Raw genomic sequence first — 71,293 nt, 5'->3', positions numbered from 1 at the left:
ATGAAATCATCGCTCTTGCCTCTATTGTCGTACCTCCTACGGATCCTTTAGAGCAATATCTGCTTGAGCATGAAAATGATATGCATATGGAGGAGAGAGATGAGATAGATACAATTGTCTTAGAACAATGTCCTATTCTCAAGAATAATCTGCCTATTGAACTTCTTGGGTATCCTCCCCCACCAAAGGGTGATCTTGTGTTCGAGCTTAATCAGTTGCCTAATACTCTCAAGTATGCCTATCTTGATGAGAAGGAGATATATCCTGTCATTATTAGTGTTCTCCTCTCAGAGCGCGAAGAGAAGAAGTTACTAAAAACTCTGAGGAAGCACCGCGCTGCTATTGGATATACTCTTGATGATCTTAAGGGTATTAGTCCTACTCTATGTCAGCACAAGATTAAAACCGATCCTGACTTTAAACCAGTTGCTGATCATCAAAGGAGATTAAATCCTAAGATGAAAGAGGTCGTTAGAAAAGAAATATTAAAGCTTCTGGAAGCAGGAATCATTTATCCTGTTGCTCATAGTGATTGGGTAAGTCTTGTACATTGCGTACCTAAGAAGGGAGGTATCACCGTCGTTCCTAATGATAAGGATGAACTAATCCCACAAAGGATTATTACCGGCTATAGAATGGTGATAGACTTACGGAAACTGAACAAGGCAACCAGGAAAGATCATTATCCTTTGTCGTTTATCGACCAAATGTTCGAAAGGCTATCAAAGCACACACACTTTTGCTTTCTACACGGTTATTCAGGTTTCTCGCAATACCTGTTGCACAATCTGATCAAGAGAAAACCACTTTCACCTGCCCTTTCGGTACATTTGCCTATAGACGTATGCCTTTTGGCTTATGTAATGCACCTGCCACCTTCCAAAGATGTATGATGGCTATATTCTCTGACTTTTGTGAAAAGATTGTCGAGGTTTTCATGGATGACTTCTCCGTTTACGGGTCTTCCTTTGATGATTGCCTCAGCAACCTTGATCGAGTCTTACAGAGATGCGAAGAAACCAACCTCGTCTTGAATTGGGAGAAGTGCTACTTTATGGTTAATGAAGGTATGGTCTTAGGACACAAAATCTCTGAAAGAGGCATTGAAGTTGATAAGGCTAAGGTTGATGCAATTGAGAAAATGCCTTGTCCCACAGATATCAGAGGTATACGAAGTTTCCTAGGTCATGTTGGTTTCTATAGAAGGTTCATTAAAGACTTCTCTAAGATTTCTAGGCCTCTTACCAACCTCTTGCAGAAGGATGTTCCTTTTGTTTTTGATGAGGATTGTGAGGAAGCCTTTGAAATACTTAAGAAGGCTTTGATAACCGCACCTATTGTTCAACCACCTGACTGGAACTTGCCCTTTGAAATCATGTGTGACGCTAGTGATTATGTTGTTGGTGATGTTCTAGGACAAAGAGTTGACAAGAAGTTGAATGTCATTCACTACGCTAGTAAAACTCTAGACAGTGCCGAAAGAAACTATGCCACTACGGAAAAGGAATTTTTAGCAGTCCTGTTTGCATGTGAAAAATTCAGATCTTACATAGTTGACTCCAAAGTCACTATTCACTCTAATCATGCTGCTATTAGGTACCTTATGCAGAAGAAGGACACTAAAACTAGGCTGATGAGATGGGTTCTCCTGCTATAGGAATTTGATTTGCACGTCATTGACCGAAAGGGTGCTGACAATCCTGTAGCAGATAACTTGTCTAGGCTAGAGAATGTCCTTGATGACCCACTACCTATTGATGACAGCTTTCCTGATGAGCAACTAAATGTCATCCGCACTTCACTTAGTGCACCGTGGTATGCCGATTATGCAAACTATATCGTAGCCAAATACATACCACCCAGTTTCACCTATCAACAAAAGAATAAATTCTTCTTTGATTTGAGACACTACTTTTGGGATGATCCTCACCTTTATAAGGAAGGAGTAGATGGTGTTATTATACGTTGTGTGCCTGAACATGAACAGGGACAGATCCTGCAGAAGTGTCATTCCGAAGCCTACGGAGGACACCATGCTGGAGATAGAACTGCCCATAAGGTATTGCAATCAGGTTTCTATTGGCCCACTCTCTTCAAGGATGCCCGTAAGTTTGTCTTGGCTTGTGACAAATGCCAAAGGAAAGGGAACATTAGTAAGCGTCAAGAGATGCCTATGAACTATTCACTTGTCATTGAACCATTTGATGTCTGGGGCTTTGATTATATGGGACCCTTCCCGAGTTCCAATGGGTACACTCACATCTTAGTTGCTGTGGATTACGTTACTAAGTGGGTAGAAGCTATCCCCACTAAAAATGCTGATCACCACACCTCTATTAAGATGCTTAAAGAAGCCATATTCCCAAGATTTGGAGTCCCTAGATACTTGATGACTGATGGCGGTTCACACTTCATTCATGGTGTTTTCCGCAAGATGCTAGCTAAGTATGATGTCAACCATAGAGTTGCATCTCCTTATCATCCTCAGTCTAGTGGTCAAGTTGAGTTGAGTAATAGGGAGATCAAGTTGATCCTACAAAAGACCGTCAATAGATCTCGAATGAACTGGTCTAGCAAACTTGACGATGCACTATGGGCTTATAGGACTGCTTATAAGAATCCCATGGGCATGTCACCGTATAAAATGGTTTACGGTAAGGCCTGTCATTTACCTCTTGAGCTGGAACACAAAGCTTATTGGGCAATCAAAGAGCTCAACTTTGATTTCAAACTTGCCGGTGAGAAGCGGTTGTTTGATATCATCTCGTTAGAAGAATGGACAACCCAGGCATACGAGAATGCCAGGTTGTTCAAGGAAAAGGTTAAGAGATGGCACGACAAGCGAATACAGAAACGAGAGTTCAATGTAGGTGATTATGTCTTGCTATACAATTCTCGTTTGAGTTTCTTTGCAGGCAAGCTTCTCTCTAAATGGGAAGGTCCCTATGTTGTCGAGGAAGTATATCGTTCCGGTGCCATCAAAATCAATAACACGGAAGGAAATTTTCCTAGAGTGGTAAATGGGCAAAGAATCAAGCATTACATCTCTGGTACTCCCATAAATGTTGATACCAATATCATCAATGTCATAACTCCAGAGGAGTACATAAGGGATGTTTATCAGCCTGTTTCAGACCTTGAAAACGAAGATGTATCTGTTTCGGCAAGAAATTGGACTCCGATACTTTTCCAATAGGAAATTTCCTTAGTTTTGGAATTTTTGGAAAATTAGAAAAATAAAAAGAAGTCCGGAGAGCAAACGAGGAAGCCACAAGGGCCCACACCGCCACCACCCCCCTGGTGGCGGTGGGCAAGCTTGTGGGCACCTCGTGTGCCTCCCGGACTCTGTTTTCTTGCGGAGGACTCCTTCTGGCCCAGAAAAAATCAATATATAGTCGTCCGAAGGTTTTGATTTCCGTATCGCGCAGTTTTCCTCTGTTTTCGTTTCGAGCTTGTTATGCCGCAGATCTAGGTCAAGATGTCTTCTCAAGATTCAAAGGGAGAGAGCTATGTGGTTGACTACCTTGCTAACCCCAAGGTCTATGGGGACTTGGAACCATATGGTTGGACCACTGATGAGGAAGAGGACTATGAGCCCAAAGGGAAGGAGCAAATGAGTTCCGATGAAGAGGAGGCTCCTCTACCTCAACCTGCAAACACCCATGTGGAGTTCAAGAAGTCAAGCCTCCCTGACCATAGGAAGAAGCCTAAGACCTTGTTTATCCCTTCTCGTTTCTTGCAGGAGAGTAAGTAGGAACTTTGCCATAGAGTGTTGAAACTTGAGGAAGAAAATGGCGATCTAAGGGAGCAACAGAACTTTTTGCTCAAGTGGAAATTAGACAAGCTCAAGACTGCTCCAACAACACCACCATCACAACCAAAGGAAGACAACTAAGCATTGGTATGGTCAATCCCCTTGGCTTCTGCCAAGCTTGGGGGAGTTGCCCTGGTATCGTATCACCTTTATATCTTTTGCTTTTACCTTTGTTTTAGTTCTTTCCTTTTCAGTTTTTATTTCTTCTTTTAGAGGAATAAATTTTAGTTTTTAGTTTGAGTCTTTTTTTTGTCTCTCCTCCGTTGTATTCGAGCTTACGAGCTATATAATAAAGAGTTTTTTAGTCAAGGGCTTTGCTTTGGGCCATGATCAAAAGTATGAAAAGAACGATAGCATGAAAGAACATGAGACGATCTTATGGAAAGCGATGACTTCACTTATGACACGTATGATGATTGAAACTTGTTGAGAATAAATCAACATAGACCTCAGTCATTGTTGCAATTAATAAGAAGTAATAAGGAAAGAGAGGTTCACATATAAATATATCATCTTAGACACTTTTTACAATTGTGAGCACTCACCAAACTATTACATGCCTAGGAGTAGATGTTGGACAAGGAAGACAACATAATGAATTGTGTTTGCTTTGTTCCAAACAATGTTATATGATTAGAGATCCCTTAGCATGTGACGATTGCTTCCACCTCATATTAGCCAAGACTCCCGCACCATGTAGAGATACTACTTGTGCATCCATAAACCCTCAAACCAGTTTTGCCATGAGAGTCCACCATACCTACCTATGGATTGAATAAGATCCTTCAAGTAAGTTGTCATCGGTGCAAGCAATAAAAATTGCTCTCTAATATGTATGATCTATTAGTGTGTGGAAAATAAGCTTTGTACGAACCTGTGATGAGGAAGACATAAAAGTGACAGACTGCATAATAAAGTTCTTTATCACAGGAGGCAATATAAAGTGACGTTCCTCCCACTAAGAGGACACGCATTCAAACCTCAAAAGCGCATGACAACCTCTGCTCCCCTCTGCGAAGGGCCTATCTTGTACCTTTACTTTTTACCCTTGTAGGAGTCATGGTGATCTTCACCAATTCCCTTTTTGCCTTTGTCTTGGCTACTGTCACATGTTTGGGAAAGATCTATATTCATATATCAACTTGGAGTTGAGTACTTATGCTTTATTGTTGTTGACTTTACCCGTGAGGTAAATGGTCGGGAGGCAAAACTATAAGGCCCTATCTTCCTCTGTGTCCAGCTGAAACTTTGACACCATGAGTACCACGTGAGTTATAACAATTGTGGAAAACAAAAGAGATGATTGAGTATGTGGGTTTGCCTTACAAGCTCTTATTTGACTCTTTGTGATGTTGTGATAAATTGCAATTGCTTCAATGACTATGGACTGTTGTTGGTTACTTCTCGGTAAGGTTTTTGCTTCATGCTTTGCTTTGTGAAGGAATTGTTACTTTCCCATAAGAATATTTATGATATATTGATGTTCTATGTGTGATCATGATGCCCTCATGTCTGTATTATGTTTTATTGACACCTTCGTCCCCAAACATGTGGACATGTTTATGGAACTTGGTTTTCACTTGAGGACAAGCGAGGTCTAAGCTTGGGGGAGTTGATACGTCCATTTTGCATCATGCTTTCATGTTGATATTTATTGCGTTTTGGGCTGTTATATTACTTGTGGTACCATATTTATGCCTTTTCTCTCTTATTTTGCAAGGATTATTTGAAGAGGGAGAATTCAGGCAGCTGGAATTCTGGACTGGAAAAGGAGCAAATCCTAGTCCACTATTCTGCACATCTCCAAATGCCCTGAAAATTTACGTGGATTTTTTCTGGAATATATTAAAAATACTGGGCGAAAGAACTACCGGAGGGGGGCCACCAGGGCCCCACAAGCCCCCACTCCGCCACCCCCCTGGTGGCGGTGGGCAAGCTTGTGGGCAGCCCACTGGCCCACTAGCCCCCCTCTTTTGCTATATGATGCGTCCTGACCTGGTAAAAATCATCCAAGAGCTTTTTCGTGGTTTCGCCGCCGCCATGGGGCTGAACTTGAGCAGATCCAATCTAGAGCTCCGGCAGGACGATCCTGCCGGGGAAATTTCCCTCCTGGAGGGGGGAATCTTCACCATCGTCATCACCAACACTCCTCTCGTCGGAGGGGAGGCATCTTCATCAACATCTTCATCAGCACCATCTCCTCTCTAATCCCTAGTTCATCTCTTGTAACCAATCTTCGTCTCGCAACTCAGATTGGTACTTGTAAGGTTGCTAGTAGTGTTGATTACTCTTTGTAGTTGATGCTTGTTGGATTACTTGGTGGAAGAGTTTATGTTCAGATCCTTGATGCTATTCATTACACCTCTGGTCATGATTATGATTATGTCTTGTGAGTAGTTACTTTTGTTCCTGAGGACATGGGATAAGTCATGCTGATAATAGTCATGTGAATTTGATATTCGTTCGGTATTTTGATATGTTGTATGTTGTTTTTCCTCTAGTGGTGTTATGTAAACGTCGACTACAAAACACTTCACCATATTTGGGCCTAGAGGAAGGCATTGGGAAGTAGTAAGTAGATGATGGGTTGCTGGAGTGACAGAAGCTTAAACCCCAGTCTATGCGTTGCTTCGTGAGGGGCTGATTTGGATCCACTAGTTTAATGCTATGGTTAGAATTTTTCTTAATTCTTCTTTTGTAGTTGTGGATGCTTGCAAGAGAGGTTAATCATAAGTGGGGTGCTTGTCCAAGTAAGGGCAGTACCCAAGCGCCGGTCCACCCACATATCAAACTATCAAAGTAACGAACATGAATCATATGAACATGATGAAACTAGCATGACAAAAATTCCCGTGTGTCCTCAGGAGCATTTTTCCTCCTATAAGACTGTGTTCAGGCTTGTCCCTTGCTACAAAAGGGATTGGGCCACTTGCTGCACCGTTGCTACTACTTGTTACTTGTTACTTTTTGCTCGCTACGTTTCACCTCGCTACACAATCACTTGTTACCGCTACTTTCAGTGCTTGCAGTTATTACCTTGCTGAAATCCGTTTATCAGAGCCTTCTGCTCCTCGTTGGGTTTGACACTCTTACTTATCGAAAGGACTACGATTGATCTGCTATACTTGTGGGTAATCATGCACATCGCCATCATTCATATTTATGAGTATCTCAGAACGAAGGATGTTCGTAATTGCTTCAATACTAGTAGTGGCGAGATAACCCCGATGTCCCCAGTACTGGTGCAGATTGTTCGGGAGTACTGCCATACTTTGTATCGTTGTGATCACGAGGGTCTGTAGTAGATGAAGGTCCGAGATTCTGGTTATGTGTTGACGGATGTGATACATTGGACGGGTTAGTATAGGAGTTGTGTGAATATTACTCCTTGTATCCGTGTACCAGATTGCATGACCAGATATTTCGGGAATTCATAGGTGGGATATCAAGTAGTGACTTATAGGACAATCTTCCTACAGATGCATGATGTGAGGTTGGGATTCGACATTTAGTGGGTACGTTTTTTCACGGTCGTTTAACAACGGTTCTCGTTGTGTCTTAAAGAGTCCTTGTAGCTTGCTACGACTCGGGGATACTTCGTAAGTCGTGTGCACTACCTTGCACATGATGGCTACTGTAAATTCGAGTCCGTGCGATCTTATCCACGAAGATATCGGATGAAATCTCGATCATATGTTTGTTCCGAGCAGTTCTAGCTCATACTTGTTTGCAAGTGGTCTTAATCAGAATTTTGTTGATAGTCACTTTGAGGAAGCATTCTTACTATTTTGTTCAAGTGCAATTGCTATATTCTTGTTCAGATATTCCTGCCTTTTTTATTCAGCTATACCTTCAATTTATTCTGTGGGCTAATGTGTTGTCCGTCTTCAGGATGGCTCCACCAACTCGTTAGAATCCAGGTCGTGAGGGTGCTGACATGCCGCCACCACCTCCTCCTCCAGAGAATCCTCCTCCGCCGCCGCCTCCTCCTCCTGCACAGGCTTGGCAAGCGGTGATGGCTGCTACAAATTCAAACACTCAGATGCTGATACAGTTGTTGCAAGAGAGGACTAATCAGCAGCAAGGCAACTTCAATCATCGGGGCAATCAGTTTGCTAATCTGAGTCAGTTCCTGTCAAATCAGCCGAAGACCTTCACGTCGTGTGACCAGCCGTTTGACGCTGAGGATTGGATTCGCGACATGAACAAGCACTTTGAATGCAGCAATGTTCGTCCAGAGGATTTCATCAAGTTTGCAACATTCCAGCTAAAGGGGCAAGCATCGATCTAGTGGCAGCAGTTGAAGGATTCCAGGGGTGCCAGAGTGATCACTTGGTATGAGTTCTGCAGAGACTTCAGGTCCCACTACATTCTGTCTAGCTTTGTGGAGGAGATGCGTGAGAAGTTCAGGCGCTTGAAGCAAGGTGGTAACTCCGTGTACAAGTACAACGTCGAGTTCCACGAGCTAGCCCGATATGCCTTGTAGGATATTCCGGATCAGAAGAGCAAGATTTATCAGTTCAGAGGTGGTTTGAAAGAAGATTTGCAGCTAGCTCTCGCTTTGCACGATCCTGAGGAGTTCGATAAGTTCTACAACTTGGCGCTCAGGGCTGAGGCAGCTTTGCTCAGGGTGGAGAATTCAAAGAAGCGCTTCAGAGATTCGAGCTCGTCTTCCTCAACTCAGGTGGTTCAGAAGCAACATAAGTATTGGGTGTCTCCTCCTCCTCCTCGGCACACGCAGCAGTTCAAGCAATCAGGTGGTCGTGGTTCTTCCCACCCACCCAGCCCAGCTTTCCAGTAGAGGTTTTAGCAACAGAAGCAAGGGCCTCCTCAGACACAGTACTGTCAGCCGGCAGATGTTACTTATCACAAGTGTAGGCAGAAGGGTCACTATGCCAACAAGTGCACTTCTCAGCTCCGTCTTCCGCCTCCTCCTCCAGGCAAACCTCCAAGCAATGCTATCGTGAAGTTCAACCCCAGGTCTGCTAGAGTCAATATGGTGAATGCAGTTGAAGCAAAGAACTCGTCAGATGTGATTATGGGTAACCTCCTCGTTAATGATATTCTTGCTAAAGTGTTGTTTGATTCTGGTGCTTCTCATTCGTTCATGTCTAGACCATTTGCATGGAATCATGATTTCGTTTCTAAGACATTGGAAAAACCTCTTTGTGTGGTTTCCCCGGGCATGTTGATGAGCTCTAATGTGGTAATTCCGGATGTTTCTGTCAAGTTGGGTAATTATGCTTTTTCTGGCATCTCCTATTGTCTTGGGCAATTCCGACATTGATTTGATCCTTGGTATGGACTGGTTGGCCATGAACAAGGCATCGATTGATTGTGAAGCTAAAGAAGTGAAGCTTACTCACTCTTCGGAGGACGTGATTATCTTTGCGGCGCGCGATGACACAATCCGTCTATTTTCCTTAAATGAGAAGGGTGAGATTAATCCAATTTCGCAAGTCCCAGTTGTCTGCGAATATGAAGATGTGTTTCCAGAAGAACTGCCAGGAATGCCTCCGCACCGAGAAGTTGAATTCGTTATTGAGCTTGAACCGGGTACTGAGCCTGTGTGCAAACGGCCGTACAAATTGGGTCCAGAAGAGCTGAAGGAACTTAAGAGGCAACTCGATGAGCAGGAGCGTTTGGGTCTGATCAGACCAAGCTCGTCTCCTTGGGGTTGTGGAGTGTTGTTTGTCAAGAAGAAGGATGGCACAGACCGGTTGTGTGTCGATTACCGTCCAGTGAACAAAAAGACAATCAGAAACAAGTATCCACTGCCTAACATTAATGAGTTGTTCGAGTAGTTGAAAGGGGCTAAGGTCTTCTCCAAGCTTGATCTCAGGATGGGCTATCATCAAATTCGCATTCGCAAAGAGGATATTCCAAAGACTGCTTTCAGGACAGGTTTTGGCTCGTATGAGTATATTGTCATGTCTTTTGGTCTGGCAAATGCTCCACCGACATTTTGTCGTATGATGAACTACATATTCTCTCCGTTCAAGAATGAATTCGTCTTGCTGTATCTCGATGATATTCTGGTCTTTTAGGAAAGTGAGGAAGAGCATGAAGAACATCTCAGGCTGGTGCTTGATAAGCTGAGAGAGCATAAGTTCTATGCCAAGTTTTCTAAGTGTGAGTTCTGGTTGAAAGAAGTTGTCTATCTTGGGCACATCATCTCTGCCGAGGGCATCGAAGTTGATCTGTCGAAGGTGCAGGCCATTGTTGAGTGGGAGCCTCCGCAAAATGTGAAGCAGCTTCGAAGGTTTCTCGGGCTTGCAAGCTATTGTAGAAGGTTCGTTGAGAACTTCTCCAAGATTGCTAAGCCTCTCTCAAGTCTTCTTCAGAAAGGTGTGAAGTATGTCTGGTCTCCAGAGTGTCAGTTGGCCTTCGACACACTCAAAGAGAAGCTCAACTCTACTCCAGTCTTGGTTCCTCTTGATGACTCCAAACCTTACCAAGTGTTCTGCGACGCCTCTCTTCAAGGTCTTGGTGCAGTTCTGATGCAAGAGAAGAAAGTGGTAGCTTATACCTCGAGGCAGTTGAAGCCAAGTGAGAAGAATTATCATGTGCATGATCTTGAGTTGGCAGCAGTGGTACATGCTCTGATGACTTGGAGACACCTCTTGTTGGAACGAAAGGTTGAAGTGTTCACCAATCACAAGAGTCTCAAGTACATCTTCACCCAGCCTAACCTGAATCTCCGACAAACTCGTTGGGTGGAAATTCTCCAAGATTTTAATCCGAGCGTTGAGTATACTCCACGCAAAGCTAATGTCGTGGCAGATGCTTTGAGCGGGAAGGCTTACTGCAACGGTCTCATTCTGAAGCCTCTCCAGCCCGACCTTTGTGAATCTTTCAGAAAGCTCAACCTTCAGTTAATACCTCAGGGATTTCTTGCAAATCTTCAAATCTCTCCTACCTTGGAAGATCAGGTCCGAGCAGCACAGCTTCTTGATGCAATGGTGAAGAAAGTTAAGATTGGCTTGGCAAAGGGAGTTCCCAAATATAAGTGCTTCACTGCTGATGCCAGAGACACGTTATTCTTTTAGGATCATCTTGTCGTTCTGAAAGGTGATCTCAAAAAGGTAATCATGGAAGAAGCTCATAACTCTCTGCTCTCAATACATCCAGGAAGCTCCAAGATGTATCAGGACTTGAAACAGACCTTCTGGTGGACTCGCATGAAGCGTGAGATTGCTCAGTTCGTAAATGAATGTGATGTATGTCGAAGGGTGAAAGCAGAGCATCAACGTCCAGCACGTCTTTTGCATCCATTGCCCATTCTCGAGTGGAAGTTCGACCATATTGAGATGGATTTCGTCACCGGGTTTCCGAAGTCCAAGAAGGGTAACGATGCCATCTTCGTCGTCATCGACAAGTTGAGTAAAGTGGCTCATTTTCTTCCAGTCAAGGAATCCATCTCGGCAGCTCAGCTTGCAGAGCTGTACACTTCCAGGATAGTATCTTTGCACGGTGTGCCTATGTTGATTTCTTTGGATCGCAAAAGAATCTTCACTTCCAAGTTCTGGGACTCTTTTCAGTCTGCGATGGGTACGAAGATACGCTTCAGCACAACTTTTCATCCTCAGACTAGTGGGCAAGTGGAGAGAGTCAATCAGGTCCTTGAGGATATGCTGAGAGCATGTGTTATCTCTTTTGGCATGAAGTGGGAAGACTGCCCGCCTTTCGCTGAGTTCTCGTATAACAACAGTTATCAAGCTAGTTCAGGCAAAGCTCCGTTTGAGATTCTCTATGGCCAAAAGCACCGTACCCCGCTCAACCGGTCCGAGACCGGCGAGTGTCAGATTCTTGGGAATGACTTGATAGAAGAAGCTGAGGAGATGTGTTGGGTCATTCGGGATAATCACAGAGCAGCGCAGTCCCGTCAGAAGAGTTATTATGATAGCAAGCATCGTGACATGTCTTATGAGCTCGATGACTTCGTCTATCTCAAGGTGTCTCCTATGAAGGGCACACATCGTTTTGGCATCAAAGGTAAGCTTGCGCCTCATTTCGTTGGTTCTTTCAGAGTTGTTGGCAAGAGAGGCGACCTTGCGTATCAGCTTGAGCTCCCTTCAAACTTTGCAAATGTGCATGACGTGTTCCATGTCTCTCAGCTCCGGAGATGCTTCAAGACTCCCGAGCGCACAGTTCATCTTCAAGACATCGACCTTCAACCCGACCTATCCTATTGTGAGCATCCAGTTGCTGTTCTCGAGGCGACTGAGCGCAAGACCCGCAACAAGTCCATCAAATTTCTCAAGGTGCAGTGGTCACATCATTCCGATAAAGAGGCCACTTGGGAACGCGAGGATCACCTTCGTTCCGAATTCCCATAGTTCTTTTAGTCCTAGATCTTGGGGCGAGATCTTTTTGTAGTGTGGGAGAGTTTGTAATGCCCCATAGTGTAACTTGCCATATTTGGAACCTTCATGTATGTGGGTCCATCTTGTCAGTGCCTTGTGAGATATGCATGTGTTATTTCATGTGATGTTACTTTGTCTTCCCTTTGCATTCATGCATTCATTCCATTCTTGCCTTCTTGTGTTTGTTGTTGTTGTGGTTCCATGGATGTGATATATGATGATGATATGTGATGTGATGAAGTGATGCATTTGAAAGTGGGGTGCATCTATGGTAATTTTTCAACTAGGTTTCCAAACCCTCCCTCTCTATATTTCTCAAGCTCAAGTTTGACTTGCTCTAACCTTGGTTCAAATATGTAGATATTTTAGAGTGTTTTGTGGTGGATGTGGTGCTAGGTTTATTGTGATTTTAGACTTTGTTTAGGTGGGGAAAATATTCACAAAACAAGTTATTCAAATTCTGTTTTGTAAATATTTAAATGCTCCAAAAATTCCCTTTTCATTTTATTTAAATAGGTCATAATTCCCTTATGACCAGGGGCATTTTTGTTTTATTTAGGGTCAACAGTGTTGCCTGTGTATTTATTTTTATCTCTGTTTTGTTTTTAAATAGAAAAACCCCAGTGGGTTTTTCTTTTCTTACCTGGCACCTCCGAGCGGGCCTCCTCCTCCTCGCTGGCCCAGTAGCCCCTCGTACAGCAGCCCGCTCCTGTTGACGGCATCTTCTTCTTCCCCCCTCCTTTCCGTCAGTTTCGTCAGAGGGCGCGAGATAGAGAGCGACGCCGTTGCTCACGGACGTCGAGGCGGCCTCCCTCGCCCTCTATTTAATCCTTGGCGTCCGGGCTGTGCGCATGTCTCCTCCAAGCCGCCGCCACCTCCTTTCCCTTCTTCCTCCTCCCTCTCTCTCGTCGACAGCAGGTAAGCGTGCTCCTCCTTCGCCATGGCCGAACCTTGAACAGCTCGTAGCCGTCGTTGCCGCACCCCTCGTTCCTCTCCAAGCGTTCCAGGAGCACGCGGGACCTCAAGGGAACCCGTTCCCGCAGCCAGTCGACGCCGATCTACCCTAGTTCCTCTACTTCGACGACAACCTCCTCCGCATCGGCTACTTCCATGACTTCCCCTTCTTCCTCTCCAGCAGACGTGATCTCCTCGACCAATGGGTGAGCAGAATCACTCCTCCCCCCTTCCCTTGTGTTCATATCGTGTGTAGGGCCGTAGAAACGCCGACGTGCATCTCTCTGTCGCCGGCGCCGCCGCGTGCCGTGGAGCAGTAGTTGTAGGCCTTATCGCGTAGAGATTAGGAGTGGAATGGAACCGGGAAGAATCCCTCTTCCTCCCAGCAACGAGCCGTTGCTCAATTTGTCGCGTATCGTTGGCGGTGACCTCCCCTATTCCAGCCACCGTCGGGTTGTGATTGATCCAGAGGGGGTTGCTCAAAAGGGCAGAGCCCTCCTCTCTGTTAACACTTGATAGCATAGCGCAACGGTAGCAGTGGGTTTTGCAGATCGCCAGGGCGTGGTTTCGAAACCCAGTGGCGCCCCTTTTGTTTTGTGGATTTTGTGGCACAGTAGCATCAGAGGGAGACTGAACCTGCTACCTCTCCCCTCTCTGTCGAGCCAAGTGTTGTAGTGTAGTGGTTGTGCTAGTTGGTGGTGTGCAGCAGGTTTGCGGTTCGATCCCCCAAGCCACCCTTTTATTTTTTTTGTTATTTTATTTTGCTGTTTTATATTTGCTTGTTAGTTGTGTTGCTTGGGCATCTCTATTTTGTTGCCTAGGATTTAAACCAATAGGTTTCACTTTGTTTTAGTTAGTATGTGTGTGTAGGGAGTCATTGTGCTTGTGTGTGTGTAGGTGATCATGTGGTGCAACTTACATGTGGTGTGCATGTGTATGTGTGACTCCCACATGCCAAGGCATGGTTTTGCCTTAGTGAGCACTTGGGTGCAAGCATATATATGTGTGTGCTAGTGGTAGTTGATGTGAGTGTAAGTAAGTGTGTGTGTTTTAGAATAGCATGTGCAGGTGCTAGTTTATGTATGCTTGATGTATGTGTGTGTGTGGTGGTGTGCTAAGGCACATGAACATGAGGTATACCCCTCATGTGCACCATTGGAGTGGTGTGTGTGTGTGCAAGTGCATGTGTACGTGATGAACTAGTGTGCAACACATATGATATGGCACTATTTGCATCTTTGTGATTCCATGTAGTTTTCCCTTTCAACTTTGTGCCTATTTGTTCTATGCAAGTACCTAGGTATTATATATGTTTTTGGGGTAGAATCATCCGAGTAATCCATTGGTGGAATCAGATTTTCCTTTGGAACACTTTCTGGAAAGTCATTTTTCTGTTTGATGCTTTGTTTAGAGCTTGGTTCCATGTGATGTGATGGGCCCAAGAGGATGATTCCTTGTTGTGGCAGTAGTGGGTGAACCCCTCTACAGCATGGTGGTTTTGTTTCATGCTTAGGAGTTTGTATGTGCAAGTTGTGCTTTGTCAAAGTAGGCATCTGGCTGAATTTGTCAGTTTAGTGAAAATATGTGATTTTCACTAAGTCTGAGAAACTGCTGTTATTTTCTTCCCTTGTAGTTGTGGTTGCAAAAGTTCATGTGTTGGGAATCAGCCCTTGCAATCAACTAGAGAGTTGGAGATTTTGTGTTTGTCTAGCTCTCTATAAATTTTCATGCACTTTCACTTCCTGTAGATATTGTTTTGGGGGCTGTCAAAATGCTTCAGAGCATAAACAGCTGGTGAGAATCTGAGATTTTCACCGAGTCCCTGAAATCTGTTATTTTTGGCCAAGTTAGCACATGTAGATCTTTCTGTGTGTAACTCCTTTGTACTATCTTCTTGCTCATGCTTGTAGAGCTTTTGAATAGCTTTTGTCACATATCTTATTTGGCACTTTTGGGTGGCTGTAGGTGCTTTGCATGTTGCTCTCAAACTGCTATGATGTTGTTTAGGACATAATGCATAGTTTTGTTGTTTTGGAGCTTGTGAGTGCATAGTTGGTGGTGTGGTGAGATTCTTTGCACCACCCCACCTATACTTGTTTGTTTGGTGATGTGGCAACCTGGGAATACGAGAAGTATGCCATTGGAGAGTGCTTGTGGTAGATTTGAACCGTAGGACTCCATTTCTTGTTTTGTAGTTTCTGGTTGACCCGTAGCTCCGTTCTCAACGTTCTTTATATGTTTTTGCATCGTTTTCATGTGATGCACCTGTTCATGTCATCCTCATGCATGTCAATATAGCTTAGAGTGAAGTTCTGTCCAGAAGTTTGTCTTTTCTTCTCATGCATAAGCAAGTGACTAGAATAGAGATGCATGCTACATTCTCATCTCATGCATCATGTGTTTGTTGCATCATGTTGTGTTGTTGTTCATTGGTTGTTGTTTTATATTGGGTAGCACCGGGATCGGAGAGCGAGTACGTGGATTCCGAAGAGTACGTGCAAGACGAACAAGAGCAGTTCCAATCTGAAGACATCACAAGCAAGATGACCATGACCTTGATACTGTCTCTAGCTTTGTTATGCCTAGATTCACGTTTCCTTCGTCACATGCTCGCTGCCTACCACTGAAATATTGCCTCCTGATATTGCCTTGAAACCCAAACACTTTCCCCTCCTAGCTAATGTTGAATGGCTAAGTAGGCTTGCTCAACTTCTAATGTTAGCGTTGCTAGTTGCAGGTGCAATTGTCTCATGTGATAACATGAGTTTTGATATCATTATGTTTAATCTGTTATTTAATTAATGCACCTATATACTTGGTAAATGATGGAAGGCCTAGCTTTTGCCGGGTGATTTGTTCCGTTATTGCTGCCTTAGTTTCCGGCTACCGGTGTTTGATTCCATAACTGATCGCTCCTAACACGTTCGGGGTTGTTATGGGGACCCCCTTGATAAATCGTGTAGTGTTAAGACTTGTCCGGTAGGACCCAACATTGGTTTTAATTTGCTAATCACCTAATAAAAATTCGCATAGGGAATAGCTACCCCGAGGAATTAATCAACAACCCGGACCAGTGCTCCTCATGAGTGTTGGTCCAAACCAGAGCACTGTGCAGGGCCAACTCAGGGAAACTTGAGAGATTTCTATCAGGCCATCGTACACATAGCTCATCCGTCGTGTCCTGAGACTGAGATACGCGGCTCTTATCGGGGTCGTCGACACGACGGGAGGTCCTGCTAGTCTTGTCTTACCTTAGCGATATATCTTGCGTATAGGAATCCCGGTGAAGCTTTGGTTCTCCCCAGAGTTGAGCTTTTCCTCTAAGGAATCCGACGAGATCACGAGATTCGTGATAGAGATTTACTTTGCGGCATGTGAACGTTTGTGATGGACTAGTTGGAGCACCCCTGCAGGGTTTAATCTTTCGGAAAGCCATGCCCGCGGTTATGTGGCAACTTGGAATATTTGTTAACATCCGGTTCTAGATAACTTGAACTAATTCTAATAAAACTGCCAACCGTGTGCTTAACCTTGACTGTCCCCTTCGAGGACCTCTCTTCGATCGGGAACATGGTGGTGTTATATTTGACGTAGGTAGGTGATCAGGATCACTTAGTGATCATCTAGTCTTCGACCGCTAGCGTAGACCACCACATCTATAACTTGTTCTTCGTAAGCTAGCCACCATAAATGCTTAGGCTGCTGCAACCTAAACACTGAACCTTCCTCACCTAATAACTTGACTAGTTTCGGTACCGAGGTCATAGATTGCTGAGTCCCTGTGGCTCACAGATTACTTCAACACCCCAACAGGTACAGGTATGCTCGACACAGGTGATCCCGATGGCACGCATCTGGCGTGACAGTACGATGAGGAGAACGACCGCCTTTACGTGAACTATCCAGAAGACTGAGGCATGGTCATGATCGTGGGCAAGCATGCGAGATAGCATAGCCTTTTTCTCATGTTATGTAGTCCGTAGCGGAACTACCTTGTCTGAATAAATGTGTGGATGTAACTCTGATATTATCTATGGAGATGGCAAACGATTCCCTATTTGTCATTCTTTAATTATGTATGTGCTATGTTTATCTTGCTTGTGAAACGCTTAGATGCGCTTCTTTCCATTTTGGGGCCTCGTTCCCTAAATCGAAAAGAACCGCATCTTAGTCGTTACACAACTGCTGCCGCAAGGATGCCCTCACGGCCGCCCTTTCCTAGAGCGCAGGTCAAGGCCGCCCGCCGCTCGGCTGCTGGCCTCTCGTGGAGCGCGGGTCGTCGATGCCGCTCGCCGCCGCCATACGTGGCGCACTAGCCATCGAGAGGCATCCTTCATCGTGATCAACGGTTTTCTGAATGTTCAGCACACATCCTTCATCGTGATCTACGGTTTTCTGAATGTTCGATACACAGTTCTCATATCTGTTCTCTGTATACAGTAAGTAAGACAAGTTGCAGAGGGAGTTCATCATGTACCGAGACTGGTTGAAGCACGATTCACTAACATGGATGAGGACTGGCCGCCTGGGACGTCCTACAAATGGGAAGTAAAGCCAGAGAGTTGTTGAATGTACAAATGCCAACGAGGACAACAGCCGGTCACGCTGGTCAGTACCTTATTGCACTTGCACTAAGTTGCAGAATGTAAAATCGTGTCCATATAAATTTCCCATATAATATACGTTGGTTAAAATCTTGCAACTAAGAGCCAGCAGATACCCTTGCGGTTTGTAACTTGCAAACATTGGTTATAAGTTGCGCTGCTGATTATCCATATGACCTCGCTAACTTATTTATTTCTCAAACTGACAGGAACTCAAAGTTAACACACTTGCTACAAGACTCACTATATATGCAAAAAAAATATCCTTGTACCGGTGTGATTTGAAGCTATTCTTTAGTCTTGGTGATAATGTGTGTAAAGAACTGCAGGTGGAGACTCCAAAACTTTGGTATTTGTTCAAATTAGTCCGAACAAGAATGACGTGGGCGAAACTCTCTGCTCGCTGAACTTTGCAAGCAGAATGAGGAAATAGAGCTTCGACAGGCAAGGAAACAAGTCGACGTTGGAGATAAGCTGATGGTACTTTGCTCTATTGCCCTCCCTATTAGTTCATGCTTCAGTCTGAGTTTAGCCTCAGATCTTTCAACGTTGATTAAAGTTCCACTTTTGAATACCTAACTGCAAATATTGCATTGGAGATACCTAACTGCAAATATTGCATTGGAGATAAAGAAAATGCATTGCTGCATTGCTTACACGAAATTAGAATATTCTTGTTCCTTTTTTTCCAGCAAATGCTACTGAACATGTTAAGAAAAGTCATGTACTGATTCAGATTATTGGGTTAGTGCAAAAATATGTTAAGGAGAGTGAAGTTTAAAGATGAGTGCAAGCAAAGCTGGTGGTTGTATCTTTGTTTTGTTTTGGTCGCCCTTGAATCGACATTTTCCCCTTTTAAACGAAATGCATTTTTTAGATGCAACTCATTCAAATTGTTTAACTATGAACATTTTTTATATCGATTACACTTTTTATATCCCAACTGGTCATTTTTTTTCAATATAGATTACATGCTCAGGTCATTTCTTAGATGTTGATCTGCAAGCTTTATATTTTAAAAGATTTCAATTATGATACGTTGTAGCTTACTCATCTGAACTGTTAGACTATGCGTGCCATTTGATGTGTCTTGCAGTTAAGGAAGGATCCAACCTTGTATCCAAGTTTGATCTCCATTTTTTATTTCCTTTTTCTTTTCCTTTTTAACTCTGTTCTCTGGTGTCTCTCCTATCAGGACGTGGCTAAGAAGCCAAACCCAACAATATTATTGAAGGCCTATCAGTTGGTGTGAAGCCTAAAAAGGTTGTCAATTTTGTATCCCAGTATAAAGGCGTGTATCTTTAACTCATTATTTTGTATGTTCCTTTAAACATTTCTAAGTATAGTTGGATTGAATAACTTTTTTGTGCTTTTTCCCACTTGACTGAGGGTTTGGTGTGGTCATTGGGTTCATACGTGCATGGTTGTAAAGCTTCAGGTATTTACATAGGTTGATATGAGGATTTGCTGTGAGATGCACCAAGTAAACACATTCAGATTAAGGTATTGCTATGGGCTCAAATAAGGATTTGCTTTCAAATGCACCAACTAAAGCAAATATGATGGAGCCAGAGATTTGATAAATGGCAGAGAGTATTGTAAGGCCAAAGACCCATATATTGTGCCATTAGTTGTCGTGCTTCAAGTTTGGAACGTCGAGTCGACATGGTTTGGAATGTCAGTTTTTTACATCTATCAATGTTGTCTCAGCTCTCTCATCTTTTTTCTCGCTGCAACATATTGTAACATATAACTGACAAGTTGGTAGATGGTTTGAATACCCTTTCAATTGTTTCTAAATCTTCAAGGAATGTTAGTCTTCGTTTGGTTTCCTTGTGCAATGTTTATCATTTTTGTTTCCCTGTATAAATCCTTTATTTTTTGGTATGGTTGGGCTTGTCCATTTTCAGAATCAACATGCACATCATGGTTGTGAATTTGTTTGACTGGAAGGATAATATGATGTTGAAATATAGATTTAACAAGAGGTCATCGAGTGTGAGAGGATGTATAGCTCGGACTTAATATGGTTTCTTGTTTAAGGAAGTCTTGATTTGTTAGTTTTATGTTGCCGCTACAAAATAACCTGTCTTCCTACTAGCTACAGTGAGAGGGGTCAACAAGGCTTCACAAAATTTTGAGTTACCCAGAACAGTGAGAAGGGCAACAAGGTTGCACTTTATTCATATGCTAGAAATCAAGTACATATAGAGGATGCGTGATTCATGAAGATTGGTAATTTCAATTATTAGAACGAGTAAGGAATTAGATATTATCCATTTCATGTGAAATTTGAAACTTCCAGTAAATTTATTATAGAATTTAATATGTTTGATAATACTGTGTTTTACTTTAGACGTGTGTTGCACATGCACACTTTTTTATGAAGGATTATGAGCAAATATTTCAATTTGTCATTTTTTTCTGTGAGTAGTGTTGAACATGCACGAACACTATATTTGCACGTGCACGAACTCATTTCCAAGTTATATTTGAGAGAGGTATATTAATTTGTCCATTCCATCATGCAAGCTTTTTCAATTTGTCATTTTTTCTGTGAGTAGTGTTGATTGCTGAAAGCATTGTTGTTCGGCACTACTGCAGTTGTATATTTGGCATGGGTTGTCACTATTTTCATTTGAAGTATATTGGATGATGAGAAGTTATGCATAGTATACTATATATATACTATGGTTACCATTAGAACTCTAAACACCTATGGTTATCATGTATACTATATTATTTAGCCATCATGTGCATTTTGAGATCATTGCTTTCCTAGCGCGCCTTGTGAAATCTCGGTTGCTAATTTGAATATGCATAGTGATATGGTCGCAACTATGGACTAGCTTCATGCGCAATATTCAAAATTGTATAGTTTATGTTCTCATGATTGTTTTCTCAGCTTAACTGTAACTCCAAAGACTCGTGGGAATGTACTAAAGTTTGGCCTCAAACACATGAGTATTACAAAATATTTGGGAGTTTAGTTCACAGGCCTACGAGTTTAGCTTCCGTAGTTGTATGTAATCTTTGTGAAGATGAGAGAGTGGTTCTCAGAAAATTGAAATGTTGCTAACGGAATATGTCGATAGGCCTACCAGAATGGATTTTTTCAACAAGACTATGAGGATTGGATTGAGCTGATAGTGGAACCAGGTAAGAAGGTAACGAACTTCTGCGATATTTTTATGCCAAGTAAACAAAGCCAACATTGTGTTTCTATATTATTATTTCTCAAGTTTTACACCATCCATTAATCGGAGGCTTATTGTCAGTTTATATAATGAGAAGGATCAAATACCTAATAAACCTGGGTGGGAATCCATCTAGCATTACTTCCCAACATGACAAACTGTTTAATAGGTTGACTTCATTTTTTTACCCTGAAGCAACAAGGTTTGTCCCTACTTTCAATTTTTACTGTGTCAACAAAACGAAAGAATTATCAATTGTGGGGAAAGAGAAAAAAAGAAAAGGAAAGGAAAATAAAAGAAGACCAACAAGGGAAGGACAATAAAAATAGAATCTACATTGGGTGGTTGATTTAATGTTAGTTGTAAAATTACTCTTCATTTTTATGACATCATTAGTTTAGAAAGTGTGTGACTTGTCCTGCTATCTATCCAGCGCATGTAAGCCATGTAAGCTGATATGTGCATTCTTGTGGGCTACCATGCTCCTATCCCATAGCACCAAGTTTTTAGGTGTGTTTTTCCCATCAATTGGGTGAATTGGATTCTGTAGTTGTTGCGTGATGTCCATTATGTAGTTGAAGCTGATTTGGCACTCCAAAATAGTGATTTGCCTGCTTATAACATGTTTCTTAAAATTTACAGAGTACACACGACTCATTTGAGAAAGTCAAGGTTTACATCATCCAGCAATCTGCGTCATGCTATTCTGCTATCACGACTAACCATATCTGTTTTCCTATTCTATGACCCTACCATGGGTGTCATGTTTTTATCCATCCTGATCTCATTTCTAGAGAGGCTTAACATATTCTTTAGTGTGGACATACTACGTTCAGTTGTTCATGAGGTTTCATATACATGTTGCTAATAGTGTAGATGTAAGGTTTGTGAGTTATGCTGCTTCTGGGTCACGCAATGACAATAATGTAAAAGTATCAATGTGTTATGTGTTTGAATAATAGTTGTGTATTTGCTCCATCAAAAGTCAAATGATTAAAAAAGAAGATTACTTTGATCAAGAATGAGCACATGCATATGGCATGCAATGTTGGTTCTAGGTATACGTTATTTTCATCTCTTATTAACTGTTTGACAATCTGATGAATAAAAAAATTCATTTCAACGGTTACACGTGCGTTTGGGCGTGCACTATTACTAGTACTCAACAAAAGCAAAGCATTGTGGTCATCGAGATAAGATGGCGCCTTGTGAGATCCGTTGCAAGGCCAGTTGAGAACCCGGACTGTTGATGGTGTAGCTGGAGAGAAGGTGGACGATGGTGAAAGGCCGGTCAGCGACGAGGACAAACCGCTCATCCCGCTTCACGAAATCGACGGCCTCGGACACCCTCTCTACTCTCCCGTTGTTGCACCTGCAGATGTGAGCGGACGAGCCCAGATGCTCAGTGTAGTACACGCAGTTCGCTTCGACGCCTGGGAAGTTGTCCGCATCCACAGCCAGGCACCTCCGATGGCCGACGAAGACGGCGAACCTGCCGATGCTCTGCATGAGCCAGAGCCCACGCGTCTCCATGTCGAACTAGGAGACGCATGGCGAGGTGGCTCTCCGTGGCTTGAAGACGAGCAACACGTGCTCGGCCATCCCAACGAGGAATCCCCGGTCGTCGTTCGCGTAGCCGGAGAAGAACTTGTCGGGGTCGAAACCGTAGGTCTTCACGAGCTTGAATAGAACAGCACCCACGGCGGGTCGGCCGACGTGCGTGTAGACGCCGCAGCCTACGGCCGCCTTGAGTAGGAGATCGTAGTCTGCCGTGCGCCCGTGCCCTCGTTGACGGTGAAACACCGGCTGTCGGGGCCGGCCGTGTAATGCGTGCGAGAGGAGCCGCAGACTAGGACGAGCTTGAGCAGGGTGCTGCCGTCGAAGACGACGTCGGCGCCCCCCACCTCGGCGGGCACGGGCGCCGCGAAGCGGACCACGGCGCCGGTGAGAAGGTTGAGGACGCTGGCCGCGTGAGGAGCGCGTTTGTCAGCCAGGACGACGTAGTGGTCGCTCGGCAGCGGGAGCTTCCTGTGGCGGAAGCGGCCGGTGTCGGCGTCCAGCAGGAGCATTGGTTTCCCTTCGCTCTGGAAGGGGTCGTCGAGGACGACCCACCGGCGCAGGTTGAAGCGGTGGTCAGAGGCGTTGTCCTTGGGGTCGTCCGTGGCGGCGCGCCAGCTCGGGCAGACGGCACGCATGTCCATGTAGCAGCCGACGTCGTAGGTGTGGAGGAAGGAGTCGGCGATGCGGCGGACGAGGTCGGGCGGCAGCGTGGACCATCTGGACCAGTCCTCGGTCACCATGGCCGGAACTGCCGGCGAGGTTTCGAGGCAGCCCGGGCCTTTCTTCTCCCTTTTTGCCGGCGAAAGAAGAGCAGCCAGCGCCGGGCAGACAAGGGCGTCGGCGCCCGTCATTGCCGCGCACTCCAGCTCTCGCAACAAGGTTACCAGATGATGATCTACAGAAGAACGCAAGCAGAGCAGATGCCAGATGGGATGCAAGTGAGAGTGACCAAATGGAGGAGGGGGGAATGACGAAGCGGGGAGAGCAGTAGCAAAAGTGCACAGCGGCTGGTGGTCTCGGAGAACTGACGCACTCGACCGACCACGAGCTGCTGCTGCTCCGTCCAGTCAAGTTGAGCGCCGCGCGCCGGAGCAATGCACCGGGTCTGAAAAGGCAGAGTAAGCTAAGCATTTCGGGATGAAGGCCACGTTCCACGGACAGCACTCCTCCCGGTGACGTACTCGCATGACGATGGGAGCGATGGGAGCACACGGGTGAGGCTGCCCACATGCGAAACAAAAATGATAAACATACAATACAAAGACTTACAAAAGGTTACCCACTCACTAGTATTTTTTCTTTCTAACTAACCCTCTCTTCTTCTGATTTTCAAGGGATGAGGCTTCATCTATACTACTTATTAAACAATCAAACAAGAATTACACTACAGACGCCCCATAAAACGCCCCACAAAAAAAACAACCAATCAGCACCTCACGATTAATCCCACAGATCTTAATCTAACAGCCCTCGTTAATCCACCGTCTGCTGGGTGGACTTAGCAATTACAATTGGCTGAACATACTCCACCAACCAACTACAAGCCGTGGTGGGTGCCCGAGATCTGCCCCAATTCCCGGCCAGCCAGCCGCCATCGCCACCGCCGCCGCTCGCCCCAGCTCCCCCCGCTCGCCCCGCTCGCCGCGCCACGCCGCTCGGCCCCGCTCCCCCCGCTCGCCGCGCTTCCCCCGCACACCGCGCCGCGCCGCTGGCCTGCTCGCGCCGCTCGGCCCCGCTCCCCCCGCTCGCGCCGCTCCGCGCCGCCCACGCGCCTCCTCCCCCGCTCGCCGCGCATCCTCCCGGCGCCCACCACAAAGGAAGGGACAGCGGCGACGGCGGCTCCATGCCCTTCATGTCGACTCCGGCCCTGGCCCTCCGCGCGCGCACTCGGTCACACAGGCGCCTGCGTCCTCGAACGAACCCTGTGCGCGGCAGCAGAATTAGTATCAGTCCCGCTGCCGCGTCAGCACCACAGCAAGCAGGCAGGCAGGCAGGCGACGGAGCCCGCGAATCGGATCGAGCGGGGGCACTCACCGAGGATTGACAGAGCGTGCCGCCGCCGGTCGGGGCAGGGGAGGGAGGAGGAGCCGTGTCGTGCCGTCCGTCGGGCAGGCGCAGGCACAGGCCCCTCCGGCTCTCCGAGGAGGTCGGCAGCGTGGCAGGGAACGGCGAGATCTGCGAGGGGGGGGAGGAAGCCGTAGGAAGGGGAGAAAGGGGGAGAGGCGCCGACGGCGAGTTTGACGTGCAGGCGTAGCACGGGCGAGATATGTTCAGGCAACTTTTTGTTCAGATTGTTCAGGCAACTTTTTGTTTTGTGAGAAGTTCTAGATTTCTCATCAACTCATGTTGACCCAAATGATGCAGCCTTTTGAGCGCCTTGCCTTGCCTCACGTGACCACAAGAAATTGCTGCTGCAGAAGAGGAGACGACGTTGGCTGCGGCGGCTCAGCACTAGGTTGGGATCGCATCTGGAGTGGAGGAGGTTGCCAATGCAAGAGAGGAGCATGTCGAGATCCCTTCACTGAAAATTCTGCACGCCCCAGCAGCAATTGTCCTCTGAACCTACACCAATCTACAGCAGCAAGGAAAGCCCACTTTCGCCTCTTTTTTTCATATCATTTGACTTATGTTCTTCCTGTTGATGGATGGTACCATAGATTTATAGGATTCAAGAATGGTTGCGGATTTTAAAGGATGGCTCATTGTCCTTGTAATCACTGGAATGTTTACAGATGTTTACAAATGTCTATCATGCAACGAAAATAGATGGCCAGGAGCTAGCAATCAAATTCTATAAAACCTCTGTCCTTGTCTTTAAGTAAGATTTGATACTTTACACTTGTTTGTTGCTCCCTATAGATTCTTGTTGAAACATATTGCAGTACTGTGTCATGTGATATGCTCTATCCTTTTCGCACTTGTTAAAATAATTGTTCTAAAATGGTTTGAATGACATTTGTTTATTGCAGGGATAGAGACAGATATGTTCAAGGAGATTATCGTTTTAGATATGGTTACTGCAAGCATAATCCCCGAAAAATGGTTAAAACCTGGGCTGAAAAGGAAATGAGAAATCTTAAACGGTGGGATATATTTTTCATACCTTATTCATAATTTCATATTGCTGTTACTAAAATATCTATGATTAATTTCAGGCATTTGTAGAATCATTAGGAATGAATTTTCTTGCGAATTATGGTAAGGAATCCATCAATGTGGAGAGAACTTTCTTAAATATGTCATCAGAAATCAAGAAAAAAGTAACCAGGAACTTCACACTTTTAGAGGCCCTTTTTCTTCCCAGTTTCTCTGAAGTGACGACGGGGAAGCGGCCCTCGATCGGGGCCATGGTCCTCTCTCGGCGGGCAAGGAACAACGACGGCGAGGGACTTGCCCAACTCCCGCACCGGAATACATATGTCAGTATCAATAATCACTGACAAATATATTACTCTTGGATCATCTCAAATTTTAGTGGCCCTATGTCTTTTCACCCTCATGCTAAAAATTTTGGTATATTTGCATATTTATCTAGCTGCTTTCTTAGTGCCTTACATCTATTAGTGTTGTCTCAGCTGTCTTGTCCTTTTTCTTGCTGTAAAATATAACTGGCAAATTGATAAGATGGCTCGAACATCCTTTCAATAAAATATAACTGACAAATTGGTAAGATGGCTCGAACATCCTTTCAATTGTTTCTAAATCTTCAATGACTATTAGTCTTCGTTGGGTTTCCTTATGCAATATTTGTCATTTTTTATTCCTTGTATGAATCCTTTATTTATTTTTCGTACGGTTGGGTCAATCCATTTTTAAAATGAACGTGCATATCATGGTTGTGAATTTGTTTGACTGGAAGAATAATATGATATTAAAATGTATATTTAACAAGAGGTTATGGAGTGTGAGAGGATGTATAGCTCAGACTTAGCATGGCTTCTTGTTTAACGAAGTCTTGATTTGTTTGCTTTATTTTGCTACTACAAAAACTTGTCTTCCTACCGGCCACAGCGAGAAGGTTCAACAAAGCCTCACTACAATTCTGTGCTTGGAAAATGATTTTAAACTTCCAATTTTTCAGAATAGTGAGAAGGGCAATAAGGCTGCACTTTATTCATATGTTGTAAATGAAACATATATAGAGGATGTTTGATATGGATTCAAGAGGCATGTTGATTCATGAAGATTGGTAATTATAATTACTTGTAAGAGTAAGGAATTAGCTGTTATCCATTACATGTAAAATTTGAAACTTTCAATAAATTTATCATATACTTTGTTAGGATTTCTGATGTTTGACATATCGTTTCTTATTTTAGACGTGCGTTGCACGTGCATGCTAACTAGTTTCCTTAATCTTCAATTAGAATCCATCTGACTGTAAAATTCTTGTAAACCTATGTATGTATAGCACTACTGAGCTAGCTGAACCGCTAACTTGGGGACTTTTTAGTCCATCTTTTTCAAGAGTCTCCGCTAGTTGAACCGCGTCCGGTAGATGACCTCTTTCGCTCATCCCCTTCATCAGCTCTTTGATAGGGATACTATAACCTAGGTCCCTAAACTTGGAATGGATGGCGGAGCGTAGGTGGCAGGCAGTTATATGGATACGACGCTTTACCCGTAGACGCTTCTCCACCTCTCGCAAGAATTGTATGGAAGTCGTCCTCGAGGACACTTCCCGGATGACCGTACCGGGGAATTGCATGCGAAAAATGACTGCAGGGCATAGTCGTGTCTCGTGAGCCTGCAAAGGCAGAGCTATGGTAGGTTTCTGTGTTTTTGTGTGGGGTTCACTTCTTACAACGATCACAATGGTGCAAGTCGTGGAGAAAAGCATACTACTCCTTTCGTTTTTAAATATAAGTTTTTCTATAGATTCCACTAGCAAACTACGTACGGATGTATATAAACATATTTTAAAGTGTAGATTCATTTATTTTGTTTTGTATGTAGACCCTTGGTGAAATCTTTTAAAAAGTTATATTTAGAGACAGAGGGAGTATTTATCGACATATCATGCATGCATCGGCCGTTGATCATGCATGATGAAGATTCGTGTTCATGCATGTGAATTAGGTCACATCAACCGGTCACTTTTTTTTCACAGTGTTAACCTTCCATTTCATGTGACCTCTCTCCTGTCACCAACACATGCTTTTTTCCAATGATTTTAAATGTTAGAATACATTTTAGCTTTTGAACCCAAAATTTGATTTACAATTCGTTTGCATATTTATGTTTCTTAAGATTAGTACTTTAAAAGAAGACCATTCTTAAATATATTTGTAAAAATAATATTATCTAATAATATATTTAATATTGGTCTTGTTTTGAATATCTCGTCGGAATAAACACATTTGTCCAAATAGAAGGTAAATCAAACTTTGATTTCACAAGATATCAAGCACCTAAATTATTTAGGTAGAAAGAAATAAGAAAGGAGTTATTTGTAGGATGGAGTTATAGGACCAGACAATATTTACAAATGGTTCTGACACACAACCTGACCACAATGCCAGAAAATGCACGCTCTTTGCAAGTCGTGTAAGTAAAAACTGAAAAGTTATTGTACAATGGTACTTACTTGCATTTTTGCACGTGCTAGTTTGATTGCAAAGGAAGCCTTCGACTTTAAAAATCCGCGAACTTCCCTTGTGGAAGGGGCTCGAATGTTTAAAATCCGTTGAGTGAGGTTGGTGTAACGGCGAAAATCCTAAACCTACCAACACCTATATATATTACAAAAACTTCCATCTAATCTAAACACACCCCCTCCGATTTTCAGGTGGGGTGGGCCTCACCCTCTCCTTTAATCCAATGAAAAACTCCCACGTCAGACCACTAGGGTTAGGGTTTAGGGTTTAGGGTTTAGGGTTGTGGCTACCTACTACTTATTGCGGAATTAAAGTAAGAAGCAACATGTAGATTTGTGATTGGAGATAAGGGGGGAGGAGAGGGAGGGAGGGGTGCACCTTGGTGAAATTCAGGGGGGGTGTTAGAGAAGGTCCCCAACTGTGACACCTCTAAAAAAGTAAGGTATATATAACATCAAATCTCATCATGTTCTGCAATAACATTATTGTATAATTATAATCCAAGATTACCTACTATATGCTATCACAATTCTATGGCTCTCGAGTTAATGAAGCTCAGCAAGAACTCAAACATAAGCAAACAAAGCAACTATAACAACAATTTGTGAGAAACAGGACAGTCTATAAAGATGCAGATGAAATGTATACCTGTATAACTCATAAAATTCTGAAACTTAGGATGTGGTAATAAATTGCATAACAGTACTATGTACAAATTTCAGGATCTTTTACGTTCTAGAAAAATAGGAAAAATCAAACACTACAGCTAAAGTTTCTTTTTTGCAGAGCACATATCAAACAAGCAATTCAAACATTCTTTCTTGACACAATATTTTTATAATACAATGAATTTGTACAAGGCGGTAATTATTATTTTTTTGAAATTTTTCTATAATCAAGATTCACAAAGTTTCCATGGGCATGGACATAGTTCAAGGCTAGCCCTCACTTCAACGGTGCTCGTCCTTCTCACTTTCACTTTTCTTTTTAAAAAAGTTTAGGTTCCTCATTTTATTTATTTTTTGTTTTTAATTATTTTAAAATCACATAAAAGAATAAAATGACTCTCTAAAACTTTCGGGGTGTCTCCCTGATAGCGCATTTTTTAAAGTCATTAAGTTAGGCATATAATGGTCAAGTAATTGATCCACCCGGATCCCAAGGTATATCAAATCCAATTTTAATTAACAATGACTGGTAATTTAGTAGTGAGCAAAAAACAATATATATCATGTAAAAACAAAGTATATCTCTCTTCCTATGCATTGTCATGTCATAAAAGAACAATTCTTTCACAAAAAGTAAAGGTCAATACATAGCATAGGTAGTTTCTTGCAATTTTATCATATTGGAAACATAGAGAGGTAAAGATTTGGTTCCTCTCTCATAATAACTGCAAGCAGGAGCATAATTCATATTGGCATCATGGCCACAAGCATAGCAAGCATCAAGTTCATCAAAAAGGATTATTTCAAATGAATCCAAGGGATCATAGCAAAAGCATTCATCCTACGGTAAGCACGAAGGAAAATTAAACAATGTATGAGTTAAAGAGTTACTCTCATTAGAAGGTGGGTACGAGTGATCAATCCGCTCTTCCTCCTTTTGTTCTTCGCTCTCCTCATTTTTTTCGTCTAATGAGCTCACGATTTTAGCAATTCCTTCTTCCATAGATTCCTGCAAAATATTAATATCTTCCAAGCAAGCAAACATTCTTTCAATAAATTCTATAACATAAGCATTAGAAGTATAGTTTTCATAGCAATATTTAAGTATGACAAATTTTCAGATTTGTAAAGAATAGCATCGTACTTTTCAATCAAAGAAGCAATTTCATATGCATCCTTAAAAGCAACAAATTCTTCATTTTTTTCAATATCATAATAACTGTAGACATCCTTGGCATAAGAACATAGTATTTCATTGTCATTAAACAGACATTGATAGGAAAGATGTTTTTAGTGTCTTGAGAACAATAAGTAAAATCATGTATTTCATATAAATTCCAAGCATAGCGATTCAAACAATTAATTTTATACCCTAAGAGTTTCCCTTCTTCGAGATAAGTGGTGTCGCACAAAATAAGCATACTCATCTAATGTTTTTTTTTCCTCAACTAAGCTAGTTGGCTTTTCAGCACGAACACGAAGAGATCGAAGATGATTCAAGTAGAATTGCTTCGGCAATACGGAATACTAGTGGTTCCTCAACTTTCGGTAGCAAGTACAACTATATTTTTTTTGTATTTTGCGTTTTCTAGACATAACTAAAGATAGAAAACAAGAACTTCAAATAAAATTGCTTAAAGATAAAGCAAACAAGCACACAAGAGAATATCAACCCCACGTTGTTGCTCCCCGACAACGGCGCGAGAAAAGGTCTTGATAACCCACAAGTGTAGTGGATCGTTTGTGGCCTTTTTCGATAAGTAAGAGTGTTGAACCCAACGAGGAGCTAAAGGTAGAATTAATATTCTCTCAAGTTCTATCAACCACCAATACAACTCTACGTTAACACTTACTTTACCTAGAACGAGTATGAAACTATTTTGCAGGAATAAAACTAGAAGTAATTTGCGAGAATAAAACAATGGATAACTTGTAAGATAATAAAAGCTAGTTGTTTAGTAGAAATCTTTTTGTAACACAAGATAAAGATTTATCTCTAGCCAATCCATAACTAGACCGGTAATTATTATTGTAGTTTTAGATGAGGGGAAGGCATAAGCTAACATACTTTCCGTACTTGGATCATGTGCACTTATGATTAAAACTCTATCCAAAGTCCGCAACACCTAAAGATCATTAAGATAAAACTCAACCATATCATAAGAATAGTGTCCCCTTTACTCCCATGAAATCGTCCCTGGATGATCACACGCTCTGTAGAAAAGACTCCAATGAAAGTGAAGGTAGAATCGCTCCCTCAACCTACTCACATGCTCTGTAGGAAAGACTCCAATGAAAGTGAAGGTAGGATCGCTCGCTCAACCCACTCACACGCGACAGTGTATACCTCGCTTCCAATGGTAGTTGATCAAACCAACCCACATTCTGGTCCAGCACATATTTAACTTGGCTGCTGGCAGTAGGTTAATCCCCTAGAACTTCCTAATAGCCAGGGTGAGAGTTTACTACTACTCCGTATGCAGCATCTGGTTAAAGTTTTGGATGCTAAATTCTTGCTGCTAAAGCCTCTTGATTTGGACAGATTTCAGAACTTAGCTAGGTTTAAGGTTTGGTGTGTAGCATCTGTCATATGCCAAGCTAGTTCATGTGGTTCATTTTGCCACAGCCTAGAGTTCACAGGACAAGAACCAAAATGTACGGCTTTATGCCTGTCAGATTATGCAAATAACTGATTCAGTCAGTTTTTCATTTGATATGTCTAGACTTATTTTAAATGTGGATTCACTCATTTTGCTCAATGTGTTGTCCATGTTGAAATCTCTAAAAAAAACTCACATTTAAAAACAGAGGCAGTACAAGTGAGATATCTGGCTGGTATATAAAAGAACAAGACGAACATCTGAAAAATCCAGCATAACTGGAACAAGTTGCTCTTTGTCAAGGATTCCAACTATCAGAGCACTAGTAATCTATCTGATACACTCACACAAATACCTTGTTTTCTTTTAGTTTCTGATGCCTGATAAACCTTGTTACAGACGACTGTCAAAAAAAATAACTTGCTAAATATATTAGAATCAGTAAGCAAGCAACTGGATTGTGATAAATTTAAGATAATAAGGAAGAACTAGACTGATGATAAATTTAGTATTCAAAGTATGTCACTACAAAACATGGGATTTATGGATGCTACATATTTACAACAGTAGTACAATATACACTTTGAAAATCTAGGGATGGCACAAAGGAGGGTCTCTGAAACAACTGGTTAGAACATTTGTATTTAAATGCAACATGATGTGGGCAACTGGCCAAGGTCAATCATTTGGCTTCCAGTTCCTTTCACCTACAACAGCAGATCAAGTTTCAACAACGCAGTGTACCGCGGTCCATGGGGAGCTTCTTGCTCAGGTCAACAATGCTTGAGATTACAGCAAACAGTGGCTTATCAGATTGACACTGCTAGATCTGTCAATTGAACCCATCCAAAAGCACATCTGTCACGGATTTTCTGAATCTCCAGAAATGCCAAGCTTATGGTTTGGTTTAATACTGCAAACTCTTTCTCAAAGGGAAGCCGAATCTTCTGGTCCAACTGCATGTAAAGATCTTTACATCAACTACAGCATTTACAAAGGGAAACGGAAAAAACAGCAATTGGGTTATGTCTAACCTTCTCAAGACAGCGGGCTGCATCAAGTACATAACAAAAGTAGGACAATTGCCTGTATAGATCTGCCTCTGTGTACTGTCAACACACAGAATAAGTATTAGTCGCCATCAAAGAACAAATAAGCACACTGTAAACTTAAGCATGTATCAACAAACCTGTCTGACTAGACGGCCGTTGCATTGTGGATAGTTCGGGCAGATGGTTCCTCTCTCAGAATCCCCCATCACTCTAAGGTTCACTATGTGAGTTGAATATTTGCAACCCTCGTCATCACACTGGAAAGAAATAGGCCAAAAGCAAAGGTCCGTTACATGTAGACAGGCACCCAAAGGTCAGAGAATGTGAAATACCAATCAGAAGTGGAAACTATACTTACCATCAGCAAACCTTTATAATACCGATTGATGAAAGTATCAGCCTGTCTTTTTATCTGGCATGAAAAAAAAATCAATTTCAGCTCAGCAATCAGAATGCTAAATCATACTACATGAAGTGGTATTAACCTGGTTGGAGAGCACAGCAGGAGAAACTCTGCACTCATCAGTGTCATCTGGACATCTTGGACACCGCATCCGATGCCAGAAATTCACAGTAGCGTCTTTTCCTTCATTTGGATCTGATAAACTAGCAATCAGACTTGATACAGGGGGGCACTCGAAGGTAGAGGTACAGCTTGGGCATGATAAGCACATTGGCTCGCAGCCACGATATCTGCAAGTATTACTCATGTTATTTATAGTTGGAAGTTACGGACCACACGAATCAAAGCGAAATAAGCATATTATATGTTTACCTCTCGCCTTCATCATCAATTACAGATAAGAGCATGCTAGACGTATCTTCGTTGCTAGACCCGGTCAATCTTGATTGGAACTGATTCCAAGGATTTATAAGGATCAAAAACACATGATAGCAGAACTTTCTTATTTAGTTACATAGTTAACCATGAAGCAAGAGCTAATGCACACCTTGGATGAATCAAGTCCAAGACATTCAGCCAGTCGGGCTGGGCTAGTACCTTCAATTGAAGCGCATAGACGAGAAACGACAGGATGAATCTGTAAAAGCAATTCAGAATTAGAACAATACAGTACAGATAAATGTAGCATAGAAGAACTATATATTTTCTTATATGCAAAGGAGGACCTGTTGTGACAAATAATACTCGATGTCAATCATCCACTTGTTAGGGTCTCGTTTTAACTCATCTGGATGCCTAGCTCTTTGAGCAATTCCCCCAGAATGTGTATTATCAGAATCCTGTTTGGAATAGCCAAATAAAGTTAGAATTGACCCTTAATAGTCAAGTAAATTTAAGGTCTGATTGAATATTTCAAAGAAAGCTTTTCCAAAACATTCTAGCGGCAGGATTACATTTTTTAAGTTAAGATAATTTCAGACAAACGAAAAATTATGTTCCATTAATGAGTTCTCGTTAGGTCAAAGCAGAGGTTAACAATAATAGCACAGTAAGAGAAACCCAAGAACAAATACTACGTACTTAGGTATACATGAAAGACAAGAAAAGTGAATTGTTGCAATACCTGTTGTGTGCAAATAATGTAAGGAACTGTATCACCTGCAGAGCATCCAGAGAAACCATTTTGCTTCAGTCTTAAAGCAACCTGAAAAACACAATCAAATGAAGACAACGCTCAGCTGAGCTCATCAGTTTCCCATTAATCTCAAAAACAAATGACCAAAAGAAAAAGAACAGGTAAATCTTACCTGGACATGAGGCTGGTTTTTAGCATCTGGGTAATCTTCTGGCGCTTTCGTCAGACTCTTTGTGATGATATATTTTTCAAGCTCTATTTGACCACTTTTCATCTGTGCTTGGACCTGCAACAATACTCATATTCAGTCAATCATACATTTTATTACACTAACAAATATAGCACCAATGCACGTACAGTCAAAACTCTAGTGAGGAGTGGTAGCAACCAAATTAATGCCTTTCAGAAAATATGGAGAAGGAAAACTTAAGAGATGAAGAATATATTATAGGCTGCTCACCTGGACGAGAGAATTATGTATTGACTCAATAACATCATCACATGTCCTGTAGAAACAGTTTTAACATGGATGAGATAAAAGGGAACATTTCAAGCAAAATTAATGGCGACTAAAATACTTACCCTCCAGACAGAATTTGATTCAGGCAAAAATCACCAATTTCTTTAGACAGCAAACTCCAATCACGCCTGACCATATCAAGTCCCTTGCGCTCAATGTTCTGTATCAAGCATGTTAGAGTAGCTCCCCTAGTTTTACTAATTAAATATTAAGTTGGAATAGGCACACACCTCTCTTAAACTACCATCTAGTGTCACTTTAATGGCAGCATACTTCTTCTTTTTGAGAAGCAACATTCTTTTGTATACACCATCAAGATCAATCTCCAGACAACGGTACTTCTTGTTCACCTGCATAAAGCAGTCATGGTAAGTTGATGTTTTTGTGCTGCTCATAGATCATAGTTTAGTACCCAAGGCTGTGATTTAAATATCAGAGTCCTACCTCCTGAATGACCTTTCCAGCAATTGCTTTTGCCTTGGAGATGTCATCCAGTCCAGTATATATCATTATGGAGTCAGTGTCGCCATAAATAACCTGTCCAATAAAATGAAAAGAAATATCAATATGACCAATTTATTTGTAAAGGAAGTTAGTGTTGAATCTTGTTATAAGCAAGATTCTTTTGATATCTTAGAGAGGTTATTACCACTGAGATATTTATAAACATAAGTTTGTAATATACATACCTCCAGGTTTAAATTATTCTGAACCAGATCAACAGTGTTTTGCAAGATCTCTCTACCCTGCAGGGGCATCATAGCGTATATCAGTCACGACAAATATGTAGCACATGTTTGTAAATTAATTTTGAAGGAGAGAAAGTATGTTCTCACTTGTAGGGTAATAAGCTCAGCAAGCGGCTTTGCAAAAAACCTAGAATTAGAAAAGCCCAAGCAACCATACATACTGGAGCATAAAGTTAAAAGGATAAGTTAGAGCCCATTGATCGCACTGGATGAATGCAAGAGGAATTACTAATGTTTGTGACATGTATTTTTTTACCTATTTGCAGTAAGCTTCAAAGCTTGCTGTTGAATATCAAACTGCTGCCTTTTGAGACCAGAGGCAGTTTTGAGCCATGATTTAACCATTCTTCTCCTCTCCACCAAACTCTTCAGCAACTGTGTTGTTAGCCATGATTGCAAACATGTTAGAACAAAATTATGCCCTGGCGAAAAGCTACATTTCATCAATAACTGAAGTACAGAGAAAAGTAAAGACAGGACAAACAATCACGTGCTAAAGTACAGTCCAAGTAAGCCCTTTGTGTTCCTTAGAGCATCTCCAACAGGCGCCCAAAAAAGCGGCGCGCTAAAATAATTTCACAGCGCCATTTTAGTAATTTTAGCGCGCCGTGGCCGATTCATTCCAGCAGACGCACAAAAATATAGCAAGCAGCGCGTAGCAGTCCAGCAGACGCACTAAAAAATAGAGCGCCACAAATATGTCTACAACAAACAGGTCCCTATAACATTTACAAATAAGCCCATCTGACAAAAACAAAAACGCAATTAGGTCCCCAATCATTGGAGCAAGCTAGCTTGCAAACCATCTTCCGCCGGCCAACGCACGCGCTCCTGGCCGGCGAGCTCGAGGCGCTGCAGGGAGGCGGCGAGCAGAAGGGCAGCGGCAGCTCCGCCCCGTGCCAGGACGAGCACACGGAGGAGTGGCGGCGGCCGGCGGCGGCGAGCTGCAAGGAGTGGCTGCAGCGGCGAGCTTGAGGCGGGACGAGCAAAGGGAGCGGAGCAGTTGGTCTTTGCGCGTCGTCTCCAGATTGTATAGCGCTTTGTACGCCACGCACCAAATATCCCGCGTGCGATGCAGAAATTCCCAGCGCGCTGGATGGATTTTGCAGCGTGCTGGCTTTTGCGGCGTCTGTTGGAGATGCTCTGCGCGCTAAATTAGCGGGTTTTCCAGCACGGGCTACTTCTAGTGCCTCTTTTGGAGATGCTCTTAAGTGTATACTTCTTTTGGCATCCACAAAGAAGCCAATGAGTTTGATGGCAAATCAGGTGAGTTCTATTACTTGCACACCAAAATGACCAGAAGAATATGTCTCAGTAGTCTATTCCAAAACCAAGGATTGTGAATTCTCATAGGATTTAAAATTGGCAAGGGAGCACAACTCTGTGATTATTAATTACAAGTCACTCAGAAAAATGAGCTGAAAGCAAACTTTTTATTTGTTATATTCTTGGTGGCAAAGTTTCAAAGCAATATAGATGTTACCCATAGGGTATCCCACCTGTGGCATGTTAGTATGTCGTTACCAGCTAGCAGCTCAAAAAATTGCAAAACAATGTTTGCCCTGGTCCCCCAAGTAAGGAAAAACACCATATCTGAATAAAAACACATATGTATGTAAGTACCTCAGGCAAAACACCAGTAGCCTTTGAAGTTGGCAGGTTAGGAAGATTGCCATCAGAAGAACGCTCAACAGTGGTGAAGCAGATATTGAATTCCTGAGGGGAGAAGAGAATAAAACAAACAGTGAATATATATCAAGGGCATCACTTAACAGATAAGGCAGAACTTACAGAATCTGTGAAAAATAACGACTCACCTGAATTATTGAAGGATAAAGACTGTTGAAGTCCAGAAGTAGAATATACTTGTCGTATAGACCTTTTTTAGGCTCCAAAACCAACCCACCAGCATATGAAGGGCCTTTTTTTACTTTACCTTGATCACCATTATGCACCTCATCATCAATGGAAGGATCAGCAGCACCATCAGCAGCGTTTCCACCTTCGGTATCAGTATTAAGTTTTCGTTTTGCAGAGTTCAGCTCCTTGTTGCGTGCAGCAAACTTATCTGGCAAAATGAATTTTTTTGCATGGAATGAATGCAACAGCAGATATTCCACCCTCTGAGCTCTAGCACCCTGCGTCCATTTCATGTGAGAGATCATGTCAACACAACGTTGTCTTTTGTCCTTTTTTCAAAGAAGACTGCGTTGTTGCAGATGTAACTTTGCATAAAAATAATGATGGTATACCTGGAGAGTTTTTCCCCACAGATTACCACTAATATTTGTCAGTTGGCGTGTAAGCGGGAGAACACTCAAGTGGAACATGAGCTCCAAAGAAAGCCATGCATCAGTCTCACCACACTCAACCTACATGAGGATGATAAATTGGTACAGATTGCTTCAGTTCATAATTCTTAAGACATGGCATTCTCTTGAAAGAAGTAAGCATGATTTTTGAATTCAAAGAAACCACACCAGCTTTAGAAGTGTTCCCGATGATTGGAACATTGGAGGAATATCATGTGGTGAAACCTCTCTTCTGTCTTTTTTCAATTGCGTCTCTGCAAGTTGTGTCAGAGAATAACTCACCTGCGTAAAACGTATAGGTTAGAGTTGTTAAGTTTGGCTTTAAGATTGCACCAAACAGTTAAAATGCTGGTTACCTCCCGCAGAAGATCGCGAGAGCATAAGTAGGTGTCACAGAGGAGACGGCCAGCAATGCAGGACATAATTCCTGGACTTGCCCCAGAACCATATAGTGTGTTTCCTTTGGTAAGCCTGGGCATTACTGATCTTCTAAGGCGACCAATTTTGGACCACATGCTGCTTGCTACTTTGCAGGTCTAGAAGAAAAAGGCATAAGTTACCAAGGAGAACAGGGAGCTACTGGTACAGGTTCTATAAAGGTATAAAGATAAACCAGAAATATAATTATAAAAACCTGAGCACGGTGCAGAAGGACATCCAGGTCAAATCCCGAAATGTTGTGCCCCACAAGTACATCACAATCAAGTTTACTAAGTTCAATCATCAAGCGATTTAACAAAGCACGTTCGCTGAAAATGGAACAGGAAAGATTAATAAATGCAAAGATGAGAACTCAGATTTGTTCAAAGGAACATGTAAAATGCAAAAGCAACAACAGTACCCACCTGCTCTCTAGTGCCAGCACGTTGCTACCAGCCTTCTGGTTCCTATCAGAAGCTTCTTTGGTGAGGCCTATAGGAAAAATGCTACCTTCAAGCTTGCGCATAACAGTAAAATGGCTGATCGTGCCCCGTTTCTGCCAATCTTCAGAACGCATTGGAGTATCAATCTGAAATTACCCCAAAAGGCAAACAACGTTTATTTGGTATAACATGTCTCCAGCTTATAAAATAATTTCACAATATGTAGGCTCGATAATTGTTTCAGATAAACCCAAAGTGCATCAGTTTGTCTAAAAAGAACTGCTTCATATATTCAGAGGCATGGAAGGTTCCATTTGCTTGATACATCATTGCCAAGGTATGTCAGCTTTTCTAGAAAATTTTGTTCCACAAGACAAAGATAAACATTTACCTACCTGATACCTAAACTGATTACATATGTACAAACAAATACTAGAATAAAATACTTCAACCCCAGATTAGCATGCTTACTTTTACTTGGTGACAGCATATGACTGATGCTGACACAATCTCATGCACGTTGTGTTTCTCATTTATGATAGTTTTAAGATTAACAGCAGCAACTACAACTGGGGGGACTTCCAGTGTAGTACTTGTCATCAAAACAGAAATGTCTTTTGGGCAGTCGACTGTAACTTCAAATTTACACCAGCTGACCTGTGGAAACGCCAAAAACCATCAGCACCACCAATATAATGCAACAAAGAATCAGGCAGGAGCTACAAGACTAAGAGAACCAGATAACTTAGATATAAAACACAGCCTGGAATGAGAGGACAGCATGAGGTCAAGGATATACCCGCTGAGTAGATGGACATGCCACAAATTTAGAAATGGATAGCCATGAAGGACCCTTGATCTTCCTTTTGATGAGAAACAGCTCAAGTGCACTGAAAAGGTACAATGGTTACAGTGTGAGGAAAGGATTTGGCATGCAGACTACAACACTGGAATTGCTGTGCATAGCATGGGTCGCACATTTTATGAATCGTACCTATTGTTTGTCCCAAGTAACGCATGGAAATGTTCACCTCTAAGGTCAGCTGGTACCACAGGATCCTACAAAAATGCATATGATATAAGTAAAAAAGGGAATACGAGACAGAAGATGCATTGCTCAAGAAACATACCTTGTATGGGTAATTGATTTTCAGGACATACTGCTCACCGGTTGGCACATCGGTCCTCTCAAATGCATAGTTCCTCTAAGGCATGCCAAAATGAAAAATTAGCACAGACAAGGATATTACAGGGGTTGAAGTTACAGGATGGTTCCACCTACAAACCTTGACTGGAGTCATCACAAAATTTGAAACATTGAGGTCAGACAACTTGTCAGCTATTTCACTCTTTAGTCCAGATGACAACTCCTGGTAAAACGATATGCAGTGTGCATATGAGATAAATATGTTGCAATGAACATTTAGCTTAGTACATGAAAATAATCAATAACTCACATGTAAAGTTGCTCGAAGTGATGGCAAAGCATCAGAACTTGTGGAGTTCTTCTCTATCCTTGATATTGTGTCCCTTGGGAATACTGAACTGCTTGGGATTGCATATATGCACCTTTGCATATTTTTTACAACGACACAGCAACTATGGAACCTCTTGCCTATTACAACCTACAAAGAAAAGCGGTCGGTCAAAAGAGTCCAGTGTATAACCTAGAGCTGCAAACATGTAATAGCTGATAATCCAATAGAACATGCAACTATTCAAAAAAGTTGACATGCTTGACCATAGCAATAAATGGAGCTTCAAAGAAAAATAGTGTACTTTATGGAAGTAATGATCCGTGCCTATGGAATACATTGATTCATTCACTAAAATACATGAAGCACCACATAATAATTTATATAAATCAGCTATCCGCTAAAAGCTAAAGAATCACTTATTTTGGTGCTGGTGAATATTGTGTGAACAAAAACAAAGCACTTCGACAGATGTCGGCAACTATACATATGTCTCTTATAAGGATGATTTACCAGAATACTTCAATAGAAACTTAGTAGGAATGACATTTACCTTCCCAAACAAATAGACTGTGCCTGAATTGATACCAAAGGGCTCCTCATATGCATCCAGCACATAGAACGGCAGGGCTCCATCCTTCAGCTCAAACTCCGAGCTTTCATCGACATCGGCGGTAGCATGAACAGCCACCTCTCCCTCGCCTCCTCCATTCTCCCCATCCCCACATATCTTCATCCAACCTGCTGTTGCACTCAACATATCACCATTCTTGGTGCCCTCTGCCTTAATCTTAGCATTTAAACGGTGCACCTTCTCTATCTTCACCTCCCCATTAGCCTCTTGCTTCAGTTCCTCCGAGCTCTTATTTTCATCAACCAATTCAGCACTAGAACCTGGAGCTGCTTCTAATTTGGGTTGCATTTCCACATCAGGCTTCAGTTCCACCTCTGGCTGCAATTCCACCTCCATATCATTTCCATGGTCTGAAACCCCATCAGCCTCGTGCCCATTATCCGATCTAACCTCCATTTCAGCATGTACGGCTGGTTGAATTGCCTTAATTTGGGCAACTGGAGCAGGCGGCGGAGTCGGGGCAGAGACCCTGCCAACGCGACGACGGCGCTCCTCGCGATCTTTCTCATCGGGGGCGAACTCGGCGATGACGTCGTCCACGATGCTGTCCGCGGCCAGGGACGAGCCCCTGGTGCGGTCGCTGCCCGACTTCTTAAAAAAGGAGGAGGTGAACATGGCGGAGAGGCGGTCCTTGCCCGTCATCGCACCGGCGGCGGAGAGGGACGCCATGGCAGAAGACTGCTGGGGCGGACGCTTCGCCTGGGGAGGGCGCGGCTGCTTCCGCTTGCGGGGGGCGCCATCCTCGGCGCCAGATCCCTCGTCGGAGGAGGAAGGGAGGGCGCGGTGGGTCCAGTCCTCCTCGCGGCCGTCGTCGACGTAGCCGAGGCCGTCGTCGTCGATGATGAAGGCGCCGGCGTCCTCGCGGCGGCGGGCGACGAGGGCGGCGTAGTCCTCCTCGGCGACGGTGTCGTAGATCGGGTCCTCCATCCGCACCTGGACGGCGGCGGCGGAGCGGGCGCCGCCGCCGCGGATGGCGCGGAGGCGCTCGAGCGCCGCGGAGCGCGCCACCGCCTCGGTGCCCCGGGTGCGCGTGCGGCGGCCGGAGGCGTCGGCGGGAGCGTCGTCCATGGCTTCGCCTTCTCTTTTGCTCCCCCTTTCTCTCTCTCTCGTATCTCTCCCTCGGGCTCTTTCTCTGAATCGCGCGCAGGCGGGGAGAGCGTGGATCTATTGCGAATGTGCGGGTGTGGCTTTGGCGGGAAGGTGTTCGAGCATTTGGCGCGCAGAGTTTTCGGGGGAGCGGTAGCCGCTGGGTCTAGGGTTTTTCAGATCGGTTGGAGAAGAAGCAGCACATCCACGCGTAACTGGGCCTTTCCTAAAAAGACACTCGGCGTTCTGGGCTTGCTACAGCTATCACCGGAATACCCTATTTGCCGCTCTTTGTGGCAAACATATTTGCCGCTCTTTGGGCAAATAGTCGGGCAAACGCATACAGGGTGGCAAATGTTTCAAATTACAAAACTTTATCGTTTTCCAAACTTCATTCATAAATACAAAAAATCTTCTGTCAAAAATTGGTGCTCAAATTCGCAAAATGTTTTTATTTTCTAAAAAAAATTCTGGGTTTTTCAAAAAATGTTTTGGATTTTCAAAAAATGTTCTTACAATTTCAAAAATGTTCGTAAAAATTTCTCAGTTTAAAATTTTGTTTTTCATTTAAACATGTTCAAAAAAATTGTTTGGCCTTCAAGATTTGTTATGATTTTTCAAAATTGTTCTTGGTTTAAAAATCTGTTTTCAAGATTACAAAAATGTTCATACTTTAAAAAATTGTTCACGCTTCCAAATTTTTTTCATTGTTTTAAAAAATGTTCAAAATTGTTCACGCTTCCAAATTTGTTTGGGGTTTTCAAAATTTTGTTCTAAAGATTCAAAAAATGTTTGGGCTATAAAAAATTGTCCGCGCTTCCAAATTTGTTTAGGATTTTTCAAAATTATTCTCGATTTTAAAATTTGTTCTCAGAATTCAAAATATGTGAGTATTTTAAAAATTTGTTCGCGCTTTCGAATTAGTTCAGGTTTTCCAAACTTGTTTTATTTTTCAAAATTTTGTTCTCGGGATTCAAAAAATATTTTCCTCTAAAAATTTGTTCGCAATTTCTCAAAATTGATCAGAGTTTTATAATTTACTATCAAAATTGTTCGCGCTTCCATGTGCGCTGCAGCTCTTTCCTACCGCAATGAGCGACGGGTAGGAGTTTCCTAGTTATGGGCTATCCTTTAGGGATTAAGCTCACTTTGTTGCAATCTGAGGAAAACGATGGTCCAACGTGCGGATTCATTATCAAAACGTGTTCGCTTTGCGTCCACGTCGATCCATTTTCAGCCCAAATTTGGGGTTGAATTCCGTCGGCGCAGACGCATGCGCCCTTTCGGTGTCCGCTCCATTCACACCCGGCGGCCGTCCAACTACCCGTGGTCAACTTAATTAATGACGCCCGCCTTTCACGGGCCCATGTGTCAGCGACCGCGATCTTTTTTTTTTAATTCGAGCATGCGGTGGGGTTCGGCCTCATCTGCTTCCAAAACCCCGTCCCCATCTCGCTACCTCTCTGCTCTCTCATCGGTGACCAAGCCCTACCATCGCCCATGGTCGGCTTCTTCGCCCAGAACAAGGGCAAGTCCCCCGTCGTCCATCCCTGCGCGCTCCCCCCACTAGCGTCTCCCCGCCGGCCTCGCCAGCGGATCAGCGTCCCGGTGCATCAAGGAGAGTGGCACTGGGAGCACCGCATCCCGCTGTCGTAACCCGGACGTGACCCTCCCGCACGACTGGCATTTGGATCTGAAGAGGATCCCGGTGTCGGCTGTGTCGTGGTCGGCGCGGGGGCACGCGGAGGAGGTGAGTCACTTGCGGCAGCAGCAACTCACGTGACTCGGAGGTATGATTTGCGCTCGAGCACGAGGAGCAGTGCCCGCGCGCGTGCGCGACGTGCAGTCGTGCCCTTCGCCGCCCCGCCCGTCGTTCGCGACGAGGACCAGGAGGAAGAGCGTCGCAAGGCTGAGAAGGAGAACGCGGCATACGAGACGCAGCTCGTGGAGGCCATCGTGCTGTCCGCTGCCGTCGAGTGCATCGTGCCCCCTCCGCCAAAGACCGAGCCCCAGCCCACGGAGCCGCAGCCGGAGGTCTACCAATGGACCGGCTGTCTCCACGAGTGGGTCACCGCGCCGCCCCATCTGGTTGGATGCGACATCGCAGCAGGAGGTCGCCTACCTCCAGCAATCGAGCGCGCCGACGACCAGTGCAGATGGAGCTGAAGCGCCGACAGGAGCGGGAAGCGGAGGAGGAACGACAGGAGCGGGAAGCGGAGGAGGAACGACTAGAGAAGGAGGAGGAGGAACGCGTCCGTGCTGCGCTGCCGCCGCCACCAGCACAGTCCGAGCAGGCGGGACAGACGATGAAGGCACAGGCAGCGGCGGCACAACCCTACGTCGACAATGAGGACATCTAGGACGGCGCGCTGTCTCGTAGATTAGTTTTTAATGTTTAATTAATATAATGAAAACGCGTGGACTCTCACCGTCTTTGTACGTAATGTTCAATCAATATTTTTTTTATTTTCGAAAATATTTGTTTTTTTTCACGCGTCGTAAAATGGATCGGGTCAACGTTGGGCGCATGCGTCGACCCAAACACGAAAACGGATGTTGGTGTCCGCCGGACCGATCCAAACAAACAAAAACGTCCTACGTTTAGGTCGTCGCGTTGGAGTTGCTTTAAAACGTCTAGATAGATATGAATTAGCAAATCCGTTTATTTTTTGGGATTATGTGACCTCGGTTCCTCCTGCGACACGGCCGACTACCGTTGCCGTCGATGGTTTTAGGACGAGAGAAAACGATGCCTTCGATATGTACCCTCGTACAAAACAATGGAAGAAGGACAAGCATGTACTTCGTGCGTCGATTCCGAAGAATGCATTGCACCGCCACGTATAAAATGGACACACCCGTGCTAAGAAGTTACGAACTATTCGATCCTCAACATGGCATCGCTTCTACTTCTAGCGAGTAGCTCATGGCTTCTCCTCTGCTCTCTCTTGCCAGCTCCGGTGGTAGCCGACAGGACGTCGTACATCGTCCACATGGACAAGTCCGCCATGCCGACGCAGCACTGCGACCACCGTGAGTGGTACTCCGCCGTGCTGGCGTCTCTAGCAGCAGCAGCCGACTCACCGGGAGCTGCCAGCGGCGACCAGCCGCGGCTCGTCTACACCTACGACGAGGCGCTCCACGGCTTCGCGGCCACCCTCTCGGCCCCCGAGCTCCACGAGCTGAGCCGCGCGCCGGGTTTCGTCTCGGCCTACCCGGACCGCCGCTCCGACGTCACTCACGACACCACCCACTCCACGGAGTTCCTCCGCCTCAGCCCGTTCGGTGGGCTGTGGCCGGCAGCCAAGCTCGGCGAGGGCGTCATTATCGGCATGATCGACACCGGAGTGTGGCCGGAGAGCGCGAGCTTCGATGACGCCGGCATGGCCCCCGTGCCGTCCAGGTGGCGCGGCATGTGCGAGCCGGGCGTGGCGTTCCCTGCTTCCCTGTGCAACCGGAAGCTCATCGGAGCGCGCTACTTCAACCGGGGTTTGGTCGCCGCGAACCCCGGCATCAAGATCAGCATGAACTCCACGCGCGACACCATAGGCCACGGCACGCACACGTCGTCGACGGCCGGGGGCAGCCCCGTGCCCTGCGCGTCCTTCTTCGGGTACGGGCTCGGCACAGCCCGTGGAGTCGCCCCGCGTGCTCATGTTGCCATGTACAAGGTCATCTGGGACGAGGGCCGGTATGCGTCTGACGTGCTAGCCGGCATGGACGCGGCCATTGCGGACGGTGTCGACGTCATCTCCATCTCCATGGGCTTCGACGGCGTGCCGCTCTACGAGGACCCCGTGGCCATAGCTGCGTTCGCCGCCATGGAGCACGGCATCCTCGTGTCGGCTTCAGCGGGCAACGCCGGCCCACGCCCCGGCACGTTGCACAATGGCATCCCGTGGCTGCTCACCGTCGCGGCTGGCACGGTGGACCGGACAATGTTCTCTGGCACCGTGTCCTATGGCAACACCACGCTAACCACCATAACAGGCTTCACGATGTATCCGGCGAACGCTTGGGTGGTGGGCACGAAGCTGGTGTACGACGACACCATCTCGGCGTGCAACTCGTCGGTGTCAATGGCAAACGCAACGACGAGCATAGTCGTGTGTCGTGACATCGGGAGTGTCACTGAGCAGCTGAACACCGCGAACGAGGCCGGCGTCGCCGGTGCCATCTTCATCAGGGACGTGCTGACTTATGATGACACCATGCCACTCCCAGCCATTTTCATCCGCTCGAAAGATGCACCAGCGCTGCTGAGCTACATTAACTCCACCATGAACCCAACGGCGACAATGAGGTTCCAGCAGACGATCCTCGGCACGCGGCCTGCGCCGGTGGTCGCCGCCTACTCTTCTCGAGGCCCGTCTAAGAGCTACCCCGGCGTGCTCAAGCCGGACATACTAGCGCCGGGGGACAGCATACTCGCGTCGTGGGCGCCCGTATCTCCATTAGGGCTGATCGGCCAGACCTCGCTGGCCAGCGACTTCCTCGTCGCATCCGGGACGTCCATGGCGTGCCCGCACGCCAGCGGCGTGGCGGCATTATTGCGGGCGGCGCACCCGGACTGGAGCCCCGCCATGATCAAGTCGGCGATGATGACCACCGCGACCACCGACGACAACACGTTCCACCCGATCACCGACGCTGGCGCCGGCGCCGGCTTCGACGGCAACGACGACAACGGCACCGCGGCAAGCCCGCTGGCCATGGGTTCCGGGCAGGTCAGCCCCAACTCGGCCATGGACCCGGGGCTGGTGTACGACGCCGGGCCGAAGGACTTCGTCGAGCTGCTCTGCTCCACGAACTACACCAATGCCCAGATCGCGGCGATCACGAGGTCGTCGACGGCGTACAACTGCTCCTACTCGTCCAACGACGTGAACTACCCGTCGTTCGTGGCGGCCTTCGGCTTCAACGCCACCGGCGGGGAGACGCGGTTCAGCAGGACGGTGACCAGCGTCGGAGCGGGTCCGGCGACGTACCACGCCTCGTGGGTCTCGCCGAGCAACGTGGCCGTGGCCGTGACGCCGGCGACGCTGGAATTCAGTGGCGCAGGGCACAAGGTCTCGTTCGAGGTGGACATCAAGCTCACCGCGCCTGCTCCCGGGGGCAAGGCCGCCTACGGGGCCGTGGTGTGGACCGACGCGAGCGGCAAATACCGCGTGAGGACTCCCTACGTCATCCTTTGATGCTCGCGTTCAGTGCCTTCTTCCCTTTCTCGTGTGGGGTTGTGGCATTACTATTGGTTGGAATGACCTCTCATTTTGACATTTTGACTTGTTGAAAATAGAGAAAATTGGTTATTTGTCATTTTCAATACCTGGCTTTGCAAAATTGCCACTTTCAAAGTTGGCTTTGCAAAATTGCCACTCTGCTCTTTGGTTTCTTGATTACCATATCACTTCTCTCTTTTTAGTGATTTCCTTTTTCTTTTTTACATTTATAAGCATAGGAAAAGACCAAACTACCCCTAATTGTACATACATCTGACCGAGAGACCACCGCCCCGCCCACCCGGCACCCCGCCTGACCACCGACCCGCCCACCCGGCACCCCGCCGGACCACCGACCCGCCCGCCCCGCCCACCCGGCACCCCGCCCGACCACCCGGCACCCCGCCGGACCACCGACCCGCCCGCCCCGCCCACCCGGCACCCCGCCCGACCACCGCCCCGCCCACCCGGCACCCCGCCGGACCACCGCCACGCCCGCCCCGCCCACCCGGCACCCCGCCCGACCACCGCCCCGCCCACCCGGCACCCCGCCCGACCACCGCCCCGCCCACCCGGCACCCCGCCCGACCACCGCCCCGCCCACCCGGCACCCCGCCCGACCACCGCCCCGCCCACCCGGCACCCCGCCGGACCACCGCCACGCCCGCCCCGCCCACCCGGCACCCCGCCCGACCACCGCCCCGCCCGCCCCGCCCGACCACCGTCGTTGACGCTCGCCCCGCCCGACCAACCGTCCCGCCCGTCCACCGCCCCGCCCGCCCCGCTCCACCACCGTCGTTGAGCTCGCCCTGCCCGACCACCGTTTGTCGCCGCCTGCCAGTGTGTACACGCGGCGCTTGCGTCGCTCATCCCGGTCGCCTGAAGGAGACAGTAGGGGCAGGAAGGAGAGTCCCAGTAGGATGAGGAGGTTGAGGGAGAGGTTCCAGCTTTTGCTAACTTCAACAAAGGGGACAACAATAAGGAGGTATTTTGATGATGTATGTTTTTAGTTTAATCATAGGATTAATGGTCAAATTTCACAAGCCTCGATGCTGCATGATTGCTGAGATAGTTTAATCATAGGATGTATGCTCCATGTTGTTATGGACTGATAGTCATTTTGTTCGGACTGTAGTTTTTTGTTCACATGACAAGAATAATAACGAGACATAAATTGTTGCATCTCAAAACTAGCTTAAATTTTGAGTTCCAAGCTCATGGAAATTATGAGATCACATCTCAGAGTGAATAAAACTACTAGTGAGTTCATTTCTCCCATAACAAGCACATTTCAAACAGATAATCCATCCAACCAGTAGCTTCCTCTTTGGAGTCATCTTCTTTGGTGGAGCTGCTGTCGGCATCCTCCTTGGGGTCATCTTCTTTGGTGGAGCTGTAGTTGTCATCCTCTCTGGAGTAGTTCTAGTGGTTTGTGAAGAACTACCCTCCCCCAACAAGATAGCAAGGCGGCTGCACACATATATGCTATCACATTTAGATAAAATATTTTTCTTCCAGTTGGGCATTGTTGAACATAGAGATATTGGTCGTTGTAGCTTACCTTCTCGTGACCATGGTTGGACTATCATGCAGTATTTGTTCTCTAGTAGATCTTAGTGGGCTGCTAGGTTCAGCTGGTCTAACTTTTGTACTGTTCTTTCTAGGCTTTTTCTTCCTGTAATTCAATATTTTTTAACTTTCTAGGCTTCCTCTTCCTGTAACTCTCTTCCCATTTACCATAAACCTCTGCAAGAGCTTTTTCTTTCCCCCTCCAGACTGTGTCATATGTAATTGTGAGTTTGTGTTGTTCTTGCAACTTTTTTTGTAATTCTTTAGCGCCCATATTAGGTGAACTCCTAAGGATACTCACAACCTTGCTAGCTACCCAGTCTTGCGATGGTGTTATGGTCTTCACCCTGCTGCTTGAAACACAATCATGTTGATCAACTAAAACTGTGACCTGCACATATGGAATTTAAAAATGAAGGAAAGTTATATAGTAAATACACATAAACATAGATAAAAAATTAAATGATGAATGGATGTTATATAGTTAGCCATATATCACCTTTTACAGTACTTTTATCATCCTGTAGGCTGACAACAATCCTCCAAGGACAATCCTCACTTGACTTGCAAAACCCTCTAAATCTCTTCTTATCCGACTTCTCCGTGCCTAGATCAAACTCCTCATTGATGGCAAATTGCCTCACTGCTAACCTGAATTCCTTCATTGATGGATACATTGTTCCAAGGTCCATTTTTGGGTTGTCTTTATCATACGTAATCACTACCTCATTTGGTATGACATCACTAACAGGAATGGCAGCACCATCATTATCAGTACTCTGCTCAACCATTCTACGACCCTTTGGTTCACTCTTATATTTTTTATCTTCCTCATCGTGCAAGCCCAAAATATCACATAACTGATCATCACTCAGTAGTTCAATTTTACCTTTGTCATCATGTGTCTCCACTATCTGCAAGTTATCCCAATCAACTTCTGAAAAAGGTGTTGCCTCAAACTGTAACGGATCATCAATACTACTCCCCAACACGACCTTTGCTTCATGCCTACTTGAAACAATTCAGAAATCATGAACACAAGTTTGGGTTAGCGGTACACTATAGATGTGATTAGAAATTATCAAATACAAACAGTACACTACAGATGTAAAATGGCAGCCCTGGGACAATAAACAGTATGCGAACAGTTTATATCTTTTGGGACAATAAACAGTATGAGAACAGTTTACATATTTTTCTTCATATTGATAGATGTAAGCAGTATACTACAGATGTAAACTGTTTGTATGCAGATGTAAACTGTTTGTATTTATACCGTCCTTTTCATCTCTGAAAAGTGCAGAAAGTTAAACCGATCCTGGTACACATTGACAGTCCTTTTCATCTCTGAAAAGTGCAGAAAGTTAAACCGATCCTGAGACACATTGACAGTCCTTTTCATCTCTGAAAACTGCAGAAAGTGGAAGAATAGCAGCATTATACCGTCCAGAATCCATGAATAAGGCGTCGACGAGATCGGCGACAGACGACGTTGACGAGAGCGTCGATGAGATTGGCGGCGCACGGCGTTGAAGAGATCAGCGGCAGACGACGTTGACGAGAGCGTCGACGAGATGGGCGTCACGACGTTGACATACTCGTCCGCACGACGTTGAGGAGATCGGCGGTGCACGACGTTGAGGAGATCGGCGGCTGCTCGACGGCCGCTGCGTATAGGCAAGAGAAGATGCGTATAGGCACGAGATCGGCTGTCCACGTATTCTGGTCAACACGAGATCGGCTGTCCACGTATTTTGGGATGTCACATAAGGAGATGCATGTTGTATGGAGATCTCATCAATCAGTACGTGAATATATAATCAAGGGTAGTTTGGTCTTTTCCTATGCTTATAAATGTAAAAAAGAAAAAGGAAATCACTAAAAAGAGAGAAGTGGTATGGTAATCAAGAAGCCAAAGAGCAAAGTGACAATTTTGCATAGGCAACGTTGAAAGTGGCAATTTTGCGAAGCCAGGTATTGAAAATGGCAAATAACCAATTTTCTCTTAAAAATATGGAGAAATGTGTTGTTGTGTTCACTTCTCATGGATATCCAGATTTGACACAGTACGATGTTCTGTACGGCGGTCCACACATCATCGAGGCAACCCTGGGGCGAAATCATCAAAGCCTTAGTAAAGTGTGGCAAATAATCTAATCTCTCCCTTGAACAAGCTAGAAGAAGAGTGCCGCTAGTGTGGCTGAATTTACTATGTGTACTCCTAACCTCTCGAGGAAATATGGAATTCTAGTCCCACCCATCTTCTAGCAAGCCCATGCCGAGAGATGATACTACAAATAAATCCATACCATTCGGTGTGAGCTATACCTAATTGGACATCCCGGCTGTTATGTACATCTTACTACAACTGTACAAAAAACTGTACATTACAACACAACGCCTCACACTACAAATATCATGAAGGGCGGATTCCATTCACATAGATGTCACTACGTTGGTCTTGCACGTCTTCCGATTCTGTCTGCCTGGAAGCTTTTGCGGGGAGCGCCTTGTTGCTGTTATCGTCGCCCTCGTATGGCAGCACGATCACAGGGGCAGCGTGTATCGACTCCCATCGCTCCTTCACCAAGCTTTTGAATGCCGCCACCATTTCTCTCCGGAACTCTAGCTCCCTCGTGAATAGATCAAGGGTAGAGACGGCAAGAATGTATCTGAAAGGAACCACGAGAAGAACTGCAGAGGATGCTAGAAGAATGAGGGCAAGCTGAGTTGTAACCTGTCAAACAGATCAAGGACATTATATATCAACATACCTGTGAGCTGGTTTACTTGCCCTTTGGTCAGTATTACTTGAGCACTAATAAAACTTATTCAAGCGTACCTCAGGTTGGCCTGCTAAGAAGATTGTGCGCATCTTCAGAAGAGAGACATTGAGGTGCTGCAGAGAATTTTCGACCGAGGCCATTGCCTCTTTGAGAGCTACGATCTTCTGGATTGTGTTGGAAGGTGGTTGATCCCGTATTGTCACTTTGCCAAAAGACCTACCCAGCCGACCTTGTTCTCTCAGCCCTTTCAGGGCAAGCATGGAAAGGGCCATCGCCATCAAGGTAAATGGAAATATATAAAAGAGCATGTTCCTACAGATCATAATAAAAGCCTCGGATGTTATAACTAAGCATATGTATAATCTTGGATGCCATCAATCCATAGTTGGAAAAATAAATAACAAACAGGCAAAGGAACCAGGAAATGGTACAACATGACTCATGAGCAAGCCATGCTATCAATTCTTTGGACTAGATTTTGACCCATATAAATCTAAATACCCAATTGCCTCAAATACAGTTCCACCTGCAGCGGTGTACTTTGAAAATTGTCTCTATAGGAAAATGTGTGAACTAGCACAAATTCTCCTCTGAAGAAATTGAAAGGGCCATCTATTACCTTGTAGAACCCCATAATAGGACGATTATGCAAAGATGGCATACAACTTTGTCACAGTATCATCCTATAGTAAGCCAATACGATAAACTGGTAAGATAATTTGCAATTCACCTTACTGTATAACAGTGCTTTGGTGTGCATTCTTTTGCATCCCTATCTCCTAGGACTACAAATTAAACCAGCTCTGACAGCAAAATGTAAAATATGATCACTTCCTGACTAAGGAAAATCATCGATTTTTTTGTGCCAATCATTGACAAAATTTCTAGATTCTTTCAAAATTTCATCATGAAAGAACATTTGTGGAAGTCATGGCAAAAAAAACAAGATCGATACTCCAGAAGTGCTATTTTCAAAAGCATTTGGAGTGCTGATTTTGCTATTTTTGCCACGACTTCCACGAATGTTCTTTCATGATGAAATTTTGCAAGCATCCAGAAAAATTGTCAATGTTTGCCACCAAAAAAGTTCAGAATTTTTTAGTACGTTTCCATTTATTTCGAATTTACTGTTCATTTGAGCTCGGCAGTAGAATAGGACTTTCCCCCATAATAGGACAATTATGCAAAGATGGTATACAACTTTGTCAAGTAGGAGTATCATCTTATAGTACGCCAATACGATAAACTGGTAAGATAATTTGCAATTCGTCTTACTGTATAAAAGTGCTTTGGTGTTGCATTCTTTTGCATCCCTATCTCCTAGGACTACAAATTAAACCAGCTCTGGCATCATAATGTAAAATGTGATCACTGCTTGACTAAGGAAAACCATCTTCTACCACAGACCTCTCCTCACCTCTTCCAAAGGCACACACAAAATCCTCAGTAACTAAAAATTCAACTCACTAGAGAAAACTGGCTTACCTGAAAATAACAGTATAAACTAACAGTAGAAAACAAATGGTTGAACGGGGATTCTCCCAGCGTTTAAGTTTGTTGAATTTTTCAGCCATTATTGCGAAGGGAAGTACAAGTTCCTGACCCAGAAAATAAGACAGATGTTACAATGATTTACCATAATATAAACATATACTGAGACATGGATTTTCTGGCCAGACATGCTTTCTCAATGAAAGTAAACATATTATTTGTCCACTATATTTGAGGAAAGAAGAAGAGGAATCTGATTTTGAAAATAAGCATAGAATTGGAACTACATATTAGGCAATCACGTATAACATATCCATTAGATATATCATAGTAAGCAGCTTGACTGGAGAAACCATTTTACCTTGAAGAGGTCAATATTGCTTGGAATACCTTCGACCGTAGCAGCAACAATTGTAGCATGTGTCTTGTCAACTACTTTGCTCTTCTCCTTACAGACAACCATCGCCTTCTCTACAAGATTTTTATCAGCTACAACTAAGGATTTACTTAATATTACACCATGCTTGACTGAAGAGCCTTTCCAAAAACTGACTGAATGGCTTGATGCCCAGCTTGGAGACGTCATCCACTTGCCTAAGTACACACTACCGTCTATGTCGAAAACCTGTGAGCGACCACTAGATGAGCCTTCTGAATGTTTATGCCTTTGAAGTGATCTTTCATTTGCCATTTTAGAGTTTGTAATCAGTGACCCACCCCAGAACCTCACTGCTAGGGTCTGAAGAACAATATCACCAAAAGGTGCACCCGATAGATAGGAGAACTGTACTAACTTAGCTGGGTCCTCGTGTAATCTACGTATGAATTGCAGAGATTGAAGCCTAGCAATACTGTTTGTTGCACTACTAACAGCCCTTTTCTTGCCTCTGTGGGCACCATATACATGATGAATGGTTGGATCATCATCGCTTGGTCCATATTCACGAATGAACCTATAAACAGAAATAATTTCATTGATGAAGGCAAGCCATACATCTCGTCTCAATTCTCCGCCAAAATCAACAAACTCTAATGTCCACTCATCTGACCTGTAAACAATTAATTCGTTAGCACAAAATCACTGTAGCTGTGTTATATGACTAAGATCAAATAGCATGGATAATATGCTTCTATGACTACAGTACAAATGTGCAGCCATAAAGCCATGGATGATAGATGCAGGTGCAAGTGCTTAAGATGATTGCTCTCCTAGGGAAATGCTAACAAATAATGAATGAGTTATGGAAACTAGTAATAGGACCTCCCGAGTAATGTGGTGCTTCTCCCTGCATCAACGAATTACATGTAACATGCTTGCCATACATACGCATTGTTACAACTTATGAACACTAGCAATGGTCAGGCGGGTTAAATAGCTAATATTATGTACTGTTGTTATGCTTGCACCCAAAACAACCTGGCAATAATCGATGACCTGGGCGTCATCCTATCAAATTACAGATAGCAGTGAAAAAACATGTGCACACAGGAAACTGACATCGTAGGGAGTTATCGGTCATACTTACGCTGAACCAGATGAAACAGATACAGCAGAGTCAAATAACCTGGACCCAAATGGCCCAACCTTTGCCTTTTCAATCCTTGAATTATGGTCTGTAAGGTCAAGCCTCAATGGTTTCTTCATACCTGCCAGTCCAATGGCCTGTCAATATCAATGCAAAAGTGAAGTCGTCAGGCCAAAGGTCAATCATAGTTTGTGAAGTTTCAAAATGACATCCAGTAGATTTGTTACGCGGGACAAAGAAACATAAATTAAATGACTGAAAAAACTTCTCCTTTCTTCTTCTTCTTCTCCTTCTCTTATATATGAATTATATTATGTGTGTGTGGGTGTGTGGGTGAGTGTGTGTGTGTGTGTGGGGGGGGGGGGTTAAGTTCTACTTATAAGCAATTTATCTCTGTTCACAGATATGAACTAGGCAGGGGCCTTTCAGCTGGTGAGATCATTTTGTTTACGATCTCTTGGTCTGTCATACTGCTATCTTCTAAATCTTTTCTCTTATATAATATACATGCAGCTATCCTGCATGGTCTCGCTTTAGGAAAAAAAACTCGAAGTTCAAACGTTACTGCAGAAATACTAACAGATAGCATGCCCTACTATTTTTCATATTATAACCCAGAAAACTTTAGAGTGAATTAAATCATGAAAATGCTTGCCATGTATTAGGATAGCAACAATAAATATGTATGTCTTCAAAAAATAGTATTCTTTCTCCAAACAAGTAACAAATATTTTGAGTAGGAATCCATACCTCAAAATAGAGTGCCTTGTTGGTCAAGGTTAAGTGTCCGGGCCATGCAGTATTCTGCTCCCATTTTAGAACAGGCCTCTTTCTACTAGAGCCTATGCACAGAACTTGCTCGTCAGACAGAAAATTATCTCCAATCTTATGTGTTTGCCTCCCATGATGAACCCTTGTACAATGCACATTGTAACACATATTAATTAACACAGAACATCCAAATATTTAATGCATACTCAGCATGAGAATATGACAGAGAGATCAAATCATGAACCATATTAGCAGTTCAAATTGGTGAACAAAAGCTCACGATATGGGCTCATGTCTTACAAAATGTAAGCAAGACTGACATTTCTAGAATACGACTCACCAACACCTACCAATCATGCGGTTGGACAAATATCTGTAGTATAGATCAAATGAAAGAGGTATAGCATACTAGGAGCCTAAAGTAAAGTTAAAAATACACTTCCTGCAACTTGAGACTTAAGCAGAGATATATACTCAGTTCAAATCTGCTACATGTGTGTTGTCCACAGAGGCAGTCTTACTTTATAAGTTCACCAAGGTATGTTGTCCACAGATCCAATGAGAGTCCCTTTTCAGTGCCAACAAGGGCCCTAAAGAGATGATGAGCTGTTGAAGCATCAGCAACTCCTACCACAGCAGGAGCAATTCGGACAAAGGCATCTTCTCCAACAAGTCTTCCCTACCATATTAAAAATATCAAACTTAGAAAACTTGCCACGGTAGTGCATGAAATAAAATCGTATCTGATAAAAAAAATTGGGGTCTCGTTCACAACGAAACAATTTTTAGAAAACAGAAGAATCAAAACTCACCAGTATAGAGTAGTTATCTAGTGAAGAGTGTGGATCATTATCTTCATCGTATGGATCATTCCATGCAAGCATAGTCACAAAGATAAGCCTTTGAAATGCAAGCTCCTGCAGACATTTAATATAGAAGTATTAGCCAATGTAGAACTAGCTAAACAAAACAAGTGCAGCAAGCATGCAGTAATGTTTTGTGCTGCTGCCAAACAAGTGGAGCATTATTTGACACTTCAATACAACATCGATGCTGAATTAGCAACTAATTTACCCTCAAACTTGGATGAAAATCGGAGTTATCTCTTGACAAGTACCGGAAGCAGCAATATTCAACAAGATTTCGAGCATCATTGTGGATATGTTCATGAGCAAGCGCTTTGAAGATCCTCTGCACCTTCCTCCCAGTCAACCCATTCAACCTAAGAAAAAACCTCATGAGAATGCGTGAATGCAAACCAAGATAGCAAATTACCAGGACACTCAGGAACTCCTGTAAATTCTTCACTCTGCCGTACACTATTTAAAATGACTCAACAAAACTTTTGACTTCTTATCTTACTATTTATGTCCATTTCTCATTAGCCAATCAGTATCCTACATGAAACACGAGACCACTATCCAGAAACAATACCCGAACCCAATTTTTATCTGTAAATTGCATCTCGTATGATGCAAGTTGCGTAGCATAAAAGCCAAGGAGAAGATACTCCATGCCCCCAATACAGGTTCAAAAAGAAAATATAGCAGGTGCCTATCGCAATCTACCAACTGATTCTAGACGAACATAACACTAGAAAGTACCTACCGAGTTAGACCACACCTATTTCAAGGGATCCAGTAACTCTCAAACAACTAGAAACTTTTAAGGATACTACGGAACTAACAGGCATAGCCCACCTGTCCAGGTATAACGATGAATATCCCCAACTCCCTGTTATGAAGTTGCATTGGTCCCTGTTCAAAATTATGTGGCTGCCATGTGGGCTATGCTTGTCAGTTCAGTTGGGTGGCACTAGAATATTGCTTTGAAGCTACACCAAGCGAACAGCCCCACATGTTGGAGCTACAGCATTAAGCAGATAGGCCCCCTTCCATGTGTCACAATCCTAGCGTTCGCAAGAAACACACCATGCAGGCGTAGGAGTCTAGTTGGCAAATAATTAGCATAGCATGAATTAGCATGTCAACACAGGAAATGTTGTAAAGTCTATACCTAATAATAAAGCGGCTATTGCTTCCGTCGGAAAACCCACCGCAGCATTTTTATAAAAAAGCCCCTGTAATTTTTGTTATTCAACCCGTGCTCCATCATTTATCTGCAACGTAAAAGGAAAAAACGATTCGCTGCAAAAATTATACCCGTACGCATCGCCTCCTCCCGTCGACCCTGGGCCACCCTGGCCTGTGCCCAGGCCGCCACCACACCACTCGCCGCCGCGGCCGACCTCAACCGCCACCGCTGCCGATCTCAACCCACCCGCCTCCGCGGCCGTACCTCTCCCCGCTCACTGCCCCCGTTGCGGCGCTCGAGCGCATCGCGTCGACCCTGGTCCACCCTGGCCTATGCCCATGCCACACCACTCGCCGCCGCGGCCGACCTCAACCACCACTTTTGTCGATCTCAACCCACCCGCCTCCGCGGCCATACCTCTGCCCGCTTGCTGCTCCTGTTTCGGCGCTCGAGCACAGCTTCTGGATCAAATCAACGCGACAGCTACAGTGACTGGGGATGATGCGTCTGCTCGATGCAGAACGGCGGCGGCGCGCGGATAAGGCACGGCGGAGCGAAGTACTTGCAGGTGGAGGCGGGCCTCCATGGCTCACACGGGGAACTCCGAGGTTATGGCGCGGCAACGGCGACTCCTTATGGCCAGATAGAGGCGCCTAACCCTTGCTCCGCTCATCGTATCCCCTCCTCCGGCAGGAACTCATCATCTGGTGAGATCCCCTCCCCATGCCTCCAACCGTGTGCCAAGCACCGACAAGAATTTTTGTTTTGTGGGGGTTTGTTTGCTGATGAATGAATGTATTGAATGTAAGATTGTATTGTTGTAGAGACAGAGAATGGAACACCACCTTCAGTTTTGCTTTGTTTTGCTTTGTTTGTCCATAAGTGAAATAAGATAACAGTCCATTGATCAATTCACGTAGCCTCTTTGTTTTGCTTTGCTTGTCCCGCTCAATTTCTCATCATGGTGGAATTAACAATGGACGGGTTGATTTCTCAACAAAATAGGATAGGACTGACTACATTAGTTAGTTAGCTTATTATTTTAATAAATCAAAATGATTATAAAAAGATTAAAAGCGTGTGGTATTTTTTTCTCCCGTTGCAATGCACGGGCCCTTTTGCTAGTATTACCAAAAGACAAAAATAATTCAAACCTCATTGGATGTTGACCAAATCAAAATGCATCAAGGATGAAGCAGATTGCTCCTGGTGAAGAACGAGGAGATTAAGCATAGATGGCGGGAGTACTTTGACGAGTTGTTCAATGAGGAGAGGGAGAGCTCTACCATTGAACTGGACGACTCCTTCGATGATACGAGCAGGCGTTTTGTGCAGCGAATCCAGGAGTCGGAGGTCAAGGAGGCTTTAAAAAGGATGAAAGGAGGCAAGGCGATGGGCCGTGATTGTATCCCCATTGAGGTATGGAGAGGCCTCGGGGACATGGCTAACCAAGCTTTTCAACCTCATATTTCAAGCAAACAAGAAGCCAAAAGAATGGATGCGGAGTATATTAGTACTAATCTTCAAGAACAAGGGGGGTGTTCAGAGTGTACTAATTACCGTGGAATTAAACTGATGAGCCATACAATGAAGCCATGGGAGAGAGTCATTGAGCACCGTTTAAGAAGAATGACAAGCGTGATAAAAAATCAGTTTGGTTTCATGCTTGGGAGGTCGACCATGGAAGCCATTTTCTTGGTACGACAACTCATGGAAAGATACAGGGAGCAAAAGGACCTGCATATCGTGTTCATTGACTTGGAGAAGGCCTATGATAGGATACCGCGGAATTCATATGGTGGGCCTTGGAGAAACACAAAGTCCCAGCAAAGTAATTACCCTCATCAAGGACATGTACGATAATGTTGTCACAAGTGTTCAAACAAGTGATGGCAACACTGATGACTTCCTGATTAAAATAGGACTGCACCAAGGGTCGGCTGTGAGCCCTTATCTTTTTGCCTTAGTGATTGATGAGGTCACAAGGGATATAGAAGGGGATATCCCATGGTGTATGCTCTCTGCAGACGATGTGGTGCTAGTCGATGATAGTCGGACGGGGGTCAAAAGGAAGTTAGAGCTATGGAGACAAACCTTGGAATCAAAAGGTTTTAGACTTAGTAGAACTAAAACCGAGAACATGAAGTGTGGTTTCAGTACTACTAGGAACGAGGACGAGGAGGTGGAGGTTAGCCTCGATGGGCAGGTGGTGCCTCAGAAGGACACATTTCGATATTTAGGGTCAATGTTGCAGAAGGATGGGGATATCGATGAAGATGTGAACCATCGAATTAAAGCCGGATGGATTAAGTGGCGCCAAGCTTTTGGCATTCGCTGTGACAAGAGAGTGCCACAAAAGCTAAAAGGCAAGTTCTATAGGACGACGGTTTGACCCGCAATGTTGTATGGCGCTGGGTGTTGGCCGATTAAAAGGCGACACGTGTAGCAGTTAGGTGTGGCGGAGATGCACATGTTGAGATGAATGTGTGGCCACACAAGGAAGGTCGGAGTCCGGAATGATGACATACGAGATAGAGTTGGGGTAGTGCCGACTGATGAGAAGCTTGTCCAACATCGTCTGAGATGGTTTGGGCATATTCAGCGCAGACCTCTAGAAACTCTAGTGCATAGCGGACGGCTAAAGCGTGTTGATAATGTCAGAAGAGGTCGTGGTAGAGCGAATTTGACATGGGAGGAGTCCGTAAAGACATATTTAAAGGACTGGAGCATCACCAGAGAACTAGCCATGGACAGGGGTGCATGGAAGCTTGCTATCCATGTGCCAGAATCATGAGTTGGTTGCGAGATCTTATGTGTTTCACCTCTAGCTTACCCCCAACTTGTTTGGGACTAAAGGATTTGTTGTTGTTGTTGACAAAGATGCACGTGCATGCCGCCATCAGAATTTGGCAATCATTTGCCCCCCGCCCCCCCCAATCACCACGATGGGGGCAAAACGGTCTCATTGACTTCATTGCTACTCTCCCCAGATTCCAGCACTAGCGTGTACACCCATACATTCTCTTCTTTGTCACGTTTTCTCATCCGAAACAAGAAGGGAAGTGCAACGCCTAGAACCAATCAACTTCTCCCACCAATGTTTTACTTCTTTTTTTCCTCTCGCGACTTGGCGACCTCACACCCACCTTCTCCACACATAAATGAAATATAAGACAACACCTTTCTCATCCATCCAAAACATATCTCCTCCTCCTCCCACTCCAAGACACATGCAAGATGCCCAAGCACGGAAGGAGACGCGGTACAGGCGACGAACCCATGGTAGGTGATGGAGGTGGTGGTGACTGCAATGACACGAACAAGAAGAGGTCCATCGCCAACAAACTCACGTTCCTCGACGCTACAATCCATGATCAATATGTTGTGAATGGTGACGAAGATGAGGTTGAGTCTCAACTAACTTGAGTGGATGGGAGCGGGACTAGTAGGCTGTCCAAGCAGATTGTCCGCCAGTGTGCTGGAGCTGGGGGCATTGACATCTCACCTCATCAACAACAGAAGTTGTGGCCAAAGCACTGGTAGGGCATGTGGTGGAAGCAGTGCAGCAACCCTGACTACCTAGAGGCCAAATTCCGCAGCCATTTCCGGATGGGTTGGACACTTTTGACATGATATATGATGCACTAGGCTCCGTCATCGCCAAGGAGGATACCTCGCTCCGTCCCTCCATCCATGTATGCCAACATGTTGCCGTCTGCATCTGGCGCCTTGCCACCGGTGAGCCCCTCTGCATCATCTCTGGCCGCTTTGGTATTGGCCTTTCTACATGCCACAAGATCATCCTTGAGGTCTGCACCGCCATCCGCCAAAGGCTCATGCCCCGCTTTCTTTGGTGGCCTGAGCAGGCCGCCATCTTCAAGGGCAGCTTTAAGGCCATCTCCAACATGCCAGATGTCGTTGGGGTCATCTATACAACCCACATCCCAATCATCGAACCGCAAATTGGGCCAACAAGTACTAAAACCCTAGTCACGCAAAGGCGCAAAGCACAACAAGAAGCCCTCCTACTCCACCACCCTCCAGGGGGTCGTCAGACCCTAACGGCAATTTCAGTGATGTATGCATCGGTTAGCCTGGAAGCATGAATGGTGATAAGGTCCTTAGCAATTCGCTTCTGCAGCAGCATGGCGACAACGACATGATGATTGCCTCATGGGTGGTCGGCGGCTCTAGCTAACTGCTGATGGACTGGCTTCTCGTCCCGTACACACACCAAAACCTGACAAGAGAACAAAACACATTCAACGAGAAGGTCACGAAGCTCCGTCACGTGTCCATGGATGCCTTTGCACGACTCAAGGGACGATGGACGTGCCTGCAAAAGCGTGCACTTATGAAGATCTCGGATCTCCCTACCGTGACCGGATCATGTTGTGTGCTACACAATATATGTGAGGTGAAAGGGGAGCAGATGAGCCCAGAGCTACAATATGATGTCATTGACAAGACAGTGCCAAAGAAACTTGTGCATTCTGAGAGGCGGCAAGGCCAGAGACAAGATCGCTCACAACCTCTTACATAGTGGGCTGGGCGACACCAATTTTGATCCACGTTCTCATTTTGTCATCATAGTCATCAGCGACCATTAGTTTGATCAATTTGCCGATCCTTCCTTTGTTATTTAATTTGGTTGATTTGCATTCTGATCAATCCATTAGGATCCCCATTTTATTGTTACTTGCTCACAGACCAGGGAGAGGAATTTTGATGGGGTGGCTGAGATTCCCAAGACATCATATGAAAAATTAAACAAGGGAAGCAAACGTCTTCCGGTTACTCTTTGTACTGGCTTGGTTAGTTCACAACTTCACATCGATTCGGTCAGAGAAATTTCTGCTTCGTATGCTATGCGTGTTTCATCCCATTGTATTCCAGAAAATTCTCATTCCTTATCTGCTGCAGCAATGCAAGACAAAATTTGTTTAAAGGGTTTCTATTTTGTAGTATTGAGTTTATCCACTAAAAGCCTGTTTGGAACAAAGGAACTTCAGGGGGATTAGAAAGAAAAAATATCCCCCAAGTTCAAGATAAGACTTAATATTCTTGCAACAGGTACACTACAATTCCAGATGGTTCTAACTTCTAACCACTACTAACATGATCCTATCTATTATAGCACATGGTTCAGAGTAGTCCTGATGATATCACCAAGCGAGCGTCCTGTCAATTGAGTCCAAGAGAAAAGCAGTTTGTGGCTTCAACTAATCAATCATTTATTATGATAGTCAGGACTCAGGAGATGAACTGGTAGTCATTTTCTAAAATTAATCTGGCTACTTATTCTACATCTAGGACAAATTAATCCGTAGAGGAGAGCAAGTGCAAGGTAGCTTGACACACCTAGCAAACTGCTCGATGGAGACAATGGCGTCCAGCGAGAGCCAGCCGGGGCCGACCCGCCTCTCCAGGGTGATCTCGGGCACCGCGACGAGCGGCTCCTCCTGCACCTCCTCCTTCCTCTGCTTCTTCCTCCCATCGGCCTCCTCCTTGCGCTGTCCACGCTCCCGCGCCGCCTGCGTGACGCCCACCACCGCACCCCGCGCCCGGGAGAGCCACGAACGCACCCGCTCCTGCACCGCATCTGCGAAACAGCAAGCCCACAGCGATCAGAGAGAGCACGGGCAGGGGCACGGCCTATCGGGGGCCTCGGGGAGGGGGCTCACCGGTGTCGACGTCGGGGAGCTTCCACTGGGAGCGGACGGCGAGGGCGGGCGGGGGGCCGTGGCGGCGGCGGCGGCCGGGGAGGCGGGAGCGAGGGAGCGGCAGGAAGCGAGGGGGCTGGAGCTGGAGCTGGAGCATGGTGGTGGCGGTGGCGGTGGGGTCAGTGGGCTAGTGGCGGGGAGCGGGGCGTCGTGGACCTTCCGTGGATTCCATTGGAGAGGGCCGTGTCTGGGTTGTTTTACGTTTTCGCTTCGATGCAGGCGGCAAGCAGTCCAGCGGAGCGGAGCGGAGCGCGACGAAGACGACGCTTCTAGCAGTAGCAGGAGGAGAGAGAGCGAGAAGAGATGGCCGGCCGTGTGGTTAGGCGTGGTGCGCGGGCCCCACCCACGAGGTGGGAACTGGGCAGACGGCCGGCCGCCGCCTGCCGGGTGGGGTATCGGCAGTGCCGACTCGTTGCTGGCGTGCCGTTATCCAGGCCGAATCTGATTTCCCCGCAACGAGCGAGTCCACGTCGTGGGCAGAGGGGCGCCCCTATGTCTAGCTTGTTGCTGTTGTGATTGAAAATGAGAGAGAGATGTAAATGGAAACAACTGTCAACTTTATTCTTGATGATGAATTTTATATGTCGGGGAAAGACGGTTCCCGCATACGTCGGTTTTCGCATGGTGCGTGCGGTTACAAGTAGGGATTAACTTAATTAATTACATAATTAATTAAACTTTAACACTCCCCCTAATCTATACTTGTCCTTGAACGTGTTCATCATCTTGTAATAGTCTCCTCTAAAAACCCTGTGGGAAAAATATAAGGAGTGGTGTAGTATATGCAGCTAAAACTCCTTCAAACCCTGTGGGAAAATAAGGAGAAAATGATACCGCATATAATGGTTATTGCCTCCGTTAACTCCATATGAAATGCATTCATAGAATAAGAGGACAATAAATATGTCGTATATACTTTTTCTAAAAACCCCGGTGGGGAAAACAGATAGTATGACATGTGTTCTTATGTTGATATTACCTCATTAAAAACCTTGATGAGAACCTCTAGAGTAAACTCATAAAGGGAAAAAGAGTGTAATATGAGGCTTTGAACAGGAACAGTTCAAGAAGATACTCCCCCTGACTCTTGCAAATCTCGGAGCCGTCGCATACCAATTCCATGAAGGTATTTCTGGAATGTTGAAGCTGGTAAAGACTTTGTGAAAAGATCAGCGAGATTATCACATGACTTGACTTGCAAGATGTTGATTTCACCACTCTTCTGGAGTTCATAGGGATAAAACAACTTAGGGGCAATATGCTTAGTGACATTGCTCTTTATGTATCCTGTTTGCATCTGTGCAACACAAGCCGCATTATCTTCATAGATAATGGTAGGTGATTCGATAGAACCAATTTCATATGACTGTTGTATGTGGTTTATCATTCTGCGAAGCCACGTGCATTCACGTGATGCCTCATATAAAGCAATTATTTCAGAATGATTGGTAGATGTTGCAACAAGGGTCTGTTTCGAAGACTTCCATGATATAGCAGTTCCACCATGTAGGAACACAAAGCCGGTCTGCGATCTGGCATTATGGGGATCAGATAAATAGCCAGCATCTGTATATCCAATTATACCAGAGTCCAGTTTTTCCTAGAATTGAAAGTATAGACCAAGATCCTTTGTGCCTTGGAGATATCGAAAGACATTCTTGACTCCCGACCAATGACGTTTGGTGGGAGCTGCGCTGTGTCTAGCAAGTAGATTTACTGCAAATGCAATATCGGGTCTTGTGCAATTTGCAAGATACATAAGCGCTCCAACAACACTGAGATATGGAACCTCGGGTCCCAAAATCTCTTCACCATCATCCCTTGGTCTGAATGGATCTTTCTCTACGTCTAGAGATCGAACCACCATGGGAGTTTTAGATGGGTAGGATTTGTCCATATTGAATTTCTCCAATATTTTCTGGATATAGGCAGCTTGGTGTACCATTATTCCTGAGGTAAGGTGCTCGAGTTGGAGACCCAAGCAAAATTTAGTTTGACCCAAATCCTTCATCTCAAATTCCATCTTTAGGTGATTGCGTGCTTTATCAATATCTGGTGCATTGTCGACGATGTTGAGATCATCAACATACACAGAAATGATGCAAAATCCTGTAGAGGACTTCTTGATGAAGACACATGGGCAATCATCACTATTGGAGTAACCTTTCTGAAGAAGGAACTCACTTAGTCGGTTGTACCACATCCGCCCCGACTGTTTTAAGCCATACAATGACTTATTCAGCTTTACACAATATATGTTGCGTTTTGCATTGTTACTCGGGACATAGATACCGTCAGGAACCTTCATATATATGTCCGAATCTAGTGACCCGTAAAGATATGCGGTCACGACGTCCATCAACTGCATGGATAGACAATTTTGTACTGCCATAGATATAAGATATCGGAAAGTTGTTCCACTCATTACTGGAGAGTATGTCTCATTGAAATCAATGCCGGGTTTCTGCGTAAAACCTTGTGCTACGAGCCTTGCTTTATATCTCACCACCTCATTGTTCTCATTCCGTTTCCGGAGGAAAACCCATTTGAATCCCACAGGGAAAACATTGGGAGGTGTAGGTATTGCTTCAGTGAATACCTTCCTTTTGTTAAGCGAGGCAATTTCTGCTTGGATTGCATCCTTCCATTTAGGCCAGTCGGAGCGCCTTTGACACTCGACGATAGACTTTGGATCATGATCAGTGATAAGGATATCTGCAATCTTTTCAGCAAAATATATGTCGACAGTCGTAGACTTGCGGTCAAATGATTCTCCAGAATCAACATAGTTGATGGAAATTTCTTGCACCCCTAGAGACTCTTCGTTATTTCCCAATACGATTGAGTCTAGGTGTTCCGATGTTCCAGCTAGTTTGTGCACACTGGAGCTGGGTTGTGAAGGTTGCCCTTCTACTGGATGTAAACTACCCATAAGGTGTTCATCAACGTTGAGTTGACTTGCATTTACTAATTTTGAGGATTTTCTCCTCTCTCTCCTTTGCTGCTTGCGAGAAGCAGGTTCCGGGTCAGCGGCCGTACTACTCCCCCTCTTTTTAGGAACAGGGAGTTGAGTGGTTTTAGTTGGTACCTCCACTCTTTCGGGCGCATTCCTGGCTGGAATCAAGGATTTTGTAACACCTTTTAGATCAGTAAATGAATCTGGCACATTATTTGCAAGATGTTGCAAATTAATAATTTTTCAAATTGTAGTTCGGTCTCTTGAGTACGTGGATCAGAGGTTGAAATGGCAATGGCATTCCAATCAATTTCCGGGCATTCTTTCTGGTACTTGAAATCTCTCCCTAATGCCGGAAAATGTTCCTCGTAAAAAATGCAATCAGCGTGACAGGTTGTGAATAAATCCCCAGTAAGGGGTTCCAGGTATTTGATAATCGACGGTGATTTGTACCCCACATAGATCCCAAGTTTCCTGTGTGGGCCCATGGATGTCCGCTGTGGTGCTGAGATTGGGACGTACGTAGCACATCCGAACTTACGCAGATGGGAAATGCTGGGAGGATTTCCACGTACCAATTGCAGAGGGGAAGTACTGTGATATGCAGTAGGTCGCAATTGGGTTAAGTCAGCAGCGTGTAAAATTGCATGACCCCAACACGAAGTTGGCAAGCTGCAATTCATTAACAAAGGTCTTGCAATGAGTTTGATCCTTTTAATTAGAGATTCAGCCAAACCATTTTGAGTATGGACGTATGGGACAGAGTGCTGAACTTCTACCCCCAAGGCCATGCAATAGTCATTGAAAGCACGTGAAGAGAATTCTGCAGCATTGTCCATGCGAATTGATTAAATCCGATTTTCTGGATAATGGGCCTGTAACTTAATTACTTCCCGCATTATCTTGGCAAATGCATGGTTTCGTGTGGATAGAAGGCACACGTGTGACCATCGTGTAGATGCGTCAATCAGAACCATGAAATACCGAAATGGTCCAGATAATGGTTGGATAGGACCACAAATGTCGCCTTGAATGCGTTCAAGGAACTGAAGCGGTTCAGCTTGTATTTTAAGGTGTGATGGCCTCAAAATTAGTTTCCCTGTGGCGCAGGATGTGCACACAAAGTCTGATGACTGAGGAAATTTTGACTCAAGCAAATTATGACCAATGGAATTGGTAGTAATTTTCCTCATCATCCCAACACTGGGGTGGCCAAGGCGGTCATGCCAAGTTTGGAATGCATTAACATTCTGAAAAAATACCTTGTAAGCAACATGTTCTACGGGCTTGATGTACGTATAGTACAGTCCGGACGATAGTGAAGGAATTCTTTCAAGTACTTGCTTGCCATATTCGTAATATTTTGTGAAGAGTAGAAACTCTTCTTTGTTGTCCTCATGAGTTTCAATGTGAAAACCATTTTTACGGATATCTCGAAAACTGATGAGGGTACGGGATGAATCGGGATACATCAAGGCATCCTCAATTGTCACTTGTGTACCACCTGGGAGGGTAAATATGGCACGTCGAGTGCCAACAATTACCGTATCGCGTCCAGCGATTGTCAAAATATCTCCATTCATCTTTTTCAGAGTCTGAAAATATTTCAACTCCCTTAGAATGGAGTTTGTGGTAGCACTGTCCACAAGGCATAATTCCTCTTCCATCGGATTGTCCCCGTAGAAAGCTATATATAAAAATGAGGAATTTTCAATAAGAAAACCTTATTTCAATACATAGAATACAATCTTATTATATCAAAGTGTTGATACAATATATAAATGACAACAATACTTATGTTCTATTACAATCATCACACATGGATATGATTTATTTAATAAATCGATCACTAAGGAGATAATGGGACTAATCGAAGTCTCCAAACATGTCGGTTGAGGCGTACTCAACCATCATGTTCTCCGTGTTTGTAGGATCCTCTGATGTATGGAGTGTCATGGTGTTGCTAGATCCGGGAGGAACATCTTGCGAACCACCAGCTCCATTGGTGCCATCTGGATGAAGGTTGAAGTTGGCTTCAAACCTTTTCCCGTGAGGTACTTTGCGTCCCTTAGATTGCTGATACAGAATTGCCAGATGCTTCGGGGTCTTGCACTTATTGGTAGGATGCGTGTAGCATCCACATTTGTCACAAAGCTTAATTTTATCAAACTTGGGCTTTGCGGTGCCTTTCCCACGGTCCGAGTTTCCAGGCTTTCTGTTCTGCTTGGGCTCGCGTTTACCCTTGAAGTTCGATGGCTTGCCATGGGACGCACCATCAAACTTTCGTTTGTTCACGACGTTCATATGAACTTCAGGCAGAGGTTGGGAACCAACCGGACGCTGAGAACCATTCTTAGCGAGTAGTTCATCATGCTTTTCAGCCTGAAGTAGGATATGAATGAGGTCGGAATAGACTTGGTAGTCACGAGCGCGGTACTGTTGCTGGAGGACCCTTTCAGATGGGAGCATAGTAGACAGAGTTTTTTCTATATTTTCCGCATCAGTAGGTTCCTTCCCGCAAAAGCGTAATTTGGAACTTATCTTATGAACCTCGTGATTGTATGCCCCGATGGATTTGAAATCCTGGAGTCGGATATGCGTCCAATCATGGAGTGCTTCCGGCAGGACAACTGCCTTTTGCTGTTCATACCTCGTCTTGAGGGCCTGAAACAGAGTAAGTGGGGACTCCTCCTCCAAATATTGAGATTTGAGATCTGGGTGGATATGGTGCCTTATGATGTATAAGGCGGCATATTTCTGTTCATCTCTCAACGGCGTGACTCCATCCGGAAGAGGATCTTTCGGAGTCTGGATTGCACGCACTAATCCACGGGATGCAAGAGCGATCTTGATGTCCATGGCCCAGGTAGGATAGTTGTGGCCATTGAGGTCGAGTGCATCGAACTCTCTTCCAGCCATTAGTTACCTGCATGGGTAAACCAGAGATTATTGATTTACACCGTGGTAAATAAAAACCTTTATGGTTACGTTGTATTGAACGTTGCAAAATTAATGTTAACTTCAAGAAATGGGCTTGAAATCATTAGTGTGACTTTCAAATTGTTAAGTTTGACACATTGTAGATACGCCCCAAAAGAAAATTCGGGGTCCGTCTCTCAGAACTAGAGAGTATAATCTGATAAAATCAGTAGATACTCATGTTTCTAATACCTTATGTCATAACTTAATAAAATGTATGGGAGGGCACAATATTAAGCAATCATCATATCAATATGATAGAATGTAGGCTTAATCGTAGTGGCGATAATCTACTATGCAGTAGATCAACTCACTACCGTGTGGTCCCAAAACATCAATTTGAAAGAAAAACACTTTGAAATTTTGCATATCAACTCGTGCTCGTATTAAGCCAAAAGCTCAATTAAGACGAGGGGTTGATTTTTATTTGCAAGAAATTTAAAATCTCAATTACAAATAATACGGGTAATAAATCTCAACATGTAGCAAACATAGAAATATATATTACATCACATATATGCTGGAATACAAAGTACTCTACAGAAATTAAAACAGGAATTAAGCAGGATCTAAAACAGGGATTAGTCTACTGCTATATCTACTGTTGATGCTACTGGAAATTAACCTAAAACAGATATCAAATAGTACTAGTATACTACTGCTAGACCAAGTGTGCTCTACTAGATATTTCCAACACCGCAGTACACATGCATCTATTTAGACACCGAGAGGATAAGGCAGCGCTCAGCTAGCATTCACCGTGCTGCACCGACCGTGCTAGCAGTCACCAGAGCCAGAACAGCTAGTGCGCCAGGGAGAGCCGCCCGTGCTGCAGCGCAGCTTTCACCGGTGACCGACGAGTGTGCCTCCGCCGCGCACGTCCTCCTCTTCGTCGGAAGACCTGCCCGGGTGCAGAGAGCCAGGCGAGGCGCCGTTCGCGAGCCCCAGGGCAGCCGGGCTCCAGGAGCCAGCGCGCGGGGCGCGGCTGCTCGACGGAGAGCCCGCCGCCGCGAGGCCGAAGGGCATCAGCCGGCGGCGCGTCGGAGGGGTCGCCGACGTCGGGGACGGCAGGCGCCGGCGCGGGGGCGAAGCCAGCGCTGCAGGCTGCAGGCGCAGGCGTGGGTGCGCAGCCGGCGCCGCGGGCGCGATGGCGTCGACGGCCGCCGTGCAGGAAAAACTGCGGGCAGCGTAGCCAAATCCCGAGGCGCAGGCGCCGGCGCGGGGCACGGGCGCGGAGGCGGAGGCGCTGGTCGGCGCGGGGGCGGAGGCGCCGAACGTGAAGGTGGAGGCGCCGGTTGGCACGAGCACGGACGCACAGGCGGAGGCGCCGGTCGGCGCGGGGGCGGAGGCGCCGAACGCGAAGGTGGAGGCGCCGGTCGGCGCGGGGGCGGAGGAACCGCTCCCCATCTCGACAACCGCGGGGGTCGGAGACGGGAGGCGTGGCCCGGTGGCGCTGGTAGAGCCGACCTAGAAGATGGTGACGGGGGTCTGCTCTACGGAGTCCACGGTGGCGACGGCTTCGTACCCGTGGAGTGGGCAAACTACCCATCCATGGGCAGAGCACCAAAAGCCCGGCGGCGGCGCTCCCTGTGCCGCGTCGGCCCCGAGCATCGGCGGGGCAGGGCCAGCGAGGAGCCAGCCGAGGGCATCCAGTGCGAGCGGGGCGCGAGACTCGGCGCCAACTGCTGGATTCGCACCGCTCAGGGAGCGGGTGCCCAGGCCGTGACGGATCGCTCGGTAGCCACCGGCGCCGTGGCGGCGGCCGATGTAGCGACCCGCTCCATGGCGTCGACCGTCGAAGCGGCGGCGCTCTCCGAACCTGCGGTGGAGAGCAGCAAGGCGGCGACGACGGACGTCGTTCTGCAGCAGGCGATGAAGGTTCGTCGGCATTGAACGAGGCATCCTACCTTTTCTTTCTGTTGATCTCTTCTCGTCGAAGGCACTCTGGAAGAAGCAGTGCTTATAACGTGTTGTGACTGAAAATGAGAGAGAGATGTAAATGGAAACAACTGTCAACTTTATTCTTGATGATGAACTTTATATGTCAGGGAAAGACGGTTCCCGCATACGTCGGTTCCCGCATCGTGCGTGCGGTTACAAGTAGGGATTAACTTAATTAATTACATAATTAATTAAACTCTAACAGTTGCAAGATGTAGGGAAGCCTCGCGCTAGGGAAGCACCTGATGGGCAGGCCCAGGCGCAAGGGAGGGGCCACGGCCTCGTTTCTTTGTTTTCCTTTCACTTTTTTTATTTCGTTTTTTTATTTAATTTCGCTTATACTTCCAAATATTCTACATAAAACAAACGGAAAAAATGTTAACCAAGCATTTCAAAATATTAAATGTGTACAAGGAAATGTTTCTTATGTATACAAAAAATATACAATGTGAGTGAAAAATGTTGATCATGTATTTTTTTAAATGCCAATCAAGTATTTGAAAAAAAATGTTAAACAAGTATGAAAAATATTAATCAAGCTGTCAAAAATGTTAAATATGTATAGAAAAATGTTGACCATGTATTAAAAAAAAATCTTGTATTATATTCAAAAAATAAAATTGTATTTACAAATGGAAATAAAGTATTTGATTTTTTTTCATGTATATATAAAAATATTGATCATATATTAAAATGTTAATCTTGCATT

At 44.9% G+C, this 71,293-nt stretch overlaps 3 protein-coding genes and 1 long non-coding RNA gene across 4 annotated transcripts; 2 read left to right on the top strand and 2 right to left on the bottom strand.

Annotated features, from left to right (window-relative positions):
- Positions 1-25,235: 25,235 nt before the first annotated feature.
- On the top strand, positions 25,236-25,779 carry LOC123440471. Its single transcript, XR_006630319.1, has 2 exons — positions 25,236-25,313; positions 25,465-25,779. It is a non-coding gene; the product is annotated as an uncharacterized LOC123440471 (long non-coding RNA).
- Positions 25,780-31,828: 6,049 nt separating this feature from the next.
- LOC123444793 (DNA polymerase alpha catalytic subunit) lies at positions 31,829-41,571 on the bottom strand. Its single transcript, XM_045121642.1, has 31 exons — positions 40,423-41,571; positions 39,852-40,019; positions 39,681-39,764; positions 39,525-39,599; positions 39,389-39,453; positions 39,194-39,284; positions 38,866-39,051; positions 38,377-38,540; positions 38,166-38,280; positions 37,888-38,067; positions 37,700-37,813; positions 37,472-37,591; positions 37,037-37,357; positions 36,843-36,935; positions 35,476-35,594; positions 35,307-35,379; positions 35,160-35,216; positions 34,915-35,007; positions 34,701-34,820; positions 34,533-34,630; positions 34,411-34,456; positions 34,123-34,236; positions 33,939-34,019; positions 33,541-33,654; positions 33,363-33,452; positions 33,188-33,267; positions 32,898-33,105; positions 32,771-32,824; positions 32,550-32,669; positions 32,395-32,469; positions 31,829-32,316 (listed from the first exon to the last, which is right to left on the bottom strand). Exons 1-31 carry the CDS (start codon positions 41,569-41,571, stop codon positions 32,170-32,172), a joined length of 4,614 nt encoding a protein of 1,537 aa, XP_044977577.1. The 3' UTR covers positions 31,829-32,169.
- Positions 41,572-44,483: 2,912 nt separating this feature from the next.
- Positions 44,484-46,784, top strand: LOC123440470 (subtilisin-like protease SBT3). The gene is made up of 3 exons (XM_045117036.1): positions 44,484-45,418; positions 45,500-46,432; positions 46,601-46,784. Exons 1-3 carry the CDS (start codon positions 44,484-44,486, stop codon positions 46,782-46,784), a joined length of 2,052 nt encoding a protein of 683 aa, XP_044972971.1.
- A 3,703-nt stretch (positions 46,785-50,487) lies between these two features.
- LOC123444792 lies at positions 50,488-62,985 on the bottom strand. The gene is made up of 11 exons (XM_045121641.1): positions 62,670-62,985; positions 62,347-62,587; positions 56,026-56,173; positions 55,764-55,868; positions 55,473-55,630; positions 54,931-55,093; positions 54,181-54,317; positions 53,016-53,703; positions 52,649-52,761; positions 51,220-51,475; positions 50,488-51,114 (listed from the first exon to the last, which is right to left on the bottom strand). Exons 1-11 carry the CDS (start codon positions 62,803-62,805, stop codon positions 50,794-50,796), a joined length of 2,466 nt encoding a protein of 821 aa, XP_044977576.1. The 5' UTR covers positions 62,806-62,985; the 3' UTR covers positions 50,488-50,793.
- Between the last annotated feature and the right edge of the window lie 8,308 nt (positions 62,986-71,293).

This window comes from Hordeum vulgare, chromosome 3H (genome assembly GCF_904849725.1).
Source record: "Hordeum vulgare subsp. vulgare chromosome 3H, MorexV3_pseudomolecules_assembly, whole genome shotgun sequence".
Taxonomy (NCBI): Eukaryota; Viridiplantae; Streptophyta; class Magnoliopsida; order Poales; family Poaceae; genus Hordeum; species Hordeum vulgare.
This window is presented reverse-complemented; position numbering and strand designations above follow the sequence as displayed.

What these genes read in the sequence shown, in the direction of transcription:
- LOC123444792 (XM_045121641.1), bottom strand. Translation starts at nt 62,805, where the DNA reads ATGCTCCAGCTCCAGCTCCAGCCCCCTCGCTTCCTGCCGCTCCCTCGC. An exon ending in GCTCCCCGACGTCGACACCG is followed by an intron (nt 62,588 to 62,669) that starts GTGAGCCCCCTC and finishes GCTGTTTCGCAG; the next exon opens with ATGCGGTGCAGGAGCGGGTG. An exon ending in TCTGTTTCATCTGGTTCAGC is followed by an intron (nt 53,704 to 54,180) that starts GTAAGTATGACC and finishes AATTGTTTACAG; the next exon opens with GTCAGATGAGTGGACATTAG.
- LOC123444793 (XM_045121642.1), bottom strand. Translation starts at nt 41,571, where the DNA reads ATGGACGACGCTCCCGCCGACGCCTCCGGCCGCCGCACGCGCACCCGG. An exon ending in TTGTGATGACTCCAGTCAAG is followed by an intron (nt 39,600 to 39,680) that starts GTTTGTAGGTGG and finishes GGCATGCCTTAG; the next exon opens with AGGAACTATGCATTTGAGAG. An exon ending in AAATCAATTACCCATACAAG is followed by an intron (nt 39,454 to 39,524) that starts GTATGTTTCTTG and finishes GCATTTTTGTAG; the next exon opens with GATCCTGTGGTACCAGCTGA.
- LOC123440470 (XM_045117036.1), top strand. Translation starts at nt 44,484, where the DNA reads ATGGCATCGCTTCTACTTCTAGCGAGTAGCTCATGGCTTCTCCTCTGC. An exon ending in GCGTTCGCCGCCATGGAGCA is followed by an intron (nt 45,419 to 45,499) that starts CGGCATCCTCGT and finishes GTGGCTGCTCAC; the next exon opens with CGTCGCGGCTGGCACGGTGG. An exon ending in CAGATCGCGGCGATCACGAG is followed by an intron (nt 46,433 to 46,600) that starts GTCGTCGACGGC and finishes GGTCTCGCCGAG; the next exon opens with CAACGTGGCCGTGGCCGTGA.